This window comes from Hemiscyllium ocellatum, chromosome 4, assembly GCF_020745735.1.
Source record: "Hemiscyllium ocellatum isolate sHemOce1 chromosome 4, sHemOce1.pat.X.cur, whole genome shotgun sequence".
NCBI lineage: Eukaryota > Metazoa > Chordata > Chondrichthyes > Orectolobiformes > Hemiscylliidae > Hemiscyllium > Hemiscyllium ocellatum.
The window spans coordinates 46,509,820-46,581,908 of record NC_083404.1 but is presented as its reverse complement, the minus strand read 5'-3'; positions in this window follow the sequence as shown (position 1 = coordinate 46,581,908).

The following is a 72,089-nucleotide window of genomic DNA, read 5'->3' as shown; positions in this document are numbered from 1 at the left end:
AGTTCTGTTCTAATGAATTTTCTATGTTTATTTGCCTTTCTCTCTGCAAGGACAAAGTGAGGTCTGCAGATGCTGGAGATCAGAGCTGAAAATGTGTTGCTGGAAAAGCGCAGCAGGTCAGGCAGCATCCAAGGAACAGGAAATTCGACGTTTCGGGCATAAGCCCTTCATCCTCTTTCTCTCTGCAACCCTTGTTATGCTTGGATTAGAATGGAGCCATTGTTCTCTACATTCTTTCTTGCACCCAGGTGTAACCCTCCATGTAGCTGAAATGAAGTGGTCTGTTACAGAGCAAAGAATGTGGATTCCAGGTTCAAATCTCCCTCAAGTTTTATGCATGTGCTTAGTGTATTGAAGTGCATGATTCCTAGATTGAGACAGTCAACACACATCAAAGTTGGCTGTAAACCACCTCAGAACATCAGGAGGTCCTGAAAGGCGCCATGGAAATGCAAGTCTTTCTTTTTGCATGAGTCACAATCAGGTGACATGGGAGCTGTACTCAGTGAATCAATTGGATATGAATAAGGCAATCTTACCACGGTCATCCTCTTTGTTATTTTAGTCACCATTGAAACAATATTCAACTGTCTTAGCATTATATTTAATTCCAAAAAATGAACATAAGCACTTATACTTTGCTTTTACTTCAGGATACGGAGAAGAATGAGAATGTTATAAATATTGAAGCAACAGTTTTGTTAGTTTTAATGGCTCTCATTGTACATGTTGTCTTTCCCTTTTTGTGTTGCAAGTGCCCCGATCAGCGAGCTGCCAGTGACGGAATGCTCGGCTGGCACACTTGCAGAGTGCAGTCAGAGCTGGTATAATCCACTAATGGCTTCTTTTCATTACAGCCCCTCAGTGAGAGACTCAGTGGCAGATTGTGGACTCAATTATTCTCATGTCAGGTGATTATCCTGGGTTTTAATGTAATCTTCCATTCACACATACCATATTTCAATTACGGCTGCTATGAAACATGCTGTGTATTCAAATCACCAATCACCTTATCAGTACTGAACAATGTCAACTGTAAAAAACGCCAGCTGAAGGCAATTACACATGCGTTGAGAACCGATTATGATCACTCTCTGCGGTATTTTGTGATGAGCTAGGGAACGTTCTGAAAATTTAATTTAATGACAATATGCTTGCTGTATAATCCATAACACCTCCCGAATTCAGCGTGGGGCTATTAATACTGATAGGAGCATATTATCACTGAACTGAAAAGCTGGGTTTAGATGGTAGCTGGATTTCTCTGCAGGGAGTGATATTTCTAATGGCAGAGGCAGGCTGTTCCAGTTCCTGCTACACTCTGAAGGTGGTCTTCCTCTGTCTTGTCTGCCTTTTGCTCTCACCTCTCTCATTCTCTTTCCTGCCATGTCTCTCTTTATCATGTGAAAACGCCTGTAGCCAGCTGTGCGTCAGACAAATTAAAAGGAAAAATGGAGTACAGGTTTGAGGGAGAGGGAGAAAGTAATGATGGCTATTTAAGAACAAAAATCAATAGTAGCATAAAATTGATTTAGTGCTTGTCATAAAATATATGTAAGTGCCAGAAAATGGAGAAAATTGAGTCTTGTTTTAATCTGCACAAAAGCCACACTGTACTGATGAAGTAATCTCAGAAGGAACCAATACATAATCTAAAGACAGACACTTAATTGTCACATTAAAGACTCTTTTTATGGCCTACTGCGCTATAGGGGTAGCATTCATTAATCATCCGGATAAGAGGAATTGAAATCAAATCACAATTAAAATCTGTTCAATATTGTCTGTTATATGTTTTGCAAGCATTAATTTTTTTCTATTGATTTCCTTTTGCTCACATGAACACAACAATGTATGGAGACATTGGGAATTTTTATGAAGTTAATGTTGTGGAACCATTTTACTTCAATCGACTAAACTTTTATGCGGTAGCATAATTTTTCCATCGGTTTTTATGGATTGAGATGTACTTTAAGTTCTCGCGAAGCAAAACTGAACTCAGAGTTCTCAGCTTGTTTTCAATGTGAGGGCAGAAATGTGTAAAGCACTTGTTAGTATCCCATCTATTCAAAGCTGACTATATCACAATCTCTGTTTCAGTAGAAGTTTGTCCATGTTACAGACATTATATAAATTCAAGTGTGTGTTAATTTCTAGCTCATATCTGTGTTGACATGATGTGTGCAAAGATAGCCCACCTATTGTATTTCATTAGCATATAGAAGATAGAAGATCATCTAATCAAGGTGTTGAAGAGGATTGAAATATTCAGTCAGATAGTGCAGTAAGAAAATATCTCCTGGTGGGGGATTCTAGCGTAAGGGCACAACTTTAAAATTAACATAGGCAGTTCAAAGACATCAACAAACACTTCTTCATGCAAAGCATAGTGAAAATCTGGAATCCTTTCACCCAAAAACTGTTGAGGCTGGGATCCAGCTGAAAATTTCAAAACTGAGATTCCTTTTTTTTTCGTTCGGCAAGGGTTACAGAGAAAAGAGTTAAGATACAGTTCTTAGAATTGGGAACAGGGTACTGCATTGGATGATCAGTCATGATCATATTGAGTGAAGGAGCAGGCTCAAAGGGCTGAATAGCCTTCTCCTGTTGCTATTTCTGTGTTTCTCATGTGTGTTGATGGAATCAGCAAGAATGGAAATGACTGGTGGAACAGTTAGAAAGGCTGAATACTCTATTCCTGTCCTTACATTTCACAGTAGGATGGAATGGGATGCAAAGGGAGAGAGGTGATACAACAGTTGCTCTTTTGCTTGAGATTTTAAAGTTATAATTCTTGCTTTTAAGTTTCTCCTTAGCCTTGACTCTCTCTGTTTCTGTAATCTCCCCCAGCTCAAAAAAAACCCTCTGAAATCTCTGTGCTTGTCTAATTCTAGTCTCTTTCTGTGTTCTCGATTTTAGTGACTTCATCATTGGAACCTGCCTGGACACTAAGTTCTGGGATTCTTTCCCTAAATCTTTCCACAATTCTACCTCTCCCTCCTCTTTTAGATCTACACATGACTAAGTTTTTAGGTAAAAACAATGACTGCAGATGCTGGAAACCAGATTCTGGATCAGTGGTGCTGGAAGAGCACAGCAGTTCAGGCAGCATCCAATGAGCAGCGAAATCGACGTTTTGGGCAAAAGCCCTTCATCCATGACTAAGTTTTTGCTAATCAATCTTAGGATTTCCCTACATGTGACTGAGCACCAAATTTTGCTTGACATCATTCTTGTGCAGCATTTTTTGAATTTGTCTTTTATTGTACGTTTATAAAAATATCAATCCTTGATTTTATTGGTCAAGCTACTGAGATAGAATGATGTCAAGGGCAGTCAAAATGGTTACTATTTAATAGTGATAGAGTGGGAATATTGCCCACTCTGGCTTATTAATAGAACTAATCTGGTTCTTGTACCTACTTGGGTCAGTGTATATTAGACATGTAACATGCCTAAAACCTATTACATAGAACATAGAACATAGAAAAGTACAGCGCAGTACAGGCCCTTCGGCCCTCAATGTTGCGCCGACCGAATCCTACCTAACCTACACTAGCCCAATAACTTCCAAATGCCTATCCAATGCCCGCTTAAATGACCATAAAGAGGGAGAGTTCACCACTGCTACTGGCAGGGCATTCCATGAACTCACAACCCGCTGTGTAAAGAATCTACCCCTAACATCTGTCCTATACCTTCCACCCCTTAATTTAAAGCTGTGTCCCCTTGTAACAGCTGACTCCATTAGCGGTAAAAGGTTCTCAGTGTCTACCCTACCTAAACCCCTAATCATCTTGTAAAACTAATTGTCTGCTTTTACTAATTAAAGAAACAAGGTCAAGTCAGAGTTACAAACTAAGCCATTGCAAAGAATTATGATATCCACTTTTTTCATTTATTTACATTTTCAATATTGCTAATTACATGCTGAGTTGTTTAAAAAACTCACTGAACCATCAAGGATGAGAAGGTGGGAAGGAAATGTGCTGGGTATAGTCACTCAAACCTGATAGTGTGAGAGAACTAAACAGTATCATCAATATACAAATTGTAAAATAATTTAGAGTTTGAGTGAGTGCAAAATTCCAATTTGCCTTTGTTAATTCAACGTTCATGTTATGCCAGTTCAATAACCTACTTAATACTATTTCCTGGATGGTGTTATTTTCTTCTATTCCTCATACATATAATGTATAAAAATAACTAGTAGGTCTGAAAGAAAAAGTCTTGATATAATTGCATTTGATGAGTTCTGGATGCTACATGCTCCCTCTTATATGGAGTTTAAAGTTCAACAACTACTACTAGGCCTCATTATGATTTGATACCAGTCCACTGTGTTTTCCCTCACAGAGGTAAATTGCAATTTAAAATTTTCTTTAACAGAAGCTGAAAAATATGCAGCAGACCAGCTGAGCAATTGTGAGATGACAAATTTGCACATGTCTGAGCCAATAATACAATTAAGAGTTAAAATTATTTTGTGTTTTGGCTTCGGCTTCACAGTTTTAAAAAAGAATCATTCAAGCACATTATTGCCCTGAATAGCATGCAGGCGTGCATCAATCTGCCATTAAATATAGGTCAAGCACTATACATTTCATTTGTTGTGCTGACTTTTTGCTAGTTTATTCGGTAAAGGATGAGGAGGAGGAAAAAGCCTTGGAAATACAGATATTTGTGGGTATTGAGTGGTGAAAGAGTAATGGGAATTATGTGGTAACAATATGTTGGGCTGCATTCTGTGGCCTGTGTCTCTCTTGTCATCACTCATTTTCAGTGGGCAAGGGGGAGCAATTGCTGGGCATCAAATCATCATCAAGTAAACCAGCTCTGACACCAGCTAAAAAGGGAGATGGATGGTCAGCGAGCTCCTTGTGGAAATATTCACCAAAAGCCACCGTCTCCTCGGTATCACAGCATGGTCCCCTGAGAGTGACCTGACGGTCTTTTTTTTATTGGAACTGTGCGGTCACCCATAATTCTTCAGAGGGTCACCATTTGATGGGAAATTTTCATAAGCAGGGTGCTGCGGGTTAGGCTATACTGGCTAAGCTCTTTCTATATTTCTTTTGATTCTTTTTATGTAGGGAGCTGACTAAACTTCCAATATATTATTGTTTCGCTGCAGCGTGATATATTCATCACAGCAGGAGCATAATTCACATTTATGTACCATCTAATACCCTGTAATTTTCTAGGAGAAATCTCTGAGGTGAGAAGGAAGGTCAAGTTGTAGCCAAATGATGATTAAGTGACATCTTTCAGAAACAATTATCAGAAGTGGAAGCTTCTGGGATTACAGCAGCTTTGCATCCTCTTACCTGATTTCAAAGAGTAGAGATTGGTATATGGAATTCTCAAGTTTTTTTTCCACAATCTGGCTTCAGAATAAAAAGAAGCCCTTTCCAATAAGAGTGGTGTTCTTTAAAATTTAAATTGTGTATATTATTGTTTGTGCAGTTGAGGGGCAATATAGTAAATAATTATTTTGCTTGATGTCGCAGTCCTCGTGTTCGACTTGCCATTGATGTCAGAAGATTTTCAATATCTGTCCCATTTTAAGATTACTTTATTTTTTTCAGTGTGTAGCTGTCAAACCTATTTACACAATGCTCTGTACTTGTTTAACTCATTAATAAGCATATCCCAGTATTGAGTCTTTCGGGGGTTGTGTGCTGTTTGAAATATTCTATGCATTGGCTAATTTTAACGTGGCAATGCTCGAATGCATCAACATTTAAAAAATATCCTTTTTCTCACTTTTCTGCCAATGAGGGAATGTAGGTTAAACTGAGAACTAAAAGATGATGAAGGCACCAGAGTGAATCGTGATTACAAATGAGAGTGAAATTTGTAACATTCAGTAATGTAAGCATTATTGTGTTTACTATGTCGACAAAATGACTTCAAAAAGATATATTTTTGCTTTTTTTATGAATAGCCTGAAAATCTTAACAAACCATGGGTGATACTGATTATCACTAATATGAAGAATTTCTTAATCTCCAGATATTCAAGGACACCAGCTAAGTAATAGTGCATTAACTGTGAACCAATACACTTTTAAAAACCTTCATTAAAGCATTAAGTAAGTCAATTTGTACATAATTTATATTATTTGATAAGTCCTTTAGAGTTTTCCAACAATGTGTTATTGGCCTTAACTTTTGCTAAAGGATTTTGAGAACAAACTGAGTTGCTGCAGCTTAATAATTTCACCATTGCCTGTCTCCTAAAAGCTACAATGAAAACTCCACAAGCTTCCATGTTGGGATATGAGCAGCTCAGACAAATTAAGTGCTGTATACTTCTTCATCCAACATGAAATATATTGAGATGTTAGTAAAAATGTTATTGCGTGAATCATTCCAAGAAGTCAAACTGCATGCAACCTAGAGTCAAAGGCTTAGCATAGAAATTGCGAGCTAATGAGTACACTTTAATGTGTTAGTAAGTCTGACTTGATTGTGCACTCAAAAGTATATAAGTGAAAATGAAATGTATTTTGAAATCCTTCTGAGATCAAGCACTGTGGTTTTTGGGTAAAGTACTGAGATGTACCTGCTTCACATTTCCTACACTCTATAAATACAGAGTTCTGATGCAGCCTCCTGCACATGACATCTAGCCAATAAATTCACATGACAGTCATGAAACGCTCCTATAATCAGTGACATGGGATGATTTTCCGCTCCTGACAAGCCCTTGTATTGAGTATGATAACAGTTACTCTGTCTTCATCCACTGCTAGAGTATAATATCAATCCGTTTGATGATCCAGCAAACGAAGCCCAACACTTCTGTATCAATCTTCATAGAGTGCTGCCTTTTGTCTAACAAAGAGCCTGAAATGAGATCATTCAATCACTTTGCTGCCTGCATGCATGTTCAAACCTATTTTTTCTCTCCCCGACCACAACCCCCCAACTCCTCACACCACCATCATTTCTGCCAATCTGTCCTCCTCGAAAACGTGGTGCCGAGGACTAATTGGCATCCCAAATATCTACACCTAATAATAGTTTTAGAGCAGCCCAAATTCTGAGTGGTGCTCTGGGACGTGCTGCTGTTTGCTAATGGGCTGCAAGAGCCAGGAGGGTCAATTTTTTTTTCCTCTCTCACTTTCTCTGTTAATAATAAAAATCTGAAGAATGATTTTTGCACTGTCATCATTTTCTTTTTTTTCTTTTGCACAGCTTCCAAACCGTCTGCAATTAAATTAAGCTCATAAAATGCACAGCCACGGTTCTCCTGGACAAGCTGATCCATTTAAAACTGCATGTGCACTGGCTTCTGCTGTCCTCGTGAAATATTGTTCAATCAACGGCCAAAGTTTTCCTTGTCAGTTTTGATATATCCGATAATAACTGTAGGTTGTTTTGCAATGTCCAATGTTCTGGCTAGATGGGCTTTTCATATTCTTTATTGTTTTTTTTCTGACAAAACATTGCCTGGACTTTCTTTTTGTGAAATGAAACAACAGCAAAACCAAAATATATCTAATCCTTTAAGAGCCAGCTTTTATTGCAAATGAGTGTCTTGTAGGGCTAATGAATGCCTCTTGATGAGGTAAGTATTCTCAATTTGAAGCTGAGGATTATTTATACTTGAATATAAGGATCATAGACAGATTAAAAACTATATATTTTTATCACAAACAAATCCATATTAATAAAATAGACTTGTCCAGAAGTAAATCCTGGACAAACATGGATGGAAGTATACTTATACCAACTCCCTATGTTATTTCTATTGCATGAGCAGCACCAACTGTTACGTATACATCTTGTCTTATGCAACTTTTTTGAAATGAAGAAACCCTCTCCCTCCAATGACATTGAAATGATTTTTCCCTGCAAATGATGCATACAACTGCAGTTCTTCAAATCATCTATCAATTTAGACAGCAAGTTACAAAAAGCAAGAACTTGCATTTATATAGAGCTTTCAGGACCTCAAGATTTCGTGGCGCACTTTACATCTGATTAAGTGTTTTAAAGTTTAGTCACTGTTGTAATATAACAGTTGGTTTGGGCGTATCAAGATTCCGCAATCAATAATGTCTCAGGTAGGTCTTTTTGTTATATTTGTTGAGGGATAACTATCAGCCAGGAAACTAGTGATAAATTTGTTGTGGGCGGCACGGTGGCACAGTGGTTAGCACTGCTGCCTCACAGCGCCTGTAGACCCGGGTTCAATTCCCGACTCAGGCGACTGACTGTGTGGAGTTTGCACGTTCTCCCCGTGTCTGCGTGGGTTTCCTCCGGGTGCTCCGGTTTCCTCCCACAGTCCAAAGATGTGCGGGTCAGGTGAATTGGCCAAGCTAAATTGCCCGTAGTGTTAGGTAAGGGGTGGGTGTGGGGGTGTGGGTGGGTTGCGCTTCGGCGGGTCGGTGTGGACTTGTTGGGCCGAGGGGCCTGTTTCCACACTGTAAGTCTAATCTAATACAATAAAAAATAGAGTCATAGAGATGTACAGCAAGAAAACAGATCCTTTCAGTCCAACTTGTCCATGCGGACCAGATATCCTAACCTAATGTAGTCCGATTTGCCAGCACTTGGCCCATATCCCTCTAAACTCTTCCTATTCATATACCCATCCCAATGCCTTTTAAATGCTGTGATTGTACCAGCCTCCATCACTTTCTCTGGCAACACATTCCATACATGCACCACCCTCAGTGTGAAAAAGTCGCCCCTTAGGTCCCTTTTAAATTTTCCCCTCTCATCCTAAACCAATGCCCTTGAGTTCTGGACACCCCCAATACAGGGAAAAGACCTTGTGTATTTACGCTATCCATGCCCCTCCTGATTTAAGAAATCTCTGCAAGTTCATACCTCAGCGTCTGATTTCCAGGGAAAACAGCCCCAGCCTATTCAGCCTCCCCTTATAACTTAAATTCTTCAACCCTGGCAACATCCTTGTAAATCTTTTCTGAACCCTTCCAAGTTTCACAACATCCTTCCAATACGAAGGAGACGAGAATTTCACACAATATTCCAAAAGTGGCCTAACCAATGTCCTGTACAGCCGAACATGACCTAACAACTGCTATACTCAATGCTCTGACCAATAAAGGAAAGTCTACCAAACACCTTCTTCACTATCCTATCTACCTACGATTCTACTTTCAAGGAACTATGATCCTGCACTCTAAGGTCTCTTTGTTCAGCAACACTCCCCAGGACCTTACTATAAATGTATAAGTCTTGCTCTGATTTGCTTTTCCAAAATGCAACATCTTGCATTTATCTAAATTAAACTCCTCCTGCCACTCCACAGCCCATTGGCTCATCTGATCAAGATCCCATTGTACTTTGAAGTAACCTTCTTCACTGTCGACTACAGCTCCAATTTTGGTGTTATCTGCAAACTTACTAACTATACCTCCGCTTACATAAATGACTAAAAACAGCAAACCCAGCACCGATCCTTGTGGCACAACATTGTTCACAGGCCTCCAGTATGAAAAGCAATCTTCCACCACCACCCTCTGTCATCTACCTTCAAGGGCGGCACGGTGGCACAGTGGTTAGCACTGCTGCCTCACAGCGCCTGTAGACCCGGGTTCAATTCCCGACTCAGGCGACTGACTGTGTGGAGTTTGCACGTTCTCCCCGTGTCTGCGTGGGTTTCCTCCGGGTGCTCCGGTTTCCTCCCACAGTCCAAAGATGTGCGGGTCAGGTGAATTGGCCAAGCTAAATTGCCCGTAGTGTTAGGTAAGGGGTGGGTGTGGGGGTGTGGGTGGGTTGCGCTTCGGCGGGTCGGTGTGGACTTGTTGGGCCGAAGGGCCTGTTTCCACACTGTAAGTCTAATCTAATCTAATCTAATCCAATTCTATATCCAAATGGCTAGTTCTACCTGTATACAATGAGATCTAATCTTGCTAACCAGTCTCCCATAAGGAACCTTGTCAAAGGCCTTATTGAAGTCCATATAGATCACACCTACCATGCTGCCCTCATAAATCCTCTTTGTTACTTCTTCAAAAAACTCCATTAGTTTGTGAGATATGATTTCCCATGCACAGAGGCATACTCACTATCCCTAATCAGTTCTTGCCTTTCCAAATACATGTTAATCCTATCCCTCAGGATTCCCTCCAACAACTTGCCTACCACTGATGTCAGGCTCACCGGTCTATAGTTCCCTGGCTTTTCTTTACTGCCTTTTTAAAATATATTAAACTTCATTTGCCATTTCTTGTCCCACTTCCCCAGCTGATCATGGTACTGCTGCAATTTCTGATAACCTTCCTCACTGTCCCTGATGCCACCTATTTTAGTGTCATCAGCAAACTTACTAATTATGCAGCAGGTCAGGCAGCATCCAAGGAACAGGTAATTCGACGTTTCAGGCAAAAACCCTTCATCAGGAATGAGGAAAGTGTGTCCAGCAGGCTAAGACACACTTTCCTCATTCCTGATGAAGGGCTTTTGCCCGAAACGTCGAATTTCCTGTTCCTTGGATGCTGCCTGACCTGCTGCACTTTAACCAGCAACACATTTTCAGCTCTGATCTCCAGCATCTGCAGACCTCACTTTTTACTCTAACCTACTAATTATGCCTTGTACATTCTCATCCAAATCATTGTTATACATAACAAACAGTAATGGGCCCAGCACCAACCACTGAAGCACTCCATTCATCACAGGCCTCCAGTCTGACAAGCATCCTTCCACTATTACCCTCCGTTCCCAACCATCATTCCTTCAATTTTTAAGAAGTCTCCTCTAATATTAACCTGCCGCGGACTCCCAATCATGATTGGCAGCCATACCTTCATTTGCTTTTACTTGCCTTCCTTAATGGCACTTCATAAGATTTACATCTGACCTAATAGCTCTTTTTATGTCTTAGTGCTGTACTTTGTTTAAGATATTCCTGTGAAGAGTCTTGGGAGATTTCATTTGAATAAATGTACCAGGCACAATATGAATATGAATACATATTGATGCTGTTGCTGTTGTCATGATGCTGGTGCTGTAATTTTTCCAAGATCCACCAAATATAAATTTGAGGGGTAGCAAAACACCAGCTGGCCCAGCCAACCTGGGCCACACATCATGTCAGGCACAGCATCAGAGTTAGGCGCTCTTTTGCCCACAGATCTGTCAGCATAAAACCATAGAACAGTACAGCACAGATAGAGGCCTCTCCGCCAACAAATATGCACTGGTGCCTTCAAGGAGCAAATCAGTTTGTCCCATTTTCTACTGGACCCCAGTCATTTTTCTCTTTCAAGTGGTTTCTAATTACCTTTTGAAGACTGCAATACAATTTTTGGTCAGCATACTATTTCGCGCCAGGGACCTGGGTTCAAATCCAGTCTTGGGTCACTGACTGTGTGGAGTTTGCATGCTCTACCTGTGTTTGCGTGGGTCTCCATCGGATGCTCCGGTTTCCTCCCACAGTTCAAAGACGCACAGATTAAGTGGATTGGCCATGGTAAATGCTCCATAGTGCCCAGGGATGTGCAGGTTAGGTGGATGAGCATGTCAGGTGGATGAGCCATGGTAAATGTGGGGTAACAGGCATAGAATGGGTCTGGGTGGAATGCTCTTCCAGGGATTGATGAAGACTCGATGGGCTGAATGTCCTCTATCTGCCGCTACTACCCTGGAATCCAAATCTGAATGACATTTTGGATAAATTTAGATTATATTACTAACAGTGTGGAAACAGGCCCTTCGGCCCAACAAGTCCACACCGACCCGCCAAAGTGCAACACACCCATACCCCTACATTTACCCCATTACCTAACACTACGGGCAATTTAGCATGGCCAATTCGCCTAACCTGCACATCTTTGGACTATGGGAGGAAACTGGAGCAAACCCACGCAGACACGGGGAGAATGTGCAAATGTGGGAATTGAACCCGGGTCTCTGGTGCTGAGAGGCAGCAGTGCTAACCACTGTGCTACCATGCCACCCACAAATGTTTGCCATCGTGCTGTCTCTGGTTCTTTTGCCAACTTAAAGATTCGCCTCTGTTTATCCTTGAGCTATACAAAACAGATTCTCTAAATACTTCAGGAATTTGAAGACCTCTATCAAATCTCCTGTTAGTTTTCTGTGCTCTGAGAAGAACTACCTAAGTTTCACTGGTCCATTCATGTAATTGTAATTTCGCAATCCTGAAACCATTTGAGTCAAATTTTCTCCATACTTTCTCCAAAGTCTGCAGTCCTTCTTAAAGTCTGGTGCCCTGCTCCAGCTGGAGCCAAACTTGTGTTGAAAAAAACTTACCAAACTTTTTAGTTTTATTATGTGTCTTTATAAAGTGTAAAGCCCCATTTGTTTTATTAGCTCCATCATTAACCTCTTTTGTGCATTCAAGACCAAATATTCCCAGGTCTCTCTTTTCTCACATCCTCTTTTACATTGTACCATTGAGAAAGTAGTATCTCTCATCATTCTTTCTATGAAAGTGTATGATGTTGTCTATTGAACTGCTATCTGTCAACTCATTCCACCAGGTCCTGTTGCATTTCTCTATCTTCCTCAGTGTTTACCAGAGTGAGGTTACAGAGTTTGTATCATCTGAAAATTTCAAAACTATTCCCACATTCTAAGTCCAAGACATTAATGTATATCTAAACATAAGTGATATTTACAGAGTCTTGGGAATACCCGTGTATCTCCATCCAGTTCAAAACAAAGCCATTCATTATCTTTGCTTTTTCATCTCAAATCTGTATCCATGCTGCTCCTGCCTTTTAATTCCATGGATTTCAATTTTGCTAACAATAGGTACCTTATGAGACACCTGTTGAAAGTCTGTATACTCAATCTGGGAGAAACTATTTAAAAAGAAAGGAAAAACCTGTGGATAATAAAAGGAACAAATGCTGCTGTAAAGTGAAAGATGAGCAAAGGTATCCCAACTAACTTTGACCAGTTTGCAGTAACCCTTTTAAACTCAGACATATTAAATGGTGAGATAGACAAAGGGGACAAGAGTCAGGGGAAGGAGCAACACAACTTTTTTAAACACTTTATCAAAGAAAAGCAATATTTATCAGATCTTACTATTGTAGTTTAATTAAAGTAAATCAAATTCTAACAATCTCTTCACAAAACTATTGAGTAAACATTACAATTCTACACTTGCTAGCTGCTTCTGCCACATGCTTCTGAGGACTTAATATGCCCTATTTGCAAATCCCTCCCACTATATTTGAACTGTTTGTCTGAAAGGACAGATAATATCCACTCCGTAAGTCCGGGACAGGCTGTTCCTCGATCTTTGAGAGTTAGCAGATGTTCAAATCTGCAGTCATTGATTTGGATTTTCCCCCTCATAAAGTCTGGTTCTGATCTTTGGATTGTCTTCCCAAGGTGGTCTCCTCGAGACACCATTGAAGCAGATGCAACAAAGCACTGAGCTGCAGCTCCATGGTGCCACTTCTACCCCCTCATCACGTCCTTCTTGAAAATTATTTGGTCTGTGTACAAAACTAGCATTGAATGGGGGCAGGAAGATCCATATTTGCCATATTTATAGATTGCAGAACATGGTTCTGAATCTTCAACTATCAACTGCTGTCCTTGTCATGCTATGTCTCTGGCGTCCTACTGAACCAGGTGTCAACAAGTCTGGTTAGCATTCTTCTAACAAAGCAGCCTCGCTGGAAGTGCAAACAATGGTTCATTCTGAAAAATGTTAGCATTGAGCCAGGCAGTTCCAGGCTTGTCTGGTTTCAAAAGAAATTTTGAAGGCCTGGTTGCATTAATATTGTCTGCTCTGGCTCTGCAGTTTGCGAATTGCAGAGTCCTGTCAAATTTAAACTTGACTACCACATTTCAAGTTTTTATCTATGCTCATGAAACATGTCAATATATCTGTAAGAATCCTGGAGGTCATGGGTCCCTTGACCACAGTACTTCAGAAAATTCCTCTCTGATCCCCTCAGGCAATCAAAACTAGTCCGGGAGATCACATAGAGCAATTGTTATCTATAAAGCCCCCTCAGCCTTCTACATGACATAATCCCTGGCACTTGTAAGAAATCCATCCAGCTCCCTCTGGTATGCATGGCCAACACCCACTGACAAGACAGCAGATTGTGCTTGTACTTATTGTAGTTCAGAAGAATTCTAAGCAATCTAATTGAAATATATAGGATTCTGAGTGGATTTGACAGGGTAGATACTGAGAGGATGTTCCCCATGTGGAACAATCTAGAACTGGGAGGAGGGGGCACAGTTTCAAAATGAACAGTCTCTAAAATAAAATGAAAATGTAAAGCATTTCTCCTCTTGGAGGGCCATTAGCTTTTGGAATTTTCTGTCACGGAGAGTGGTGGAGGGTGGGTCATGGAAATATTCAAGGCCTAGTTAAACATATTTTTGATTGACAAGGGAACTTAAGCATTATATAGCTCAGGTGGAAAGTAGAGTTAAGGCCACAACCAGGACAGGCAAGATCTTATCATGATTTGGAAGTGCCAGTGTTGGACTGGGGTGGACAAATTTAAAAATCACACAACACCAGGTTATAGTCCAACAGGTTTATTTGGAAGCATTAGCTTTCGGAGCATTGCTCCTTCATCAAGTTGTTATGGAACAGGGGTCGTACCACCTGATGAAGAGGCAGTGCCTCGAAAGCTCGTGCTTCCAAATAAAGCCGTTGGACTATAACCTGGTGTTGCAAGATCTTATCAAACAGTGAAGAAGATTTGTCAGTAGGAATGGCTTACTCCTGCATCTTTCTTATGATCAATATATTCCAGAGGCTAACTGTTCTCTGAGAGAGGAAACAACTTATTTGATCTAGTCTATACCTACCTCTACACACATTAAATTGGTGTCCCCGGTAGTACCCAATCTGTTTATCAAAACATCTTATTATTTTATTGGGTGGCACGGTGGCACAGTGGTTAGCACTGTTGCCTCACAGCGCCAGAGACCTGGGTTCAATTCCCGCCTCAGGCGACTCTCTGTGTAGAGTTTGCACATTCCCCCCGTGTCTGCATGGGTTTCTTCCGGGTGCTCCGGTTTCCTCCCACAGTCCAAAAATGTGCAGGTTAGGTGAATTGGCCTGGCTAAATTGTCCATAGTGTTAGGTGAAGGGGGGAATGTATCTGGGTGGGTTGCGCTTCGGGGGTTGGTGTGGACTTGTTGGGCCGAAGGGCCTGTTTCCACACTGTAAGTAATCTAATCTATCACATTTCCACAAGTCTATTTAGGACAAATAGATCAAGCTCCTTCAATCTATCCATGTTCTTCAAATTAGGACAAGAGCATGTAAATCCAGGGGAACATTTTAAAATAATTCTAAAAGGAACATTTTGCCCAATTTCTCTCTCTCTGCTCCAGAAAGTGTTGATTCTGACAGGGCTATAGTTTCTCATGTTCCAACTGCTCTCTGCTAGTCATTCAAGTACTGATTCATTTTTTTATATATGTGAATGCATGCAGTATAAGTAATTAAACAGATGCAATAGAAGAATAAATTCTGCTTAAACGTATGACATAGTAGCCATTAGAAAGACCAAGCTACAAACTGGGCTGGTTTGCAGAGTTATCAGATATCACAGGAAAATTCAAAACAGAGTACTGGTATTTATGAAACACACACTAAATAGCAATATACAGGAATGATTTCATATCTAGCAAGTAGACAGTATAAATACAATGGATAGATGAAGGAGTGAATAAGGATGCAAGAGTCTTGTGGGAGTTATCTACAGATATTTTGATAGTAGTAATAGCATGGGTGATGTATCAGTGTAGAGATTATGAAGACCTGTAACATAAGTATATAAGATTAGGAGCAGAAATAGTTCATTCAGCCCCTAGCGTCTGCTCTGCCATTCAACAAGAACATTGCTGCTCGGATTGCCTGATTTCACTTTTCTGTCTTTTCCCTTTGCCTCTTTCGATGATTAAAAAGCGATATAACTCATCCTCAAATCTAGTCAATAACATCCATTCCTTTCTGGGGTAGAAAATTCCACTGATTAACAACCCTCTGAGAGAAAAATATTCTTCTCATGTTAGTTTTAAAAGGGAAGCCATTAATTTTTAAACATTGCCCCTTAATTCTGCCCCTCCCGCAAAGGGAAGCATCATCTCAGCATTTAACCCTGTCATGTTTTCTCATGACCTTATCTACTTCAATAAGATCACTTCTTATTCTTCCAAATTGCAATGGATATAGGTCCACTCTCTCTCTATAAGATAACCCGTTCAATTCAGGAATCAGTTGAGTGAACACTTTTTGAACTAATTCGATTGCAATTCTATCCTTTTTTTAATTAAGAGATCCTGATCTGTACATAATACTCCAGATAGTGATTCACAAGGGTCCAGACAACTGCAGCAAAATTTTTAGCATTTAAAGTAGGCAGGTGTTAAACAAAGTGGTTATATTGGAAGATTATAATTTTCATATAGTCTGGGAGCAGTAGATAAGGCAATAGGTTTTGTCATTGTACTAGTGGTAAGGTTCAGAAGTAGAATTCAGAACTGATAATTTGGAATAGGCAACACTACAGAAGGAATGTCTTATGGATAGTGATCATGACATGACTGTATTTGCTATTAGTTTTGGGGGGGTGGGTGGGTCATAATAATCAAAGTTTTAACTTTCAATAAAACAAACTTTTCAGCAATGATGCTGTAAACTAGGCTAAACTGTTAAATATACACAGAAAGTACTAAAAATACTCAACAGATCAGTCAGCGTCTGTAAAGAGAAAAGTAAAGTTAATGTTTCAGGTCAATGATCTTCTGTCAGAATGAGTATATGCTATCGATGTGACAAGTCTGAAGCAAGTACAAATGTAGGGATAGTGGGAGGGGAAAGAACAAAGGTAAAACCTGTGGTAAGATGGAAGACTGAAGATTAAATGACAAAAGCGATTATGGTATAAAAGCAAAATGAGTTGGAAATGGGAGTACTAAAGAAACAAAAGATGGTTTTGAGGAACTGTAAGTGGAAAAAGCAGAATTTTTAGCAACAGCTGATGTCCAAAATAATGAGAAAAAAAACTGAATATGCTGGAATGCTGAATTTACTCTGAAAACATGACAGAGTAAATGCTGAGATGATGCTTCCCTTTGCGGGAGGGGCAGAATTAAGGGGCAATGTTTAAAAATTAATGGCTTCCCTTTTAAAACTAACATGAGAAGAATATTTTTCTCTCAGAGGGTTGTTAATCAGTGGAATTTTCTACCCCAGAAAGGAGTGGATGTCATTGACTAGATTTGAGGATGAGTTATATCAGTTTTTAATCATTGAAAGAGGCAAAGGGAAAAGACAGAAAAGTGAGATCAGGAACTGAATATGCTGAAAAAAACTGAATATGCTGGAATATCACTGGAATTCAGACCAGAGAATATGTTGGACTGAAAAAGGGTAACACCCAAAACATTGACTTCTCCACCTCCTGATGCTCCCAACTTGATGTGTTTCTCCAGCCTCCTGCTTGTCCAAAATGAGAAGGCAGACATTGTGAATTAATGTTGTGGAACTGAGTCTTGGAAGTCAGCAAACAGACTAATCAGGTGATGATGTGCTGCTCCTCCAGCTCATTTTGAGTTCCATTTAAGCAGGATAAGAGGACTGAGGACAGATAGGTCAGTTTGGGAATGAGGCATCTATCCAACCAAGCCTTGAACATTTTCAATGATCCCACCACACTGTGCTCAAGGGACGAGAATTCCACAAACTAACGACTGTTTGAGAGAGAGAAAAATCTCCCCAACTCTGTCTCAAATACGAAGCCACTTATTTTTAAATTGTCCTATATTACTTGATTCCCCCATGAGGAAAAACATCGTCTTGTCATCTATCCTGTTCAGGCCGTTCAGGATCTCATATGTTTCAATAACAATCCCATTTCATTCTTGAAAATTCCATGAGTATAATTGAGCATTTCCAGCATCTTCTGTTTTTACCAAGGATCAGTTTATTTGTCATTGATTCAATGTTTGCTGAACTTAAATTTGAATGTGAGAATAAAAGGCAAAGTATTAATATTTGGTATAATACCAGAATAGCGTATATCCCTCAAAATAAATGTTCCCATTGTGCAGTTAAACAACTACAGTCTACAGAGGACCTAAGAGATGGTTCTAAGCTAAAAGAAAGCATTTACATGAATGCAAGGAAAGGTGAAAATTCCATATTCTGGATGGAACATGAACAGAAAAGAAGGATATCACTACTGTGTTAAGAGGAGCATATAGAGAAAATTAAAGGTAAAAAGTACACATTTTGTGAAATTTGAGACAGCTAAGTGAGACTGCAATAAAAAATAAAGGGATTGCAGGATTGTTAAATTATGATTTAGTTTTCATACTGCAGGCAGGAAACTAAAATATAACTTAGATCAGTTTAGAAACTTGGTAACAGAATCTCTGATTCTGAAGTAGTCCTGCACCTGCATCGAATCATTATTCACTAAAGCAAACAGATCACACTGAAATGGTCACTAGTGACTTTGTTATCTTTGTAATATGTATTGTATTACATTTTCTACAATAAGTCACAACTAACAACTTATCCACAACTCTAAATGACATTTATCATCCATTATACATCATGCTGGAAGCACTGCTGCATTTTCATACAAACCAAATGAGTAGGGCTTCTGGAGAAGATACAGTTGTAAAAGACTTTGTTTAGGCCACATTTGGAATACTGCGTACAGTTCTGGTTGTCCCATTGCCAAAAGGATGTGGATGCTTTGGAAAGGGTGCATAGGAGGTTCACCAGGATGTTGTCTGGTATAGAGGGCACTAGCTGTGAAGAAATGTTGAGTAGATTAAGATTATTTTCATTAGAAAGGCGGAGGTTGAGGGGGGACCTGATTGAGGTATACAAAATCATGAGAGGTATAGACAACGTGGATAGCAAGAAGCTTTTTCCCTGAGTGGGGGACTCAATTACTAGGGGTAATGAGTTCAAAGTGAGAGGGGAAAAGTTTAGGGGAGATATGCGTGGAAAGTCCTTTAGGCAGAGGGTGGTGGGTGCCTGGAACATATTGCCAGCAGAGGTAGTAGAGGCGGGCACATTAGCATCATTTAAGATGTATCCAGATAGATACATGAATGGGCAGGGAGCAGAGGGATACAGACCCTTAGAAAATAAGTTACAGGTTTTGATAAAGGTTCTGGATTGGCACAGGTTTGGAGGGCCGAAGGGCCTGTTCCTGAGCTGTAATGTTCTTTGTTGTTTTTTTCTTTGTTCCTTTATTCCTTTGTTCCTTCTTTGAACTCCCAACACAATTTATGCTCAGAAAGCAAGTGTGAATGACTTCAAACAGCAACCAGTCACTGAAACATTCCAAGACAGAGGACATTTTCCTATAAAGATGAAAGGGAATGAAAAAGATACTTGATGAGTAACTGGGGAGGATACAGGACTAACAAAATTAGAAGTACAAACACGCATATATTTGGGCATTTGCAACCAGTCTGTGAAAGACAGAAAAATGGATGACACACCAATCATGTGTGAAGAGTGAGAGGAAGAATACTTTGATGATGATGATTGTCCAGTGATGGTAATTCATAGTAATCAGGTTTTTAAGCAAGTATTAAACATTACATACATTTTTAGACAGATACATGGACACCAGATTAAGGTGATTGTCAAACTCCATATGTTGAATTTTGGAATGCTAGTCTTGTAAATTCTATTTTACCCATTTTTTAAATTATCAAATTTATATCACATTCTTATGTACAACAATATTTGACATAAGTTTTATCTTTGGAATTAGGGGATTGTTGTGTATGCCAGTATACCTTTAACAGATATGCTCATGATTAGATTATTATATGCTAACATGTGGATATTGTTATGGACCAGAACAAACCATCTCAAAATATATTAAGAAGAGCCAAGACCCCAAATTATTCTTATCTTTAAAAGGCAAATGTGAGGCATTGTGTTCCAGATGCAATCCGATTGAGCAAGCTACTAGACTTGAAGCAAACCACACTTTATTCTTACACTTTAGCTAAAATACAAACAAAAGAAATAAAAATTGGAATAACTTAACTGCATTTGAAAACTTAACAGAATAATAGATTATTTAACTACTAGGAGAAAGTGAGGACTGCAGATGCTGGAGATCAGAGCTGAAAATGTGTTGCTGGAAAAGCGCAGCAGGTCAGGCAGCATTCAAGGAGCAGGAGAATCAACGTTTCAGGCATGAGCCCTTCTTCAGGAATCAAAACCACACTTTATTCTTACACTTATTCTTATTCTTATTTATAGATTCCTGAAGAAGGGCTCATGCCCAAAATATCAATTCTCCTACTCTTTGGATGCTGCCTGACCTGCTGCTCTTTTCCAGCAACACATTTTCAGTATTTAATTACTAGGCAGCAATTGGCCCAATATGGGAACGTCCCATAAACAATTCCTTGGCAAAGGCAAATGCAGTAAAATAGATTGTCTCACATACAACTCTCTAATCCAGGAGGAAAGACAGTGAGTGAGAGAGAGATAGAGAGAGAGAGAGAGAGAGAGAGAGAGAGAGAGAGAGACAGAGCAAAATCAAGCATTCTGCTCTCTTGGGGAGGGATGTATAGCAGCTTCCAAACCACAATAGCTATGGAAGGTTACACTAAAATCCTTGTTCTGTGGGAGCTTGACCCTATCCATTCATGCTGCTTCTATTGTTAAATCTAAAAAACAGGCCTCCTAAGCTATTTATTGAACTTGGAACAGACTGCTTGGCACCTTTGTCTCAACCTCTCTTCATAAAAAAGGACAAAATACACCTCTTGAAGTCATAGTATCATCAGAGTATAAGAGGTATAAATGTATAAAGATCACACACTTCACTTATCTTGGATACTTGGACACTTATGTGCCTGTGAATTTGTTATTCTGCATATTAGTTAGTTGTAATGAATATCTGTTGGGTTCTTCAGTACAACACGTCATGATGTTGCAAGAGATAACCTAAGTATTAATGCAACAGGTAAAGTATCCTGTTGAGACAAACTCACACGAAGAGTAATGCTACTTTCTCAGCACTTCCCCAAGAAGGGACAGATCTTGTGTTTCAACAGAGTATCATGTCCTCAAAAGTCCTTTCTCCAAATCACTGCTTTGATCCCAATTTATATAGACTCTGTAATTTTCTGACGTTTTATCCAATTTATAATGGCATTTTATATCCTAATTGTATCCTGTTCACAAATACGCAAGACTGAGTATGCTTCAAAATTGGGCAGGAATAAAATAGAAAATGAAGGAAATTTGAGAGATTGAGGTCTATAGTCTCATGTCCACCATGTATAACAGTAGCCTGGATTTCCATTCCTCTCTCTCTCTGCTGGAAGAAAGGCCACCTGAGCCCAGACCATTATGCATAGAAATGAACTGGCAGGGTTTCCATTTATATCACCCTCTTTATCATGACTGACCCTTTTCTTGTCTCCCCGACCCCCCATTGCATCTCATTAAGACCTGGAACAATCAGGAGTGGAGGCAGCCCTTGTTGTGGAAAGTAATGGTTCTGAAGGAGTTAATGTTCATGTTACATTTGCTGCACTGATCTTACACATGCAGTCTGTGGGTGGAAACAATGAGTTTCCATTATAGCTTTCTAGGGATCAGATGTATCTATACTGGCTCCCTAGGGTCCTAGTAATTATATTTGCCTAAGCGCAGTTGTACTTATTGCTATCATGAAAAACATGTCCTGTTGTCTAAGAACATCTTGATGCCAAGAGCATCTCACTGCATCCTTGCCCTTTTTGCTGAGCACCAAGGTGAGTCTTTCACTAGACAGCAGTGAGTTGCCAACTAAGAGAGATTTCAGTTTGTTAAATGCCTTATTAATGTTCCATCTTGCTTCATCAATATTCAGCTACCTGCCTTACCAATCATGCCAAACAAGCTAGACGTCAAGATTTCTTGACTTGAATGTCAGAGCGGGTATCTGACTTGACTTGCTCCGCGATCGAAATGGTCTCCATGTTGGACACTGAGCACCTACATCTCAGGACATGTTCCATTGGCACTGGCCAGACCTCATGTCCATGGACATTTGCATTTGATGTATTGAAGTCTGTAAGAAGCCTCACAACACATCTCCGATCCTTACAGAACATTGCTGCATCTTGGGCAGTACCGGAAATTAACATTGCAATGCTGCAGTAAGGGCACTACACACTCAGGGCCATGCACTCAGCTCATAGACTGCGTCAGGCTGAGTCTCCAGGTTCTTAGTGCACTGTCACAGTTCTCACTCACTCTGAGCCTACCTGAATATTCGCAGCAACCCTGTCTTGTATTGTCTTTCTTGGCTTTTTGCATTTTGCCTGCTCAGCCAGAGATATCAGGCTCATTGTACTGCTGTGTTTGTTTTAATTCATCCATACTTGGCGGCTTCGCTGCTCATCCCAGAGGGCAGTTAAGAGTTGAAACTGTGTTGCTGGTTAAAGCACAGCAGGTTAGGCAGCATCCAAGGAACAGGAAATTCGACGTTTTGGGCCAGAGCCCTTCATCAGGAATGAGGAGAGGGTGCCAGGCAGGCTAAGATAAAAGGTAGGGAGGAGGGACTTGGGGGAGGGGTGATGGAGATGTGATAGGTGGAAGGAGGTCAAGGTGAGGGTGATAGGCCGGAGTGGGGTGGGGGCGGAGAGGTCAGGAAGAGGATTGCAGGTTAGGAGGGCGGTGCTGAGTTCAAGGGAATCGACTGAGACAAGGTGGGGGGAGGGGAAATGAGGAAACTGGAGAAATCCGAGTTCATCCCTTGTGGCTGGAGGGTTCTCAGGCGGAAGATGAGGCGCTCTTCCTCCAACCGTCGTGTTGTTATGTTCTGGCGATGGAGGAGTCCAAGGACCTGCATGTCTTCGGTGGAGTGGGAGGGAGAGTTAAAGTGTTGAGCCACGGGGTAGTTGGGTTGGTTGGTTCGGGCGTCCCAGAGGTGTTCCCTGAAGCGTTCTGCAAGTAGGCGGCCTGTCTCCCCAATATAGAGGAGGCCACGCTGAACCCAAGAGGACTGTCCACCGGCCGACTGGCGCCCATGCCTCCCCTCCCCCGGAGGTCAACCTGGCGCCTGGCGCAGTTAAGAGTCAACCACATTATTTTGGGTCTGGAGTCACATGTACGCCAGACCAAGTAAGAATGGCAATATCCTTCTGTAAAGGGCATTAGTCAACTAGATTTTTTTTCCCCAACAATTGGCAATGTGTTCAAAGTCATTATTAGACTCTTTATTTTGAACATTTACTGAATTCAAATTGCACCATCTGCTGTGGCTGAATTTTAATCTGGAACATTTGACCCAGAATGGGTCTCTCGATTAATAGTCCAGCGATAATGCCACTAGACCAAAGCCTTCCAGTTACTCGGCCATTAAGTGCAGACACAAAAGCTTGTCACAGTCATCAACAGTCCTCAGTGAAGTCAAGAGAGATAAGCTTTCAGTCAGTGGGTCCCCATGCATTTAGTCAAGGGCTCCCTCCAATATCAGTCCAGGGCTTGGACATGGTCACTCAGCCATTTAGAGTTGTCAGAGTCAGAATTGTGCTCTCATAAGGGGAGAGGAACTAACTGTTGGACTGGCCATCACTTGCCTTAATTATTTCTGACCTATTGGGAGACAGGTAATAAGGAAGATACAAGTGGGTAGTGGAGGGGGAAGGGGCATGTCCAGACCAATAAGTAGGCAGCACAGAAGAAATGTAGAGTCAGTGATGTCAAGGCTTGCAGTGGGTGAGAGCTTCCTAATGTACTGTGTAATTCTCCAGGCGGCTCAGCCTACTGGGTAGCAATCTCAGAACAGGCGAGCATAGTGAGGTATTGCGGACTCCTGAGCTGGTCCTGAAGAAGTGGGCACCAATTTCCTCCATCTACCACATCTGAGGCAAATGTCAGCATATGTAGGGCCATTTCTGACCACCAGCACTTATTTGGATGCACAATAGGCTTTTAAACTGGCACTTGCATCAGGAATGCCAACCAGTTAGCAGATACCTTGTGAATATAGTTGTTACAGAAATGACACGTGATAAGATTGGGCAAGGCATAATGGTTACTGAGGTGTGTTTGGTAAGATATAGTGAGACATCTTGCTGGGCCTTCCTATGAGAATCCCTCCAAAAAAAACCTAATGCAATTCATACTTTTATAGAAAGACATAAGATTCAGCCACAAGTAATTTATAGCACGCATTCCATTTTGAGATGTGGTGACACATAAATTCAGTTATGTTTACAATAGCAATGGGCAGGGATAGGTATATACTGCAGTGAAAGAGGTATAACTGGGGGAAGGGCAATTATGATATGATTAGGCAAGATTTAGGATGCATAGGATGGGGAAGGAAACTTCAGGGATGAACACACCTAAAATGTGAAGCTTCTTTAAGGAACACCTACTGCGGGTCCTTGATAAGTATACACCTATCAGGCATGGAGGTCGCTGTCGAGAGAGGGCGCCATGGTTTACTAAAGAGGTTGAAGCTCTTGTCACGAAGAAGAAGAAGACTTATGTGAGGATGAGGAGTGAAGGCTCAGTTAGCGAGCTTGAGAGTTATAAGTTAGCCAGAAAAGATCTAAACAGAGGGCTAAGAGGAGGCAGGAGGGGACATGAGAAGTTGTTGGCAGTTAGGATCAAGGAAAACCCTAAGAACTTCTATAGGTATATCAGGAATAAAAAACAAGTCGAGTAATATTAGGGCCAATCAAAGATTGTAGTAGAAAGTTGTGTGTGGAATCTGAGGACATAGGGGAAGAATTTAATAAATACTTTTAGTCAGTATTCACAAGGGAAAAGGGCAATGTTAGTGAGAATACGGAGATACAGGCTACTAGATTAGATTAGATTACTTTTTTTAGATTAGATTACTTACAGTGTGGAAACAGGCTCTTCGGCCCAACAAGTCCACACCGACACACTGAAGCGCAACCCACCCATACCCCTACATTTACCCCTTACCTAACACTACGGGCAATTTAGCGTGGCCAATTTACCTGACCCGCACATCTTTGGACTGTGGGAGGAAACTGGAGCACCCGGAGGAAACCCACACAGACACGGAGAGAACGTGCAAACTCCACATAGTCAGTCGCCTGAGTCGGGAATTGAACCCGGGTCTCAGGCGCTGTGAGGCAGCAGTGCTAACCACCGTGCTGCCCATGGATGGGATTGAGGTTGACAAAGAGGAGGTTTTTGCAATTTTGGAAAATCTGAAAATAGATAAGACCCCTGGGCCAGATGGGATTTATCCTCGGAAAGCCGGGGAATAGATTGCAGAGCCTTTGGTTTTGAGTGGGCGGCACGGTGGCACAGTGGTTAGCACTGCTGCCTCACAGCGCCTGAGACCCGGGTTCAATTCCCGACTCAGGCGACTGACTGTGTGGAGTTTGCACGTTCTCCCCGTGTCTGCGTGGGTTTCCTCCGGGTGCTCCGGTTTCCTCCCACAGTCCAAAGATGTGCAGGTCAGGTGAATTGGCCATGCTAAATTGCCCGTAGTGTTAGGTAAGGGGTAAATGTAGGGGGTATGGGTGGGTTGCGCTTTGGCGGGTCGGTGTGGACTTGTTGGGCCGAAGGGCCTGTTTCCACACTGTAAGTAATCTAATCTAATCTTTATGTCATCATTGTTGATAGGAGTAGTGCCAGAAGACTGGAGGATAGAAAATGCTGATCCCTTGTTTAAGAAGGGCAGTCGAGACAACCCTGGTAATTATAGGCCAGTGAACCTTACTTTGGTTGTGGATATGGTATTGGAAAAGGTTACAAGAGATAGGATTTATAATCATCTGGAAAGGAATAATTTGATTAGAGATAGTCAACACGGTTTTGTGAAAGGTAGGTCGTGCCTATCTAATCCTATTGAGCTCTTCGAGAAGGTGACAAAACAGGTAGATGAAGGTAAAGGGGGTGATGTGGAGTACATGGACTTCAGTAAGGCATTTGATGAGGTTCTGCTTATGCTCGAAACGTCGAATTCCCTATTCCTGAGATGCTGCCTAACCTGCTGGGCTTTAACCAGCAACACATTTTCTACTGCACAATTTACAGAGTTTCGGGATTGAAGGTGATTTAGCGAACTGAATCAGAAATTGGCTATCTGAAAGAACACAAAGGGTGGTGATTGATGGGAAATGCTCCTTCTGGAGCTCAGTTAACAATGGTGTGCCACAAGGATCTGTTTTGGGGCCACTGTCTATTTGTCATTTTTATAAATGATCTGGATGTGGGTATAGAAGGATGGGTTAGTAAATTTGCAGATGACACTGAAGTTGTGGATAGTGCCGAAGGATGTTGTGGGTTACAGAGGGACATAGATAAGATGCAGAGCTGGGTGGAGAAGTTGCAAATGGAGGTTAATGCGGAAAAGTGTGAAGTAGTTCACTTCAGAAGAAATAGCATGAATGCAGATACTGAGCTAATGATAAAAATCTTGGCAGTGTAGATGAACAGAGAGATCTTGGTTTCAAGAAGTATAAATCCCTGAAAGTTGCCATCCAGGTTGATAGGGTTGTTAAGATGGCATACGGTATGTTGGTGTTTATTGGTAGAGGGATTGAGTTTTGGAGACACAAGTCATGCTTCAGCTGTACAAGACACTGGTAAGGCCGCACCTGGAGTGTTGCATACAATTCTGATCATAATTTTATAGCAAGGATGTGGAAGCTTTGGAAAGAGTTCAGAGGAGATTTACTAGGATGTTGACTGGTATGGAAGAAAGGTCTTACAAGGAAAGGCTGAAGGACTTGAGGCTGTTTTCGCTAGAGAGAAGGTTGAGAGGTGACTTAATTGAGATATATAAGATAATCATAGGGTTAGATAGGGTGAACAGTGAAAGCCTTTTTCCTTGGATGGTGAAGGCTAGCATGAGGGGACATAGCTTTAAATTGAGGGCTGATAGATTTAGGACTGACATTGGGGTAGTTTCTTAACTCAGAGAGTAATAGAAGCATGGAACAGCCTGCCTGCAACAGTAGTGGACATGCCGACATTAAGGACATTAAAATGAGCATTGGACATATATATGAATAATAATGGAACAATGTAGGTTAGATGGGCATGAGATTAATTTCGCAGGTCGGCACAACATCGAGGGCCGAACGGCCTGTACTGCGCTGTAAGTTTCTATGTTCTATAAATGCAAGTTTTTATAAATTAAACCTATTCTATCTTATTATAAAATTGATACAGTATTCATTACAATCACAGCCATTACGTATTCCCCCATACAATGGTTCCTGAGCTTCTACAACTTTCATGTGGAGATTACTTTTCATGAAATTCATTACCAGTTCCTATTTAGATGAGTATTCCTTTGTTAAAAGATGAAAACTCTTTTCTTCACATTGAAGCCTGTGCCTCTCTTTTCCTTGACAGATCCTCTCCAAACTTTGCAAACCTTTGGTCCTCTTTGCACCTCCTCAGTCTTTGCATTCACACTGCCCCCTCTGAATCCCCTCTTGCTCTTTTCTGCCCTCTCCCCCCTTTGCAGCCATCCTCCCAACTTTCCAGCCCTTCCCTCTCCCTTTGCCATTCCTCGCTGCTCTTCCATTTTGCAGGCTTTCTCTCCCACTTGAAGTCCCTCATCTTTAGTTCCAGCCCCTCTCCCATCTTTGCAACCATTTACTTCTCCTTTACAGCTCCTGTCCCCTCTCCCTCCTTTGCAGACCTCTCCAGATCCACAATTCCTACCTTCTCGCTTTGCAGTCTCACTTACCCCTCCCCTCCCCAGGCTTTCAACTTTGACCCACAGCTACACTCACTGCTCCTGGCCATACCGCCCAACACTGGACCCCAGCCCCAGTCCTCTGGATCTTTCTCCCCTGCCTCACTGACCTTGCTCTCACCTTGCACCCTCCTTCCCCTGCCCAGTGACCTTGTTTACCATACCTGGCCCAACCTCTTCTGGTTTTGCTGACTGCTGCCATTCTCTTTCCTTCTCCATTCCCAGCTGATTCTCTCTCATGTTTGCTGCTGATGTACTCTGTATGAATCCATGAATAGTGCCTGATAGAGACATTAAGCAATAATCATTAAATGCTGGCCAAGACAGCAACATCCATAACCCATGAATAATTTTAATAAAAAATATAGCATTGTGAAAAAAAGGGTTGTGATTACTCAATGCAGCTCCTCATCTTTTCCTTCTATTCACGAGGGAATGTTTTCCTGATTTGGTGTCTCCCGGAAGTGCATTTTCCAAAGAATCAATCCACTCATTGCTCCCTTGTAATAGACTGCTATATTCAGTGCGTCTGATGGCGGACAAAGTTATTAGCAAAGTATCAAAGAGAGCACAAGCACTTTTGATGATGTCCTAAAAGCTTTTGATGAGTACTTGAATTTCGGGAACAAAAATGATTTCACAAGCAGGATCTAACAGAAACGTTCATCTTCCAATAAACCTGTAGAGAATTTCAAAAGGGACCTCTACATATGAGAGGAAAGCTGTGGATACAGAGCATTGAGATCAGAATTAAGCCAATAGAATAGAAGAGAATCCCTTCAGTGTGGAAACAGGCCCTTCGGCCCACACCAACCCTCGGAAGGGTAACCCACCCAGATCCATTCCCCTATCCTATTATTGTACATTTACTCCTGACTAATGCACCTAATCTACACACCTCTGAACACTGGGCAATTTAGCATGGCCAATTTACCAGACGGACTTAGAGTCAGAGTCATAGGGTCATACAGTATGGTGTACAAACAGTCCAAACAGTCTAAGCTGACCATAATCACATACTAAACTAGCCGTACCTGCCTGCGCTTGGCCCATATCCCTCCAAACATTTCTGATTCGTGCTCTTATCTAAATGTCTTTTAAACATGTAACTGCATTGGCATTCGCCACCTCTCTAGAAGTTCATTCCACACATGAACTACATACTGTGTAAAAAAATTGCCCTTCATGTCTTTTAAATTTTTTTTAATATCTTTCTCCTCTCAGGGTGTACGTTTGCTCACTGAGCTGGAAGTTTCATTTTCAGACATTTCATCACCATACTGGGTAGCATCTTCAGTGAGCCTCCTTCATCCAGAGGGTCACTGAAGATGTTACCTAGTATGGTGATAAAACCTCTGAAAATGAACCTTCCAGCTCTGTGAGCAAATCTACATCCAGAGCCTCAACCAGTGCTACAAATTTTCTCAAAACTTGCTTTCTCCTCTCACCTTAAAATATACCCCCTAGTCTTGAAATCCTCTACCCTAGGGGAAAGACACAGACCATTCCCTTATCTATACCCCTCATGAGTAGATAAACCTCTATAAGGTCACCTCTCAACCTCCTACGCTCCAATGAAAAAAGTCCCAGCGTATCCAGCCTTTCCTCATAAAGGCTGGTGGGCAGCATGGTGGCACAGTGGTTAGCACTGCTGCCTCACAGTGCCAGAGACCCGGGCTTAATTCCCGACTCAGGCGACTGACTGTGTGGAGTTTGCACATTCTCCCCGTGTCTGTGAGGGTTTCCTCCTGGTGCTCCAGTTTCCTCCCACAGTCCAAAGATGTGCAGGTTAGGTGAATTGGCCATGCTAAATTGCCCGTAGTGTTAGGTAAAGGGGTAAATGTAGGGGTATGAATGGGTGGCGGGTCGGTGTGGACTTGTTGGGGCGAAGGGCCTGTTTCCACACTGTAAGTAATCTAATCTAATAACTAAAACTTTTGATTCTCAGCAATATCCTGGTAATCCTCTCCATCTCAATAATATCCTTCCTATAACAGGGAAACCAGAACTGGACACAATGCTCCAGAAGTGGCCTCACCAACATCCAGTATAGCGTCAACATAAGGTTCCAACTCCTATACTCAAAGGTCAGAGATGGCAAGCGTAGTAAACATCTTCTTAACCACCCTATTTACATGTGATGCAAACTTCAAAGAATTCAGAAAATCTAGTGGCTTTTTAAAAAATTGCTGGATGTGGGCTTTTTTGATGAGGACAGTATTTATTGCCCATTCTCGAATGTTCTGGAGAAGATGATAATGAGCTGCCTCCCTGAATCACTGCAACCTACAGTGTTGTTAGAAAGAAAACAGTAGAGTTTTGCCCCAGCGATTGCAAAGGAACAGCAATCATGCTTCCAAATTTGGATGCTGTGTCGCTTAAATGAAAACTTTCAGATGAGGGTGTTCAAATGTGCCCGTTGCTTTACTCTTTCTTGATGGTAGGGGGCACAGGTTTGGAAGGTATTGTCTAAGGAACCTTTTTGAGCTGTTGCACTGCAGCGTTTACATGTTATTCTCTGCTCCCAACATGTATTATTAGTGGAGAAGGCGATTTATTTTAGGTGGCGGATGAGTGCCAAATAAATGAGTTACTCTATCCTAGATGGCATCAGGTTTCTTGAATGTTGCTGGAGCTGCACTCATCCAGGTAAGTAGAAAAAACTCTTGTCACACTCCTGATTTGTACCTTGTTGATGGTGAACAGGTTTTAGGGAGTCAGGAGGTGAGTCACTTGCCACAGAGTTCCAACTTCTGACATGCTCTTGTGGCCATAGAATTAAAGTTGTCAGTCCAAGTTCAGTTTCTGCTCAATGGTAACACCCAGTATGTTGATTAAATTCTCTTTTGTTGGTGATAGTCATTGCCTGACACTTGTGTGACGTGTTACTTGTCACTTATCAATGTTTTCCCGGTTTCCCTGCATTTGGACATGGACTGTTTCAGAACCTGAGATTTTGTAAATGTTGCTGAACAGTGTGCAATCAGCAGTGAATATCACCAATTCTGGCCGTATGATAGTTTGTCCCTGACTATATCAAGTGGAGCAGCTCTCTCAGTTTTGGCACAAGCTTCAAGATGTTAGTGAGTAGGGACTTGGTAGGGTTGCTGAGACTGTGTGTTTGTCATTGCCATTTCTAGTGCCCAGTTTAATACTATTGAGTATCATTCATTTCGTCAGGATCAGGTAGCAGATAGATATGATCGAATGGCTTGCTAGGTCATTTAGAGTCTTGACGTATTGAGTTGGACAGCATGGAAATAGACCCATTGTCCAACTCATCATAGCCGACCAGATATCTTAAATTAATCTAATCACTTTTGCCAGCATTTGGCCCATATCTCTCTAAACCCTTCCTATTTATGTGCCCAACCAGATGCCTTTAAATGGTGTAATCGTACCAGCCTCCATCACTTCCTCTGTTAGGTCATTCCATACATGCACTACCCTTTGCATGAAAAAGTTTCCCTTATGTTCCTTTTAAATCTTCCCGCCGCTTCTTAAACTTATGCCCCCAGTTTTGAACTCCCACTCCCCTACCCTGGGAAAACAACCTTGGCTATTCATGCCCCTCATGATTTTGTAAACCTCGATAAAGTAACCCCTCAGTCTCTGATACCAGGGAAAACAGAGCTGAAAATGTGTTACTGGAAAAGCGCAGCAGGTCAGGCAGCAAGCAAGGAACAGGAAATTCTGCTGGAGATCAGAGCTGAAAATGTGTTGCTGGAAAAGCGCAGCAGGTCAGGCAGCATCCAAGGAACAGGAAATTCTGCTGGAGATCAGAGCTGAAAATGTGTTACTGGAAAAGCACAGCAGGTCAGGCAGCATCCAAGGAACAGGAAATTCTGCTGGAGATCAGAGCTGAAAATGTGTTGCTGGAAAAGCGCAGCAGGCCAGGCAGCAAGCAAGGAACAGGAAATTCTGCTGGAGATCAGAGCTGAAAATGTGTTGCTGGAAAAGCGCAGCAGGTCAGGCAGCATCCAAGGAACAGGAAATTCTGCTGGAGATCAGAGCTGAAAATGTGTTACTGGAAAAGCGCAGCAGGTCAGGCAGCATCCAAGGAACAGGAAATTCTGCTGGAGATCAGAGCTGAAAATGTGTTGCTGGAAAAGCGCAGCAGGTCAGGCAGCATCCAAGGAACAGGAAATTCTGCTGGAGGTCAGAGCTGAAAATGTGTTGCTGGAAAAGCGCAGCAGGTCAGGCAGCATCCAAGGAACAGGAAATTCTGCTGGAGGTCAGAGCTGAAAATGTGTTGCTGGAAAAGCGCAGCAGGTCAGGCAGCATCCAAGGAACAGGAAATTCTGCTGGAGGTCAGAGCTGAAAATGTGTTGCTGGAAAAGCGCAGCAGGTCAGGCAGTATCCAAGGAGCAGGAAATTCCTGCTGCCTGACCTGCTGCGCTTTTCCAGCAACACATTTTCAGCTCTGATCTCCAGCATCAGACCTCACTTTCTCCACCAGGGAAGACAGTCCCAGCCTATTCAGCCTGTCCCTATAGCTCAAACTCTCCCACCCTGGCAACATCCTTGTAAATCTTTTTTGAATCCTTTCAAGTTTAACAACATCCATCCTATAGTAAGGACACCAGAATTGCATGCAGTATTCCAAATGTGGCTGAACCAATGTCCTGTACAGCCACACATGACATCCCACCTCCTATACTCTTGAGAGGGCACTTAAGAGTTAATTGCCCACACGCATCAGTTGTAGGTCAGACCAGATGAGACTGACAAATTTTCTTTTCCTGAAGGACATTAGTGAACCCAATGGGTTTCATGCCAATTGACAATGTTTACATGGTCACCATTGGATTAGCTCCTAATTCCAGCTTTATTATTGAATTAAAACTTCATCACATCTGCTGTGTTGAGATTTGAATGCATTTAGCCAAAGCCTTAATCTGATTCTCTGAGTGTCCAGTCAGTGAGAAAACCACTATGCCACCAGCTCCCTTACTGACTCATCAATTCTTGATGTACCTTTGTCAGATTTCTTACAGTCCAAGGAAGATTTGGCTTTGGATAAAGCTATTCAACATGTGGTGGAAGCAGAACAAAAAGATGTGTAGATGCTGAGAGAACATTCTTACTATAGGAAGGCAACAGAGTGCATTAACTTTGTCAGACATGAATTTGCTAGAGAAGTATGGGACACAACTACACAGTAGATAGGATCCTTGAAAAGAAAGCACTTTGAGGGGAATGAGCTAATTGAGACAGAAAGGATAGCACTGGTCTACATAAGTGGACATTCTATTAATTTTGAGCTTGATAAAGGAGCAAGAGTTACTGTCCTATCAGATCAGTTACCATGGCTGGTGAAACAGGAAAGAGAGCCTCCAGGCAGAACATGACATGGTTCAGGTAAAACAACTTTCAGAAGCAAAAGTTACATTACATTGCAATGGACATAAGAGAGTTGAAAAGATGTAGCCTGCAATATTATATTTTGGAGCCTGTATGCATTTCTTGACCTTCATTTCACCAGAAGAGTTGGATGAAACTAACAACTTCCCAAAAAACAAAAACAGAAATTGCTGCAAAAGTTCAATAGGTCTGGCAGCATCTGTGTAGAGAAATCAGAGTTAACGTTTTGGGCTCAGTGATCTTTCCACAGATCTTTCCTCAGTTCTCCCAGAGAACTACTTATCCAGAGGGAAATTGGCAAACCAGTCCAAACACTGGTCCATGAGCAAACTATTATTAACCACATCGGCAACCAGTGGAAGACATCATTTTAAGTCACATCTCAGCACTCAAAGAAAAAAAGAGATTCAAGTGAGATCACTTAACACGTTTAACATATTAACATAGAGAAAGTCACAGACTTCATCTGGACTGGTGGAAATGATCAATGCTCTGTCTTTCAAAATAGAATAATCAACGCCAGTTCTGAGTGAGCAACATGCTTCAATGACAGGTTTGAGGGCCTGTAAAAGTTTACTTCATCAGTCAAATACCCATAATGGCTACCTGAAGGCATCCAAACTGATCAACCACTCAAGGGAGATAGACTGCACATGACTCCATGGGAGCCAGATAGGGGACATGGTAAAGAAGAAGAAAATACTTGGTCTAAGAATTCAGCACACTGCTAAAAGAGATACTGAATTTTCAAATCAGAAAGTGAATGCCTCTTTCAGAAATTCAGGATACTACTAGAATGAACGTCAGGGCTGAATCTTACATTTTTTTAACCAAGTGAAAGGTGTGTTAGTTTTCCTTGGAGGGATTCCTGTCACAGAACCTAGCGAGATTTCTCAGCATACATCACCAAACTCACCTCATTAACTACCTACCCTGCACTAATGGAATCACTCTTGTTTGAGTCCATCCCATCTTTGTTCCTCAAAAACTCACCACGAAGTAGGTGTCTGCCACCTGAGTCAGTGCTGTCACAACAGTGTGGAGGAGTGCAGCAGTGCCTGAAGATCAGTGACCTTCTGCAATCTGCCAGGATAAGTGCCACACTCTTCTCTTTATTACCTCGCACTCTATCTTTGCCACTGCACCCACCTCCCTCCAAGGCTCATGCTCTACAACTCTCACTTTTGTTGGCAAAATCTTCCCTCACTTGCTCCTACCCTCCTACACATGTAACCCTGCATACCCTCTGTGCTGCCTACACACTCCCTTTGAACATCTTACCATTTTACCCCAACTTCACCAGCACTAACAGTCAGGTCACTCAATTCCTTGCGTTCATTTTTTCCAGAAGACAGCCCACAATGGGGCAGAAGGGGCTAGAAGGGTGAAGGGATGCCTCACATTAGACTCTTCTATTTTTGCAAGAAGAGAATCCTGGAATTTGCAGGAGAAGGCAAGGACCATTCCGATGTGGGCGGGGTCAGGGGGCGGGGTATGCAAGATAGCCACATCCCACTAATCGAATAAGTGTCTCTCTTCATTCCACTGCAACTCTCACAGTATTCCCACTGGCAGTGTCATTCATTATGCACCATTCTCATGATACCTTCCTTCACTTTTAATTTGCAAGTGCTGCTGGGAGGTCCAACACCAGAGGCCAATTCCTTGATCTATGAGGCAAAGATTACTGAAGTCCCAGAGGAAGCCTTGGCATGACTGCACACTCCCCCCATCCCCACGCCTCCAATCTACCCCAGGCAGCTCAGACACTGACACCTCAGTGGAGTTTGTTTTTCTAGATTAGAGCCAGGAGATTCCGCTGGAGAGTATTTCATTGTCACACCTGTGCAGCTGGTTGAGGAAGGAATGCCCTCAGCTCCGTGGCACCAGAGATCAGACACCTGCTCAGCCCCAGGCAGGAGAGGACCCTCATGGTTTCACCAGTTGATGATTTCATCCAAAATTCTGGGCAAACTGACTCGAAGGTTACAGCACGCTACCAATACTGTTTGTACCATACTGTCTTCAGAGAGACAAGTGTCTAGCTTCTTCTCTGGATTGGTTGGCACACTCAAGGTGGGCTGAATGTACACACGAGCCTATACCCCATTGTTCTACTCTTGGTGCTCAGACCCTTCACTCACTCCAGGCGTCCTTTCCACTCAAGGAGACAGGGTGCTGCTAGGAGTGGGGAGTGGGTGGAGGAACCTCACACAGCCCCTTCCAGAAGTCTCCTCTCATGACACTCCTAGGTAGCCTGGCCTTTCATTAATTTAATAGGTTACAACAAACTTGCACACTTTCAATAGCATGTCCTACTTCGAGTGACCTGACTTAAGATGGAGTGCGAGACCTTGTAACCTCAAATCACATGCAAAAATACAACGGTGTTATCATGAGCATGTCTCTTAAAAGTATACTGACTGAGACAGAACAGAAAATGTTCCTTGTCCAGAAACTAGGGTGATTGTCAGTTAGATCCAATACAATTCATAACAAGCCACGATTGTCTGGGTAAATAGAGGGGTGATGTGATCCCAGAGAGAGGGATCATCCAATGGTGGGGGTCAGCTCTGCAGGGCAAGAGACAGGTGACAGTGGTGGGGTATCAGTCCCAGAGTTTTGGATACAGGTTGTGTTGGGGTTTTGGAGGCTTGTTAGGGGCCAGACCTCCAGCAGGTTTCAATCTCAAGGTCTAGGATTGTTGCTGCGACAATGCTGTTTCAGAGACTTGATTGGGAAATGTAGCAGGGGGCTCAGTTACATTGGGATCATATGAGGTTGTGAATTTAGGCTTGTTGGACTCAACATGTAGGTGGAAAAGCATTTAACTACTAGATGCGACCAGTAAGAAAACCTGGCCATCTATGGTTAAATTCAAAACATTGAATAATAATAAAACTCACAATCTCTTGATAATAATTAAAATGCCAAACTGCCTTCTTGGAGAGGACTAGTTACCCATCACCCACCTGTGTCTGTCAAAAACTAAAAATGTTGAAGAAGGTGTGTTTTGTGGGATTTATGTTTTAAACATTTAAACCACACACTCTCTTTATAGTGAATAAAATTTTCCTTCATCTTCACTTTACATATGCAACTATATTGATTAAATAATTTGCACCATTAATGAAAGCAACATCATATTTATTAAATTCATGGATTATTTTAAGTATTTTTAATTGGAGTATTTTACCTTCCTGAATGTCATTAATTAGGCAATAATAAACCACAGATTCAAATGGTAAAAGATCATCAACCTTAATAACCTGGTTTGTTAATAAATTATATTTTACTCACCTTTTGAAATACTAACTATATTAAACTCTGATGAATGATATAGGGACACAGTTTAATAAAAAGTAGGCAGTTCAGTAGGATATGTCTAGCAGTCTAAATGTGCAATGTATTTAACAAGAAAATAATGATAGCTGAATAAGCAGGCTGTCATTACACTCCTCACTACAGCATTGTTACATGTTACTTGCTAATAGATTATGAGTCTTGATATTGTATAATGTCTTGCACAGGTTGTCCGTTTTTGCTGCCTGCTCTGCATAATTAAATAATGAAGTTTGCGTGTTCATTTTGCAAAGATATTTAACCAGATGCCTAAGGCATGGTGAAAAGATTTGTGTTGGAGATTCTAATTTCCTCACAATTGCAGCTGTCCATGTTTGCCGTGGCAACATATCGGTGGTAATGGAACAGTAGATTATGGTCTCAACCTGGAGGTTCAACAAAGACTCTTGAAGCTTGGCAGTATTTGCACTGAGATGAATTTGCAATGACACAATAGTTGGGAAGTAAGCTTTACTGAATTGTACAGCAGTGACAGTAAATTGATGTCTGTTGGTTCCATTAATGCACAAAAACATCTTTATTTTCCATTCATTAACAGTGAAAATCTTTATCATAGTAAATACTGATGTACTGATACTTCAATTCTCAATTGGACAATTGACTGACAAACAGCCATTAAAACATTTGGTCTTTCAGTAAATTTGACAAGATTTGACTGAGTTGGCATCAGAGATTCTTTACAAAACTAGGATGTGGAGGTGCCAGTGTTGGACTGGGGTGTGCGAAGTTAAAAGTCACACAATACCAGATTATAGTCCAACAGGTTTATTTGGAGGTACTAGTTTTCAGAGCACTACTCCTTCATCAGGTAACTCATGGGACAGAATCATAAGACACAGAATTTATAGAAAAGATCCAATGTCATGCAATTAAAGCGCTATATTGAACAAATCTAGATTGCTGTTAAGTCTTTCATCTTTTAGAATGGGTTGCAGATTTACAAAACTAAAGTCTTTGGGAATCAGGAGAAAACTCTATTAGTTGGAGTCATACCTGGTGCAAAGATAGTGTTGAAAGTCAGTCATCTCAGTTCCAGGACATCTGTGCAAGTGTTCCTCAGGTTAGTGTCATAGCTTAACTCTCCTCATCAGGTCAGACGAGAGGATGTTTGCTGATGATTGTATAATGTTCGGCATCATTCATGATACCTCAGATACTAAATCAGTTCATATTCAAATACAGCAAAACCTGGCCAACATCCAGGCTTGGGCTGACGAGGGGCAAGTGACATTCATGCCATACAAATGGCCATCTCCAACAGAGAGAAGCTAATTATCATCTCTTAATAGTCAGTGGCATTACCACTATTAGCAACTGGGGGTTATCATTGACCAGAAATATTAACCATCTACTTGAACACTGTGGCAGGTCAGAAACTAGAAATCTTGCAGCAATTAACTTACTGCTTGACTCCTCAAAGTTTATTCACCATCTACAAGGCAAATGTCAGGAGTGTGATGGAATACTCCCCACTTACCTGCAGGAGTGTAGCTTGCTTGAATGATACCACATCACAAACACTCACGCCCTCCACCACTGATGCACAGTAACAGCAGCGTGTGCTATCTACAATTTGCATTGCAGAAACTTACTAAGGTTCTGAGGACAACTCCTTTCAAACCCATAACCACTGCTATTTAGAAGGACAAGGGCAGCAGGTACATGGCAGCACCAGTACCTACACAAAAAAACTAAAAGAACTGCACAAGCTGGAAATCAGAAACAAAAACAGAAATTACTGGAACATCTCAGCAGGTCTGGCAGCATCTGAGGAGAAAAATCAGAGTTAACATTTTGGGTCAAATGACCCTTCCTCAGAACACCAGCACCTACATGTTTCCTTCCAAGGCACTCACATCCTAAGTTGGAAATATATTGATATTTCTTCAGTGACACTGGTTCAAAAACCTCAAACTCACTCCCTCATGGGAGTATATCTTCTGGAAATGAACTGCAGTGGTTCAAGAAGGCAGTTCAACACCACATTTTCAATGTCAATTACGGATGGACAATAAATTCTGGCACAGCACATCCCCACAATGAATGATACAACAACTCAGGCAATATATTTTTTTTCTTGTGGAGAAATGCTCATAGCATAATTTAATCAACAAGGAAAACCTAAACCCTATCTCCTCAAGGAGAAATTAGGACTGTAGTTGCTGGAGATCAGAATCAAAACGTGCAGTGCTGGAAAAGCACAGCTGGTCAGGCAGCATTTGAGGAGCAGGAAATGCTTGAAACGTCGACTCTCCTGCTCCTCAGATGCTGCCTGACCAGCTGTGCTTTTCCAGCACCACACTTTTTGATTCCTACCTCAAGCCTTACCAACTGCTTTTAGAGTGAGAAATGTACTGTACTTTTAAAATTGTTCCTTGGATACTTCATAAATTTTGAAAGAAGAATCTATAATTTTCTTTACACACAGTTGGAAATACACCATGGTTCCAAATATGCAACATCAGAGTAATTTTAACTTTTCGCAAACATATAAAACACTATGTATGTGTAGTACTTTTAGTACTGTTATATGGCTCAAGGAGCAAGTATCAAATAATATTTGACACTAAGCTGCATAAGTAATTATTAAAACAGAAATGATGTAGATTTAATTAGCGTTGTTAAGGAGGAAAGAGTGATAGCAAGGTGGAGAAGTTTTGGAAGGGAATTCCAGAGCTGCGGGCCAAGCTGTTGAATGCACAAGCATCAATGATAGGGTGATTAAAATTGAGGATGTGCAATTGGATCAATTGCCCTTTATACATCATCAGTAGTCGATCCAATATTGCCTATAAATCCGATGCATCATGCACAAAAAGAGTGTAAAATCAGAACCATGATCTTTATGGGCACTCCATTAAGACTAACCTTTTGCAACTTTTTTTAATCTAAAATGGCTATGTGCACCTACACACGGTTATGTGCCTATATGCCTGTAAGGCAACAAGGCATTGGCTAGCAGAAGAAATGTGAGAGTTACATTGTTATTCATCCAGCTTTCCATCAAATTCAGGCCATTTCAGGATTTTGAAGTGAACTATCCACTGATCTTTGCATGCTGAAGCTGAACTGAAAGTGGTATTTTATCTTCAATCAGAATACAGGAATGTCTAGACATGATAAAGATGAAATATTCGTCATCCTGATGGAGGCAATCAGCTCAATTGTGGAAAGAAACTTCCTCAATTGAAGCAGGCCTGCTCAGGACTAAGGCAAAATGTACTTGAACATTTTGGTAGATTGGAATTAAAATGCACACTGTTAGTAGATTTTTTTAAGGTCAAAATAGAAAGTGAACTTTAGTCATCTTTATACTGTACATTTTAAGTGAAGAACTTTATTTCTAACTTGGATTTGTCTCCAATTTGTTTAACCTTATCTTCTCTTAGCTCACCTGGTTGACATTTCTGTCCAAACTTTTGAGAAGACAATCAAAGTGAATTGCTTTTTGTTTTGTGATTGATTACAAGGAGAAATTTTAAAGGGTCCAATGAATCAATTTATTAAAGAACTTTATGTCTGTTTGATTGAATATTATAGAATTTTCTTTTCATTTAAGTACTCTAGATTTTTATGATGAATATACATGATCTGTGCAATTTAAAATATAGATGGGCTTTACGATTTAATAGGATCTACTCTAATGTCTCCCCATTGTGCTTTATTATCCGCTGGCAACGAATTTGTCAAATATATCATCATGTACTGTTTTTATCAAATAAAGAAAATGACTGGGAATAAAAATTCCATGTGAAATCACTTAGCATGAAGAGGACTATTCTGAAATGTTCTGCTGGTTACATTCCTGGCGTCTATGTTATTGTTTCTCATCTGTGAAATAAAGTAACAGGTACTTAACGTACCAAAAACAATTTGTACAGACATTATTTCACCAATTCAAACTGTGCATGCCTCACTGAGGACTCCTTTATCTAACTGTGGCTAATACATTCTCATGCTGTGCTCTGATGACTTCATTTTACAGTTGAAAAGATCACCTGCAGCACGCAGAGCTGGGAAATAGGACTCTGGTAATTTTGGATCATGGAATGTACTTAGGTGTAATGCAGAAAGAATAATCACGAGGCAATGAGAATTAAATAGCAGTGGTGGTTTAACTTTGTGTGTACACTCTAATAAATATCCGTAATTATGAATTCAGTTTTAAAGCCATTTAGTCTTTTCAGCTGTGGAAGTCTTTTGTTATTATAATCTTAGGTAAATGATTGCAGACAATTTAGAGTTAGATTGTGCCACAGATAAATTGAATTGATGTGTCTTCTAAGTTTAAGGCACAAATGTTCTGCAAATTGAGCTTTCAGTTAATGATGTATTGCCTATCCAAACCAACCCCTAATTCTACTGCTCTGAAATTGGTATTTCATTCTCTCGAATGTTCACCTTTAACTGTAAATGTATTATCATAAACTTTTGAACTTCCATCTCCCTGGTTGTGTTTATAAGTAAAGTTCTGATATTTTCTTGTAGTTCATTGTTTATGAATTGAATTATTGTCATTCCCAACCAAAGTTAAGCATTTGGAAGACCCTTTATGGTCTGTATTGGAACTAAAGCTTGTGTGAAATGAATAATGCAATGCAATAAAATTAGTTTAGCATTTAGTCCAAAGTAGGGGGATTGGAGGTTAGGCCTGTTCAACAAACTGGTGTCAAGATCAAAATAAAATCTCTCTTGACAATGGACATCCAAAAGTGCTTAACAGCTAATGAAACACTTCTGAAGTGTAATCACTGCTCTCATGCAGGATACCGCAGTCAGTTCAGACACAAGAACATTCTTAAACTGTTGTGGATTTGGAGTCAAATATTAGCCAAGGAATAACTCCCTCCGCTCTTTTTATGCCAAATAATACCTGGTTACTCCAAACAGGTACATGGGACTTCAGCTTGAGATCTCATGCAAGAACCAGCTTCTCCAACAAAAGTGCAGTACAGCAGTACAGCACTCCCTCAGTTCACATTAGAGCAGCAGGCTTGATTTCCTGCAACCAAGGATAGGAGCAAGTAGAATTGTGTGAGCAGGAGGCAAGAGAGCTACCAATTAAGCCATAGGTGACACTGCTGATTTCACATATTGACAGGACAACATATAAAGGTGCACAGAAAATGAAAACAAAAAAGTAGGTTTTTAAATTTAAAAATCATACAACACCAGGTTATAGTCCAACAGGTTTATTTGGAAGCACTAGCTTTCAGAGCGCTGCTCCTTCATCAGGTGGTTGTAAACCCCACAACCACCTGATGAAGGAGCAGTGCTCCAAAAGCTAGTGCTTCCAAATAAACCTGTTGGACTATAACCTGGTGTTGTGATTTTTAACTTTGTACACCCTAGTCCAAAATCGGCACCTTCACATCATGGTTTTTAAATTGGCTCAGTAGCTATAGAAGTGTAATTGGCATTAGTCTACCTGTTACATATCCAACCTGTAAAACTGACAGCATCTACAAAATGTCTGCAATACCAGTTCAATACTCTGGTGTGGCAAGTCAAAATTTTGCCATATGCTCTTCTGAGTTGAAGACTGAGTTACTTCACCCAAGAACTCCAGCTATTTATGAACTAAGCCATATAGCTTGCTTGATATTGTTTCACAATCCAATGTGAGAAGTGCAGTCTGGGGTGGAGATCAGGGTTGCTCTGAAACATTACTATATGAGCGCATTTTATGGGCCGTGTTATAAATATTTTTCTGAACATCATGAGGAATATTTGTTTATTTGATAAAAGCCAGCTTCCTTGTTAGACAAATCTTAAATTTACACTGGCTTTGAGGAAATGTATTTGTCAAATTATTTGCATTTGTGAGCAATCACACAACATAGATCATAACCATAGAGTACAGAAGAGGTCATTCAGCCCACTTAAGGCTGTCCGGTCTTCTTTTAAAGAATTAATGATGATGTAAATTTCTTTGGAATGCACAAAAGTTATCATGGAGCAGAAACTCTGTAATAATGTGATCCTAAAAGAATGTGTTCACCAGGATCCTCACTTGCTGACTATACTATCAGAGAATTCAAGGTTAGTCAGAAATTTCCTTATTTCTAAATAGATGGCAGGATGCCAGGCCTATTAGGGATGCATCTGGAGAGTACCAGGCAGAGCAGAGGAAGGGGTATAGTTGGTGACAATAGGACAAACCATTATATGCTCATCCCCTTCTTAGTGGTGATATTGCCTCAGCATGTTAACAGAACACAATCATTTGTTTTTATAAGCCTCTTCCCTATGCCTCTCAGCTACTCTGTATGGGCCACTGAACTAAGCCTTTAGGAATGTCTGTGTACATTTCCATTGGGTGCTCCAGTTTCCTTTGCATAGTCCCGAGATGTGCAGATTAGGTGGATTGGGATTCCAGGATTGGGTCGGACTGGATGCTCTTCACAGGTTTGTTGCAGACTTGATGGGCCCAACAGCCTATTTCCACATTGGAGGGGATTCAATGATCCTATAAGCTCATTTGGTGCTGGTGGGAGCATTAACACATTAACTCCTAGCTGAAACGTTTGGCTTCTGGCGTGCTTTTCTGCTTTTTGTTTTATCACAGTTTGGCAGATTTTCCAAGTGTTGTCAGGCCACTTGACTGGGTCATAAGAACCGATCTCAGAAATCTGCGACACAGTCTAACATGGATACTTCAGCCTACTGTTCGACAAGGAGCAGGAGAATCGACATTTCAGGCATATGCCCTTCACCAGGAATTGAACCTGCGTCCCTGGTGCTGTGAGGGATTCCTGATGAAGGGCTTATGCCTGAAATGTTGATTCTCCTGCTCCTTGGATGCTGCCTAACCTGCTGTGTTTTTCCAGCACCACACTCTCCACTCTGATCTCCAGCATCTGCATTACTCACTTTATCCTGCTCTACAAACCACTCTTCGATTAGTTTCTGATTGGCACTTGGTGTCAATTAACTAATTCAAATAGAATAAACACAGCGCACCTATTGGCTGAGTCCATGTTGACAAACAGCAGAAGACCTAGTTCTTTATCTGAGTGACGGGGTATTGTTTGACTGACCACATGAACTGCTGAGATGCCTTCTTGAAAGGGATAAAGAAGGCTTCCACCTCTTACTCTCAAACTTAGGCATTTAATAAGAAACCAAGTGACCTCTGCCAGGGTCAGTGGTGTCTTCACAGGACACAATAGGATTCCTAACCCTCTGTTTGAGCTGTCTTAGTTGAAGCTCTTTTCCTGCAGTTTTTCCTGAAACTTCTCTCCTTGTCTTTTCCTTTTTTTCCCATCCCTTCTTCCCTTTTTCATCTCTCATTCTCTCTCTTTCCTGTTCATTCTCTTTTCCTTGAATTCTAACTTCTGCTGCCTCAGTTTTGATCTCTCTGGTGGTATGGTGGCTCAGTGGTTAGCACTGCTACCTCACAGCATCAGGGACCCAGGTTCAATTCCAGACTTGGGTGAATGATTGTATGGAGCTTGCTCATTCTCCGTGTGTCTGTGTGCGTTTCCTCTGAGTGCTCTGGGTTCCTCCCACAGTCCAAGGATGGGCAGATTAGGTGGATTACTCATGGGAAATGCAAAGGTGAAGGGGTTGGGTCTGAGTGGTATGCTGTTTGGAGGGTCGGTACACACTCAATGGGTTGAACAACCTCTGTAGGGATTCTATGATTGGGTTCTCTGCTTCATTGTCCTCAGTTTCCACCGATAAAACTGTTGGCTACTCTTTCCCAAATTTCTGGCTTTCCAGCAAAATTTTAATCCCACATGGCTCACTCCAGTTTTTAACTGTTTGAAGGGCAAATGTTTAAATCCTCAAAACTTGCATTTAATTCTGCGAGGAACACTGTGGCATTAAATGCAAATGTTACCATACTGTAGCGATGAGAACTCAAGAGAGCTTCTGGCAGTTTTTACTTTCAAAATTTGTTTCAGAGTGACAACATAACTACACTTCTTCGTTTTGCCTATGTGTTCATATCTCAGATGAGCCCCAAATTTGTGATGATCAGAGACACAGCAAGGTTCTCCAGTTTGTTCCGGTTCCAGACAGGATGCCTTGAACTGTCATCCTCACGGTCAAGGAGTGATGAACTGGCTCCTTTCTTTATCGATGTACCCCCTCAGGTATGTCACAACAAGGTTAATGTGGATCCATTCTCCCCAGTCTACATGAAGTCATAAAAACTGAAAGAACCGCGGATGCTTTAAATCCAGAAACAAAAACAGAAATTGGCGGAAAAGCTCAACAGGTCTGGCAATATCTGTGAAGGGAAATCAGAATTAATGTTTTGGGTCTGGTGACCCTTTTCTAGATGAAGTTGTGTTTTTAAAGATTCAATTTAGCCAAGCTTTTCTGAGCTATAGATTTAGAATCAAAGAGATGTACAGCATAAAAACAGAACCTTCGGTCCAACTTGTCCATGCCGACCAGATATCCTATATAAATCTAATCCTTTTTTTTAGATTAGATTCCCTACAGTGTGGAAACAGGCTCTTCAGCCCAACAAATCCACACCAACCCTCTGAAGAGCAACCCACCCATTCACCATGACTAATCCACCGAATACTATGGGCAATAGCACGGCCAATTCACCTGACCCGGACATCTTTGAACTGTGAGAGGAAACCGGAGCACCCAGAGAAAACCCACGCAGACACGGGGCGAACGTGCAAACTCCACACAGACAGTTGCCTGAGGCGAGAATCGAACCAAGGTCCCTGGTGCTGTGAGGCAGCAGTGCTAGCCACAGAGCCACTGTGCTGCCCCATTGCTAGTATTGGCCCATATCCCTCTCAACCTTTCCTATTCATATACCCATCCAGATGTCTTTTAAATGTTGTCAGCATACCACCCTCCACCATTTCATCTGAAAGTTCATTCCATGCATACACCACCCTCTGTATGAAACATTTGCCCCTTACATCCTCTTTACATCTTTCCCTTCTCATCTTAAACTAATGCCTTTTAGTTTTGGACTCCCTCATTCCAGGAAAAAGACCTTGGCTATTTACCCTATCCACACCCCTCATGATTTTCAAACAGTGAGCTTAATTATTATTAACCATGAGAAAAATCAACACAACACATACATGCACTGATTTGAAAAAGAGTGAGTCCAAAATGATATACAGACCAGATTTTGAATTGTTTGCGAAGACTCGAATGTTGATTAATGGTACCATTTCAGTGGAGGTTACCAGTGGCAATGAGATTAGTCACAATGACAATGACATTGAATGGTCAGTTTACAATGCTCAGTTTTGAAGATTGATTGAGATTCTTTAGTTCTAATTCCGTTCGACCATGATTGAATTCCAGCATTCAAGGTAAGAGAAAGTCATTTTGTTGTCCTGTTTTCCTTTTGTCTAGCTTGTCGTCTAGCTGACCTCTCGCACTCGGAGTGAGAGGTTCCTTTTACCTGCAACCCGTGGATGACCAGGGGATATGTTTTCAATTGTGATCATCACAGCATGCTAATGCTTGAACCCAACTTGGTATATATGAGAAGACTCTGTCCCATTATTACGCTCCAGTGGAGTTGAAACTGTTTTTATTTCTAACCTCTGTTCTAGAGTTCTTCAAAGGCAAAAAGCAAAAAAAAACTATCTCCAGTTTGGGACATGATCTGCAGGGATGGGGGGGGGGGAGGTTAGATAGCTTGCTGTTGAGCAGGAGGTCATCAATCCCTCAGTACCTTTGCAGTCCCAGTTCAATCTGTTTTGACTTGCTTCTCTCCCCCACCAATGCCTTTGAAGGGCAGTTTTTAAAGTTCTCTTTGCATCCATTGTTTTGAGATTCTGTGGCTGTCTCTCTCTCTCTCTCTAGGCAGCCATTTAATTTATATCCGTGGCCATTTTTGTCTGTATTAGCCCCCTTTTAAGAAATACATTTTAGAATTACGTCAGTCGATAGCACCAATGAAACATATTGGCAGTGGTATTCCCTGTTATAGTGTAGGAAATATTACACCCAATCATTGCAAGCAAGCAAGCACAAACTGCAAACGTGATGACAGCCAGATAATGATTCTTTGTGATGTTGATTGAGGGATGAGTAGTGGCTGGGGCACAAAGAAGAATGCTCTCTGCCCTTCTTCCAAATCCTGACATGCGATGTTTTGCAACCACCTAAGAAGATCAGGATTTAAGGGCTCATCTGAAATTTGGAAAATGAAAAACCCAGCTGTACTCTGACCATAATTGTCCCATGAAAGAGTTTTCAGTGCAAAACTTCATAACAAAATAAAGGGCTAAAACACTAATTCAGATACAACATAATACCTTCCACGTTTAATAAGTGATGGAAAATATTAACTAGGCGCATTTTAGGCTCTCGTCCCCAGTAATTATACATTTTATTGCTCCTTAATTATTTTGGCGGTAACCGTTACTGGCTGCAATTAAAGTGCAGTGAGACATGCAGAACGGTAGTAAATCCACCCAAATTTGGATTAACTCTTGAAATCCTATTTGAAATCAGGTTTAAATTCAGACAGGCAGAGTGTGTGCGTGTCTGTGTGTGTGTGTGTGTGTGTGTGTGTGTGCGCGCGCTACATATACCCTTGTTGTATCTTTATGCATTTATCATTATTGGATATTGTCAGAAAATTGAAACATATGTTATTACTTTATCCATCTTGGTGATGTTTCACAATTTTGGAATGAACGTTCATTTAGTGCTGGGGACTGTCTACTTGCTGCGCTACAGTATGATTTGAGAAGACAATTTAGGTTAATGATCTAATAAGGGATTGAGGGAACTACATTGTGAGAGACGGTGTCCTCTGGGTGAAGAGTTACCCAGGCTATTAGATATGAAAATTGAAGTTAAGGATTCCTTTGACACTATTTAAAGACCTTTCTTCTGGTGTCTTGTGCCAATATTTCTGCCTCAATTAATTATGACCTTTCCTACAATTGTATAATGTAAGAATTTTTCTATCCCTGTTGCCTCCATAACATTTATCACAGAACTCAATGAGAAACTAGCATACACAATATGGTTTCAGATATTTTTGGAGGTATATGATCATTGCAGGTCTTTTCAGAAAATGATTGAATGATTTTATGTTTAGTTATTCCACTCCATATTCGAACATAAGTGGCTTCATTCAGCTCATGATGTCGGAAGAAGGCATTGAGCTGGTTTGAGGTCATTCCCTACAGCATGGAGAAGCTCCGGAACCAGTGTTTTAGGGCTACAATTCTGTGATTCAAGATATTTATAAATGAGGAAGCTCCATGCCCTTGCAGCTAGTGTGTACAGGTGAAACTCGTGGAGATATTTTACATTGGACCTGTTAACAATTGCTGCAGCATGAGGCAAAATGAATATTTTAATCTTTTGTTGATTTTGGACATAGCTGAAAACCTTACCACAGTCAGCCGAGGGTTAAACTTGGTTAATGGCAAAACACAGTAAAGCAAAATGGGTAATTCCCCAGTATCTCTCTCATACATCACTGATTTTAACCAGTTTACCACAAGCATGTCTCACAAAAAAGCACGTTGGCATGAGAAAAACTCAATTATTTTAATCAGAATACTTGACAGCATGTATTTTTTAGTGTATGTTATAAAAATTAATAAGTTAACTGTAACGCTCCTATGAACTCCTAGTGGGCAGCACGGTGGCACAGCAGTTAGCACTGCTGCCTCACAGCGCCAGGGACCAGGGTTCAATTCCCGCCTCAGGCGACTGACTGTGTGGAGTTTGCACATTCTCCCCGTGTCTGCGTGGGTTTCCTCCGGGTGCTCCGGTTTCCTCCCACAGTCCAAAGATGTGCGGGTCAGGTGAATTGGCCATGCTAAATTGTCCATAGTGTTAGGTAAGGGGTATATGTAGGGGTATGGGTGGGTTGCGCTTCGGCGGGTCGGTGTGGACTTGTTGGGCCGAAGGGCCTGTTTCCACACTGTAAGTCTAATCTAAGTCTAATCTAATCTAAACTTGGGGTACGTTCACTCTTAAAGATTGATTAGGTTCGAGAAATGATTAGTTATTTGCTGTCTAGAGCAGCATGCTGAGTTTCGGCTTCCTAATGTATGGTGTTTTCTTTTGACTGAAGTACCTGCTGTTGCTGTGTTTTGTACCTGCAGCCTGGGTATAAATGACAGGGCTCCCCGAAGAGCATCTCTCAAAGGCTATCACTGGCAGCAATGTTGAGGCCCTGTCTCCTTTCTCAGGTGGGCTTAAGAAGTCATTTGTTATTATCGTGAAGACAAGTAGAGAATTTTTCACGAGTACCCTGATCAATATTTTCCCCTTAACTTCACTCAAAAATCAGATTGTCTGCATGCATAAAGTGATCATTTGAGATTTGGCATTCTTGCGTTTGTCCTGAGAAGTGCAAAATGAAGAACTTCAGCAATAGGTCTTACCTTTTTAGCAATAGTCAAATTCTTCACCATTAGGCAATACTTTACTCCCCGACTCCCTTGTTAGGTCCACGGTCTCCATTCCCGGCACCTTCACTTGCCGCCACATGAGGTGTAAAACCTGTGCCCACATCTCCCCTTGTCAACTCCGTTCAAGGCCCAAAAGGATCCTCCCACATCTGGCAGAGATTTTCCTGCACATCCAAACACCTCATTTACTGTGTCTGTTGCTCTTAATGTGTTGTCCTCTATATTGGGGAGACAGGATGCCAACTCGCGGAACGTTTCAGGGAACATCTTTGGGACACACGCACCAAACAACTCTACCGCCCTGTGGTTGAACACTTCAACTCCCCCTCCCACTCTGCCAATGATATGCAAGTCCTTGGCCTCTTCCATCTCCAAATCCAAGCCACCCGACACCTGAAAGAAGAATGCCTCATCTTCTGCCTTGGGACCCTCCAACCACAGGGCACCAATGTCGATTTCACCAGTTTCATCATCTTCTCTTCCCCCACCTTATCCTCATTCCAAGTCCAATCCCCCAACTCGGCACCACCCTCTTGAACTGAGCCACCTGGTCCATCTTCCTTCCAAACCATCCGCCCCAGCCTCCCCTCTGACCTATCACCAACATCTGAAAATGTGTTGCTGGAAAAGCGCAGCAGGTCAGGCAGCATCCAAGGATCAGGAGAATCGACGTTTCGGGCATGAGCCCTTGCCCGAAGGGCTCATGCCCGAAACGTCGATTCTCCTGCTCCTTGGATGCTGCCTGACCTGCTGCGCTTTTCCAGCAACACATTTTCAGCTCTGATCTCCAGCATCTGCAGTCCTCACTTTCTCCTATCACCAACATCACCTACCTGCATCTACTTATTGCCTTCCCAGCTACCTTCCCCCCCAGCCCCACCCCACCCTCCTATTTATCTCTCAGCCCCCTTCCTCCCCCACACATTCCTGACGAAGGGTTTATGCTCCTTGGATGCTGCCTGACCTGCTGTGCTTTTCTAGTGACACACTTTTTGATCTGATCTCCATAATCTGCAGTTCTCACTTTCTCCCAATACTTTACTATGTCCAACTTGCTACATAAATGTAAATTGTTGTTAATCTATTTATGTTTCTGGGAAACAATAGTCATGTTAGTGGAACAATAGATGGACAGAGAATGGGCAGCAGGGTATTAGCATCAATGTTTAATTAATTCAGCAAACACATTTGTCATTACATTAATAGAGCTGGGCTACAAAATAGGGACAATGTTAATTTCCGAACAAGGAAAATCAGCTATTGTCTAGAATGATTGGATAATTCAATATCGCCTATTATGAATTAGCATCTGAAGTTAAATTTATTCCTTTGCATCCCGTCCACTTGTGTCATATGTTTAGCTGTTGAATTATGTGCAAATGAAGCTGTTTAGAATCAATGTTCTATCTTAATTTCAAACTCATATAATCTAAAACCTAAATTAGAGCCAGGAGACATGTATCTATATTTCATAGCTATGAAATCCTTCCTTACCTCTGAACCTACAGCAGGACAATAAGAAACACAATTACCCAAGATGTATCCAGACCATAACTTGCAAATAGAGCCTGTCCTTTCAGGCCCTCACTTTCTCAGTCTCTCACAATCCCTCTCTCAGCCCTGAAGCATTAAAGCTGGATGACACATTTGTTATTGTCTGAAAAATGATCGCTGCTGGAATTGCAGCAATAATTGGTGTGAAATTATGTTATAGACAGCTGAAAGGTAAGGACATAAATGGGATCAGTGACACAGCCTCTTGTTTTCCACTCTGTCAGTTTTTTCCCTCAGCTATGGATTTGTTGTCATCGACTCCTGATGAACCTGCTGACACCTCTGTCACAAAATGAATTTTTCACTCCTCACTTGATTGACTCCATTTGTTGGATGTAACTCACAAAGTCAGGAAAACAGAATTCCCCCCCACCCCCTATCCCCGACACACTGATGTGCTAGGGCTTTGTAGCATTGACTTTGTTGAATAAAAAAAAGAGAGAACTGCATTTATCTAGTGACTTTTACAACCGCAGGGTGCCCCAGCACACATTTCAGTAAAGTAGCTTTGCAAATGTAGTCACTCTTGAGATATAAGAAATATGACAGTCAATTTGGCAAACAGTAAGTTTCCACAAAGTACTATGAGATAAATGATCAGGAAATGCGTTTCCTTTTGGCACTGGTCAAGGGATAATTTTGACCAGGACCCGAGGGGCATTGACCGTGTTCTTCCTCAGAACACCATCATGAGAGCTTTTACATCCACCAGAAAGGACAGATGGATTTAACATCCCATCTTAAAAATGATGCATCCAAACTCGAGCGGTACTACCTCTGTGGAGTATCAACGTAGATTATGTACATCGTTCTTTGCTAAAGGCACGATAAAAGCAAGTTATGGCTTCGGGCCTCAAAATGAAACAGCAAAGTAACAATGGGGATTGAGCATATAGATTAGGTAAAAGATGAAAGAACTGTGAGTGTTGGAAAACAGAAACAAAAACAGAAATTGCTGTAAAAACTCAGCAGGTCTGGCAGCATTTGTGGAGAGAAATCAGAGTTAACGTTTCGGATCCAATGTCCCTCCTGTTCTGATTTCTCTCCACAGATGCTGCCAGATCTGCTGAGCTTTTACAGCAATTTCTGTTTCTGTTTCATATAGATTAGGTATTTTAAGGAGCTTACAAACAGCTTGACTGCATTGCCTAGGCTAAAAAAGACATAGTGAGTGAATATGTAACTTTATATTTAGCCACTGAAGTACCTTTATGAGGCCAAAGACTTATGGAAGCAGACTGTGGGATTGTTTTACAGTGTATTAGGAACTCATTTAATTATTATAGTGTTGAACTTCATTTTACTGGGGCCATGCAGAAATCCATATTGAAGAATGCAGCAAGTTCGCTGCCAGGTTGGATAAATAAAGCAAATGTGGGCCAACTTTCCAGAAGCTGTGTGATAAGCAATATACAAGGAGATGAATTCAAAGCAAGTGTCCTGTCAAATGGCTTTGCATACCATGCACACACTAACCACTTAAAGGCACATGACTTCATAAAATTGCTTTGAGCTCTTGAATTTGGCGTTCTGCCTGGTGACCTCACCTTGGGTCAATCTGAACCACATAGGCAAACTGAACACCAGCCAGTAACCACCTACAATCACCACATAATTGACTACATTGTGCCAAAAGTGATAAATCACAGGATGAAGTGCCGATTAATTGTGGCACCTGATTTAGAAAACATGCCCTGAGCTCCACCACATAACTGGAGGAAGGTGAGCAGTTTCTTCATGATGAATAACCACAATTGCTATCACTCTTCTTTCATCGATTATGAAGGGGTTGGCTGACCTGGTTGAAGGCTTGGCTGCAAACCTCTTATTTACAGTTGCTAATATTACCCTGAATATATTCAATATAACATATACTCTTACCAGTGGATAGAACTGGTTCTGCCAGAATTTTCTTTGGCTTCCTTCCTTAACTGACATTGAACCTTCCACTGCAGTAGAGACTTCCATCTAGTGACCCAGCTAAGAGCTAATGAAACTGAAGCTCAGTGTTGGATTTAACTCTTGAGTTGACAAAATGCTATTGTCTGGATTAAATGTCATTGAATGTACTAAAGGTTTTCCACATTACATCTGGCATAGCAATGATTGGTACTGGTCCAATTGTGAAAAGTCCAATTTTAGCTGCAGCTGGCAGTGTTGTGGACATGGGACTGTGGTGAGCAGCAAACTATCTGTAACAGCAGGCTTGTTTAGGCCTCAACTATTTCCTACTCCAAATCTAGCAAGAGGTGCCAGATGGCCATTGGGATTTTAGATAACAGACATCAATCCCTGAGGGTGTGAATGAATGATTCCAGGCAAGTAGTTGTGGAAGAGGCAGAGGTGGGAAAGGTTAGGTAGCCACCACTGTTTGTGGAGGCAGATAGAGTCCAGGGGACTGGAAACTCAAGGCTCCTTTGTAGGTCAGGACAACAGCTGGGAATGAAACTTTAATTATGAGACAACATTTGGATCTATTAGAATGAAGCTGAAGGAAATTTAACACGAGAGTTTTAAAATGATGATGTGTTTCGAAAAGATGGATAAGGAAGGAATATTTCTTCCAGGTGAGAAGTCAGAGAAATCATCAATTTAAAGCTACAAACATGTAGCTGCTGAGGAGGAAGAGGGTTGTAGTCTGCAGATACATTTCAATACATCAAACAAGTGGATGGAAAGATGGAAAATGTAATTTGGAGATTTGTGAAGTGATGCATTGGGGTAAGGAATCAAGGCAACACGATGTACAATAAATAGCAAGTTAAAAAATCTTTGAGTTGCATATCTACAGATGTGTCAGGACAGGTAGACAGGCTAATGTGGTACTTTCCTGGATTAGCCAAAGATAATCTATCAGTGGAGGCTGTCCTAAATTGCATAAACACCAGCCAAGCCACAGTTAAAGTATTATATTACACAATAGTCCTTACTTTACACAATAGTCCTCGGAACAATCACCTGCAGCTGCTTGTTCCAAGACCATCATCACAGAATAAGGTCAGAGGTGGGCTTGTTTGCTAATGATTGCACAATGTTTAGAACCATTCACAACCCCTCAGATAAAAAGTTTATGCCTATAAGCAACAAAACCTGAGCAACATTTAAGCTTGGGCTGATAAGTAGCAAGTTATATTCACACCATGTAAGTGACTGGAAATAAGCATTGCCAACAAAATGGAATCTAACCAGCTCCCTTGACATTCACTGACTACTATCACTGACACCAACACTATTAACATTCAGAGGTTACCACTGAACAAATAAATGGACTGCACCAGCCATATAAATGCTGGGCTACAATGGTAGGTTAGATACTGGGAATTGTGTGGAAAGCTTCTCACCTCCTGGCTTTTCAAAGCTTCTCTTCGATCCACAAGACACAAACCAGGATTGCAAAAGAATTCTCTCCAGTTGTCTGGATGAGTGCATCTCTGACAAAACTCCAAGACCACTAAAGAAGCTTGAGAAAAATTAGGACAGACCAGCCCATTTGATTGGTATGGATCTACCACCTTCAATGTTTAGTCTCTCCAACACCAGTCTGACAAGAGTGCCATGCGTGCCTTCTGTGTGCGGTACAACTCATTAAGGCTTGTTCAAATCTGCAAACTCTGCCACCTGGAAAAACAAGGTGTCAGATCCATGGAAACACCGCCACTCATATATTCTCTACTTGTGTCAAGCTAAACACAATCCTGACTTGGAACTATATTGTTGTTCCTTCAGTGCTGCTGGGACGAGATCCAGATACTCTCTCCCTAGCAAAATTTTAGTTCCTACACCAGAAGACTTGCAGCAGTTCATGAAGGTGGCATACCAACGTGTTCTCAAAGGACATGAGGGATCTGCAGTAAATGTTGGCTGGAGCCTATGTTCCCTCTAAGTTTTCCTGCTGCTGCATGGATGTCTGAGGTCTTTGGTAACCGGAAGTCAATATGTCCACAAATCCATCATTATGTGTGAACCCGCTGTGTGGCCGCTTAAAGAGTACCTCATCCACAACACCAACATCTCATCAACTAATTAAATAAGAAAAGGATGCGATTACATTAGGGAGGATACAAAGATGGTTTTTGAGAATTCTGCGAGGACGGAGAATTTTAGGCATGAAGATAATTTGGATTAGCTGGGTGTATTCTTTGGAATAAAGGGAGCTGAGGGAAGACTTAATTGAGGTGTAGCAAATGAAGTATATCTTGGAAGGCAGCCTGGAGAATGACTTAATTCAGAAAAGTCAATAAGCAGCTGGTTTAAGTATAAAATAATCAGTTGAAGAATTTGAGGAATAGTGAAAGACCTGAGTAGGGGCAAAAACACGTTTTGCATTTAAAACATTGCAATATCCAAGACGATGGTTCCAGGGTTAAAAAAATGGAATGAAGCTAAATCTCTCCTCTTTACACAATAGGCTGGATGATCTTTGTGCTGTAAATGCATACGGTCCGACCAGAAATACTTGAAGAGTGTATGGAACATTTTGTCACAGAATGTAGTTGAAGCAAAGATCCTTATGTATTTTAAAGGGATATGCAATTGAAACAGCAGAAGATGTGAGTTCTGGGATGAGATCACAACCATGCATAAGATGACCAAAACTGTCAATGAGCCCAAATTGACTCCTGTATTTTATGGAGGCATTCCATTTCTCTTGAAGAAAAGAGATTAGTTCTGAGGCCCATTCAGTTAGACTACGGATTGGATATATATTTACATTCCTTCAGTGCCTCTCTGCAGTAGAAATTGTTCTAAAAAGAACCTATAGAGTTTGTATATACACAAATTTCAAGAAGATAACAAAACCACTGATTTAATTAATCTAGGAATGCAACAAAGCCATTATCACAGAGAGCAGATTATTTCAGGAAAAGTGAAATTGGTTTCTGTCCACAAAGAAAGAAGGTGTTTTAAGGAAACAATGCCCTAAAGTTCATTTTGAAATCACATTGACCTATATATCCGAAGCCAAACACCAACAAAACATGAATCTTGCTATTTTCAACATGATGAATTTCTATACAGTGCAATAAGTACTGCATCAATTTATTTCCATTTTTAATCCATTCTAAACTTGCAAATATTGTAGGCAAGGGAATTTAACTCAACTCTGGATTCAGGAAACAGGGGTGAGATTGCAAGATCTTGACACAGCAATAGTGTAAGAGCACCAATATAGGGTTGAATCTGACTGTTTTCTGGCTGTGTGCAAGTTGCATTTGGTTTGGTGGAGTAATTCTCGCTATGAAGGCTGAATGAGGTTTCTCGCTGTATCTTACCAAGTGTGCTGCATTAAGTGCCATTGCTATCCCAATGGCATGTATCACTCTGATTTCAGCCCGACCTTGTCACGTATCATTCTCAAAACAACGTGCCACTCACTGGCTATTTGCCCCAATACGTACATTCCTTGTGTCTGTACCATCTTAGAAAAACCGCTGCGTACCTGGGGGAGCACTAGCATTTGGTAGCTGCGGTGCTTGGTATTGGGGACTGAGGAGAAATGGTTGAGAATGGGAAGCTGGCATTGCAGTCCTCTGACAGGGACCTGGTGGCCCTGGCTGAGGTGGGCGATGCACAGGAGGCCCATCCTTTTGCCAGCAGCTGTGGCACCACACTGTGCCAGCCTGGTTGCACACGCCAAGTGCCCAGCCGTTGGCCCTCAGATGAATTGCCACACGGGTCAGTGTACTCTCAAGATTGTAGAAGTCTGGGCTGCTGTACAAAAAGAAGGTCAATAACCAAAAGAATGCGCCATACTCTGCTCTCTGCTACCTCACACATGTTGCCTTTATAATTGCACCCACCTAACACCAAGGCTCATATTCTGACATTGCTTCTACTATACACACCACCTCACTCTCTTGGAACACCTCAACATCTTCCCCCCCATATGCAGCTGCACTAACATGCCATCCACATGCATTTTACTGTCATTTTATTACAGGAGCTTACAGTCCAGAACAGAGAGGAACAACTCAAGCGGGTGTGTAGGGTAGTTCTCACTATCAGTACTCTTACCCTTTATGGGGAGAGAATCTGTACCCTTGTAGAGGACTGGGAGTGCTTGTGTGGGGATGCAGTGGCATTCATGCCCAGGGAACTGAGCAACCACCACTTGTCATTCCTCTGAAAAGCAGACAGTAACTCAGCAGCCATCGTTGTGCATCACTTATGACCAGAGGCCAATTACTCTCCATCTCATGTCTTCCAGATGCAGCCTGTCTCCTGAGGACATCAGCAGAGAGCCGCCCATCCTCCAACAGCCTCCACTTCCCCCTCCACCCCGATGACACATCCTTTTGTGGACAACCAAAGAAGTATTGCCGCCTGAACTCCCCACCAGTTCTGATACTGAAATGTCAGTAGATTAGATTACTTACAGTGTGGAAACAAGCCCTTCAGCCCAACAAGTCCACGCCGATCCGCCAAAGCGCAACCCACCCAGACCCATTCCCCTATATTTACCCCTGCCCTGAACACTACAGGCAATTTAGCATGGCCAATTCATCTGACCTGCACGTTTTTGGACTGTGGAAGGAAACCAGAGCACCCGGAGGAAACCCACGCAGACACGGGGAGAATGTCCAAACTCCACACAGTCAGTCGCCTGCGGCAGGAATTGAACCCGAGTCTCTGGCGCTGTGAGGCAGCAGTGCTAACCACTGTGCCACTGTGCCGCCCAATAGGTTTGATAGGTCACATAAGTCAGGGATCAGAGACTGCTGAGCACCTTACCCTGACTGCTACACTGATGGGTGAGGCAGAAGTGCCCAGCCGTTGGCCCTCAGATGAATGCCAGAGACCTGGCCCCTGGCAGGAAAGGACTCATGCTTTTAGCAATGAGGGGCCTAACACAAATACAAGGGGGAGGAGCAACAATGATACACGGGTAGACAGGATGCACTGGCTTTCATAGCCAAAGAGCTGGAGGCGTGCAGCCAATCCTGAGACACAATACAACCAAAAGTCTTGTGACCATGAGTCTGACTCCATGGACAAGTTGGCAGCTGCCATGGAGAGCCAGATTCAGCACCCTTGGGGGATACTGGGGAGTTGCAGATACCTGCATTCAATTGCTCCAGGCACTCATCCTCAGGACCGAAACCAGGGCAAGAGTAGGGCAGGAAGTTTCGACAGCAGTCCAGGTGCCACATCCCTCCAAGGAGGCAGGGATCCTTGAGAATGTGAAAGACACTGTATAAAAGCAAAGTCTTCTGCTAAGTTCGCCATCGAGTTGACGTATGTCCTTACGTCTGCAGAAATTTATTTTATATCCCATTCTGAGTCTAGTTTCTCTTTCACCAATTAGAGTTAATACGATGGGGAGAATAGACCGACTGATGACAAGACGAGAGTTCAACAGCCTGAAACTGGCTCCCTGTAGCACAGTCATGCTGACTCATAGATCCATGTCCTTGTGGGTCCACCAGCAATTAGCTATGAGCACAGAAACCCATTATCACTGAGTGGTGCATTCTGTGAGGAGGGAAAACCACATTGTTCCATCCCACCTTATCCCCACTCCAAATGTGACAGTGCTTCTTCAGAGAGCGGCGGAAAGAAGGTGAACAGATCAGGCACTTCTCGACCCCAGCCTACCCTGAGAGATTTCACAATTAGCTTCTTCCAAGGTTTTTGGGAGATCGGTGATAAATGACGCTGGTTTCCAAAGTCACCTTAGACTGTAAGAGTGCACTGAAAAAGTTGGAAAGAAAAGAGATTTAGATAAGGACAGTCCTTTACAGACACCTTAAAGATAATGCTTAAGTAAGTAGGACCATGTGTTAAGGGACACACTGAAGCTTGGGGCAATTGCTGCCAAGGTGCAGTGGGGAAAGGCCACTGCCTGAGATCTTTCTATCGAAGTTAAATAGGAGTCTGTTCAGTTATGGACCATTCTGCAATCTAAAATAAATGTAAATATAGTCTAATACAAGTCAGAGATGCCTTTGCTTTATTTGTTGGAGAGTCAAATTCCAATGTTTGTTTGTTTATTTGATATGCTACTGTACAGAATAGAACTGCATTTGTGACAATGCATATGTATACAGATTTTTTATGAAAAGTATATTTGTGAAATAAGAAAAAAGTTGGAGATACGTGACAGTATGCTTCTGTTAGGCAGCATGTGCGAAATCATGTGGAAAGGGAAATGGAAGGGACAGAGGGTGGAAATTAGAAATTGGTGACCAATCTCACTGCTGAATGCAGTCTACAAAATCCTGTCGAAGGTTATCGCCAACTGAGTCTGTCTGTTCTGGGATTGGTGATTCACCCCGACCAAACCTATGCTGTACTGGGCAGGACGATCTCTGAGAGCCTTGTGCTCCTCAGGGCTATGGTTGAATACATGCAGGACAGGGAGGTGGATACCTGCCTCATCAGCCTGCACCAGAAGAAAGTCTTTGATGGATATCACACACCTACATGTGGGATATGCTCTCCAAAATGAGTTTTGAGGAGGGAATCAGCAATTGTGTCTGACTGCTCTACACCAACATTGTTAGTGTAGTCTCAATCAATGGATAGGAATCAGAAAGCTTCCCAATCAGATCTGGAATCAGGCCAGGCTGTCCTCTCTCTCCTGCCTTATTTTTGTGCTGTACAGAGACGTTTGCTGTGTCCATCAGGAAATATACGAGCCTGAGAGGGGTGACTTTTCCAGGCAGCAGGGGCTTGCAGGCCAAAGCCTCCTTGTACATGGACGATGACACCATTTTCTGCTCAGATCCATTGCCAGTGCACAGACTCATGAGCATCTGTGACCAGTTCATATCGGCCTCAGGAACCAAGGTAAACCGAGACAAGAGCGAGGCCAAGTTCTTTGGGATGAACGATTCTCTACCACTTCACTATCAGGGCAGATGACCTGAAGGTGGTGGGAATATGGTTCAGAGGGGCTGGGACATGCGCAAAATCTTGGGAGCAGCTTGGGAGTATTGTCAAGGTGATGCAGAAATCTGGACTTTTGGGAGCACTGCTCCTTCTCCACTGCAGGTAAAAGCCTGGTCATCAGGTGTGAGGGCTCTCTCTTTCCTGTTGTGCATTCTAAGGACCTGCACTGTTGCAGTCATCTTCTGGAGGTTTAAGATGGTGTGTCCCTCCAAAGGGACACCATATATAAACCATGCTCAAACTCTCAGTACACAAACACCAAGTGTCACCACGTACTGAGATTCTACCTGATCTGGGTGTTGCAAAGGATAGGACTGGCCTTGTTGCTGCGGAACACTCCAGGTAGTTGGACTGTTCCTTTTTGCCTCTCCTTCCTGGAGAAATTTGCAGTCCATCAAGAAGTGGTCAGATCATAGCGTCCTTGAGACCCTGCAGGAAAACAAGAATTTGGATCCTGTTGAGTTGTTCCCTGAGTAGACTGTCAAAGACATTTGACAGAGTGCTTCATCACCAGGACTTTCTAACAAGCACCAAAACATTGCTTGTCTGATGGTAAGAAGAGCACTACCTGTGAGATCCTTCATGTATCCCCAGACTCTCGAATCACACCACGCTGCCCTCAAAACAGCTGCGGGACTGGGAAGGGGGAGGGATTGGGAGCTGAGAGTGTTACACATATTCTTTCTGGACTGTGCCTTTGCAAAGGAAGTCTAGAGAGAAATGCAGTGGTTTTTGTCTCATATCATCACGAGCAGCTCCGTGATTTGGGACACTGGGCTCTACGGTCTATTCCCCAGGATGCACACTGAGGCAAACATCAACTGCACCTGGAGGACCATCAACTCAGTGAATGACACTCTTTGATCTGCCTGAAACTTGTTCGTCTTCCAGAACACAGAATTCACCCTGACCGAATATTGCAGACTGGCATATTCCAAGGTCCAGGATTACATGCTGAGGGATGTACTAAAGCTTGGGCAAGCTGCAGTGGGGGAAGGCCACTATCTGAGGTCTTTCTGCCAGAGTTAAATGGGAGTCTTTTCAGTTAGCATACCCTCTTGGTGCTGCAAATACATATAAATATATTCTTGTACAAGTAACAAATGCCTTTGCTGATAGAGTCAAACTCCAAAGTGTATTTTTTCCTTCATATGCTTCTGAGCAGAACTTATCTTCTTTAGTGAGGAACATGTATATATAAAGATATTTTAATGAATTAAGTATATTCCTGAATTTAAAAAGATAAGTTAAGGACAGTCTCTGATATCAATCCAGGGGTAAGGTGCAGTTAGGCAGACAGTCAGGGTGGATAGAGTCAGGGGTCTGTAGCTCTGGAATCCAGGGATTGGGTCATGCTCAGCCCTGTGGGTCCAGTATAACTAGTCCAGGGAGTCACAGAAAGGCAGCGGGGGAGGTATGCAGGTGTCAGTCAGGCGTTTGGGCTTTCATTGCTTGGGTTTGTCTGGTTAAGTACCTCAATTTGTTGGGCCACAGTCGGTACTACTGACTAAACATCAGAGGACAAGTTGTAGTGGTTCTGTTCGCCGAGCTGGAAGTTTTTGTTGCAAACGTTTCGTCCCCTGGCTAGGAGACATCATCAGTGCTGTGGAGCCTCCTGCGAAGCGCTTCTTTGATGTTTCTTCCGGCATTTATAGTGGTCTGTCCTTGCCGCTTCCGGGTGTCAGTTTCAGCTGTCCGCTGTAGTGATTGGTATATTGGGTCCAGGTCGATGTGTCTGTTGATGGAATTTGTGGATGAATGCCATGCCTCTAGGAATTCTCTGGCTGTTCTCTGTCTGGCTTGCCACGAAACAACACGACCAGCTATCCCTAGTAGCCACACACTCAGACAACAAGCAACATGAATTCGACTGGGAAAACATTACTATCATAGGGCAATAGCCACGAAACGACACGACCAGCTATCCCTAGTAGCCACACACTCAGACAAGCAACATGAATTCGACTGGGAAAACACTACTATCATAGGGCAAGCCAGACAGAGAACAGCCAGGGAATTCCTAGAGGCATGGCATTCATCCACAAATTCCATCAACAGACACATCGACCTGGACCCAATATACCAATCACTACAGCGGACAGCTGAAACTGACACCCGGAAGCGGCAAGGACATACCACTATAAATGCCGGAAGAAACATCAAAGAAGCGCTTCGCAGGAGGCTCTAGAGCACTGATGATGTCTCCTAGCCAGGGGACGAAACGTTTGCAACAAAAACTTCCAGCTCGGTGAACAGAACCACTACAACAAGCACCCGAGCTACAAATCTTCGCACAAACTTTGATCAGAGGACAAGGGTTTTATCAGGAGCCACCATTGTGGTAGGGAGGCTGGGCAACTCAAACATGGGGATTGGAATCAGAATATTGAAATGCAGAGGGGATTACAAATTAGTAGTGATGGGCCAGAGAAAGTGGACCATGGTAGGGAAATATTGATGCAGGAGGTGAGAAAGGTTGGTCATTGACTGTAAACAGCACCCTGGCTTCAGTGGAGGACAATGGACTACTACATGTGGCTGGTTTATTTGATATACCTGGGGTTGTGTTTGGGGGGAGGTTAATGTTGCCAGATGAAGATTTATTCAGATGGAATATGTGGAAACATAGGGAAGTGTGAACCCTTTGGGATTGACAAGGAGGACAATCAGGAAGGGGATGTTTATGCTTGGAGGTTCATTAAAAGAGAGAGATTGAGCCTGTTCCAGGAGTGACCATTGTTTCCTTCCATGGTGGTGCCAATTAAAAGTCTGCAATGGAGTTGAAAATGGTCAATGACCACATCCAGAATGGATGGGGTAAATGTTTCATTCAATGAGGTAAGGGACTTAAATCTGGAGAGATGTGAGGCCCTTCAAGTGACAACAACATAATACAGATACCTATACATTAAACTGAAACACACCAGTGAGCATTACATTCCATGTGAATCTTATGCACTGGCCTAATGTGTATAGTTCAAATTCCTGCCCAAAGCACTCCTGGCTGTATTATACAAGATAGCAAATGTATCCCACTAATGCCTAATGTTTGTTTACCTGGAAAGATGGAGCATAGTTGTAAAAGCAAGTTGTCACCTGCCACTTACCCTTAGCCTGCATATGGTTCTCTTCACACCGTAGACCATCGGACATTGTGCAGTGCTAAGGAGGCTGAGCTCTGTGTCTTCAGTGTTGCAACTGCAGCTAGACAGAGACTCACACACACACACAACTGATTTGGATAGAAAATATGTATTTACAAATGGGCCAATTTACGTTGATTGTCACTTGTGCCTTCTGAGGTATCCTTCCTTCCCCTCCCATTACATCTCAGTGTAGTCTTCATTTCTGCAATTGGGTGGAGGGAGCCTCCACTATCCTGGAGCCTGCTGGACTTGGAGATTTGTTAGGTTGATCTGAGGGCATTTTTGTTCAGAGTCATAGAGTCCATAAGAACATAAGACCATAAGACATAGGAATGGAAGTAAGCCATTCGGCCCATTGAGACCACTCTGCCGTTTAATCACGGCTGATGGGCATTTCAACTCGACTTACCCTTTCTCTCCCTATAGCCCTTAATTCCTTACGAGATCAAGAATTTATCAATTTCTGCCTTGAAGACGCCTAACATCCCGGCCTCCACTGCACTACATGGCAATGAATTCCACAGCTGAAAATGTGTTGCTGGAAAAGCGCAGCAGGCCAGGCAGCACCCAAGGAGCAGGAGAGTCAACGTTTTGGCCTGCTGTGCTTTTCCAGCAACACATTTTCAGCTCTATCTCCAGCATCTGCAGTCCTCATTTTCTCCTAATGAATTCCACAGGTCCACCATTCTGTGGCTGAAGAAATATCTCCTCATTTCCATTCTATTGACCCTCTCTAATTCTAAGGCTGTGCCCACGGGCCCTAGTCTCCCCGCCTAATGGAAACAACTTCCCAGTGTCCACCCTTTTTAAGCATGCATTATCTCCCATGACTTAGAGTCATAGAATCATAGAGCTGTACAGCATGGAAACAGACCCTTCCGTCAGACTCATCCATGCTGACCAAGATATCCTAAATTAATCTAGGCCCATTTGCCAGCATTTGGCCCATATCCCTCTAAACCCTTCCCATTCATGTACCCATTTAGACGCCGTTTAAATGTTATAATTGTACCAGCCTTCACCACTTCCTCTAGGTTATTGAGTGTGCCCTCAGAGACACGTGTACCCTCTCAGAGGTGTCAGCATCTGAGTGTGCAGGGTGCAGGACGCAGCATTGTTGGTCCCTCCTCTGAGGTATCTGTACCTCAAAGATGGGGTAGGGCACACTGTCTTTGTAACAGCCACTATAAACATGTGCCTGCAAGATAAAAAAGTGAGAATGGCTAGAAGCTGTGGAATGTTAGCAATAAATGCACACTTACAGTAACTAGAGAATTGCAGAGCACTGAACAATGCTTCCTACTCTGCTGATGAGATGTGAAGATTCTTACATCACCACAGAAGCAGTCTTCACCTGCGAGAGCCGAGATCCTGTCATGGTGCAGGGTGGGGGGAGTATGAAGGGCCAAATGACAGGAACTCCACCGCCCGTCCTAGCCCTGTTGACTCTGGTATAGGCCATTTTCTCCACCAATGAGAGAAAGGAAGGTTTCAGTGAGGAGAGTTGCAGGTGGGAAAGAAGGTGGGTGATTGAGTGACTGAGTGAGTAGGCAGGGCAGAGGGTATGTTATGGGATGGCAGCTGAAGAGGATGAGGCAGCATGAGGAGAGATGTTGCATGCAACAGTGCGAGTGGTAGAACATGGGCTCCGGTGTTAGTTGGATGCAGTAGCAGTGGTAGAGTGATTGTGAGGTGCCAGAAATAAGATGGAGACACTTATCCTGGTGGTGTGGAAAAGATCTTCCATCACTGATGGACATTCCTCTAGACTGTAGTCACTGCACTGTCACAGTCACCAGACTGTCAGGGTCTGGTATTGAGACCTCTGCTGACAGTCCTGTGAGAAGACAAGGGAATGTCCCTTTCCTGTACTGTCCTGTCCACCAGGACCTTTAGGTCCCTATTGCAAAGTGGGGACAAGTTTCCCCTTGTCTATTCGGTCTTGGGTGAATGTCAGCAACTGCATAGAGCAGCTCCAGACTGCCTGTACTTGACCACACACACAACATCCATTTTAATATAATGAGATTGCTGGGATATCCAGGGATACGCCAGCAGTAAATGCTTCCAATTGGGGGAGTGGAAGAATCAAGCTAGCGTCAGATGACAGGGGTGGCATAGTGGGGTGGTAGGTAGTTAATGACCCATGTTTGGAATGATCATGTGAGAAAACTTGCTAGGCCTGGTAGAGAGAATGACTCCATGCAAATCAATGGAAATGACACATAGCCAAAACATATGAACATTCAGCCCAAAATGTTTCAGTCGTGTGGCTTTCAAGGTTTCAGTGTAAACAGTGAGGATGAAGTGAAGTATTTTAATTTGAGGTCCATGATTCGTCAAAAAGGGAGCATTGAGGGTGCAGTGCAAGTTTCTAAGGTGAGTCTTGGCATTAATCTCCATGGCTTTTGGTTGGCACCACCTTCTCAATTTGTGTTCCTGGACGGCATGGTGGACAATTGCATACGTAGAACATCTCTTCTCAAGAGATACAGGCTAGCTTTAAACTAGTGCCAGCAATTAACGATATTGGTCAATCTATCCCGATATATGCAGCCAATGAGCAGTAAGGTTAGTGCTGGCTGCCATATCATTTAACAACCACCATGAACGAGCAACAACAAGATGCAAAATATTGAATGGATGAGGATTCATCAGATATTGCTGTCAATACGTCCATTGTTGATGGTTCTCTACTGAGCTCCCAATCTGTTTAAGCAGAGTCTTTCCAAACTACAGGCATCTGAAGACATGACCACATTTTCAGCAACATCTCCCGATTAAAGCGAGGCAGTATTTCCAGTGAAATTCAGTGAGTGCAGGAGCATGACATAGCTGTGCATGAAACAATTCCCAATCGCTAACAGAACGGTACCCTCCAAATTTTATTGATGAGTGATCCAATCATCTCCAATCTGACTGAGACTAGGTGTAGGCAAATGTATCGCTAAAAGAAATGTTTGTTTTAATTCTACCTCTTGACGGGATGGTGAATACACAGAAATCCTGAGCCCTCTCCCAGTCTTGATCCATCGCACTGCGTGTGGGCTGATATACCAGCAACACAAGTAGCACGTGGACGCAATATATCACTGGCGCGGAACTTATGGAAATAGGCCCCACCCGATATGTCAACAGACCAAATGGTGTAAAATCCACCTCAAATTTACACAGCAGTTTGATTGAACACAGCCAGCACAACACTCATGGATTAAAAATGCCATCATAAAGCAGCGATCAGCTGTTTTTTGATTGAAGACAGATGTCCTGAAAGTAGCAGCTTTTTAAAGTATTTACTTGTAGTGCTTTCAGATGGCATTAACATGCAGGCTGAGACAGAGAAGCTTATCTTTTGTGTAGTAATCTATCTGTAATGAAGCTGAAAAAGCTTCTTGTTATTTACAAGTGACAGAAATAGTTCTGTTTTTGCGAATTCAAACCAAAAGACAGATGCCTGCTGATTAAGGGCATAATGCTCTGTAACTGTAAATTTAATTTCCCCACAAAGAATGCTCACATATGAATAATTTTCCTGCCATCACATTAAAACTGTGGAATCCTTTCTTGCCAGGCTTGCAGTCTGTAGTCAAACTGTCAGAAACCAACTCTGCACATTATCCTCATTAGCATACATTAAGCTGATTAAAACAAGCACAAACCATTTCAAAGAAAAATAGATGCATTGGATAGAACTAATTATTTTTACTGTACGAAAGACAATAAGAGAATGTTGATTCTTACTCTATCGACTTTGAGCTTGTTTGATGGGAAAAGCTTAACTGAGTTTCAGTCATTTTAATTCAAAATGCATTTGACCTTGTTTTCATTTACGATAATTTCAGGAAAATAACATTTAGAGTATATCCAAGATAAGGCTGATCCAGAATATGGGTTATATTAGTGATCAGACAGAGAATTTAATTAATGTCTCAGGACTATATGGAACTAATTATTCACGTTACCAAAGAAAACTTGTTGGACTTGAGAAACAGGAAGATGAATATCAACACACCAAGTTCTGCTGACTTCCAACTGAACTGGAGCTTAGCCACAGGAATCCAACTCAGTCCAAATCAGCAATGTGCTATTTGAATCTGGGACCCAATTAAAGTTTCCAGTGGAATCCAAACTGTCTGGCTAGTTCTGTTTTCTCTTCTCTCGCAAAGTGATGGCTGCAGGGGTAGTCTGATTATGGAAGGATTTGATAACGTTGATGTAGATGTGTTTGCACTTATGAGGGTGGGGGGTGGAGAGATGGAGAATTCCTAAAACTAAGGATCATACATATGAGATGGTCATTAAGATATTCTATGAAGAATTCGCAGAACTGCTTTATCCAGGAACAAAAGACACATCACTCAGGGGGCACTCTGCCCTTAGAGTCTGCTCTCAATAAGATCATGGATGTTGTGCTTGTGGTCTCAATTCCAAGTTCCTGTCTGATCCTACATAATCCTTGACGGTCGATAATGCACTTTGACAGTGATTAGAATGTGGAACTTGCGTCTGAGGTCTACTTCTTGTTGCATTGCTGTACCTTCGTTCACTGTTGTTCCATCAGCTTCTTGAAAATTTGGTATCACGAAGTTGGGTCTAACGTTATAGAAGCATTCAGAAGCTACACAAAGCCTGCCAGGTGTCTGTGAATGTGAATATATTTCATGTGCCTTATCCTCAGTACTTGAGGTAAATAGTAAGGGGGAAGAAAAGAAAAAGTTATACTTATATAGCTTCTCATACATGGGGAGGCTTGAGAAGAATATTAATTGCAGCGTTGGATGAACTAGAATGCTTTTGTTGGTATTTTAACCATCATATTAGGAAAGCTGTAACACACTTCTTGATGAAGGGCTTTTGTCTGAAACATCAGCTCTCCTGCTCCTTGGATGCTGTCTGACCTGCTGTGCTTTTCCAGCCCCACTGCATCACACTTCTAGGTAAGGTGGGACTTGAACCTGGAGTTTTTCCTTTTCCTCCTTGGGTGTATAGGTAGGGATAGTATCATTGCACCATGAGGCCACCTGGAATGTTGCTATACAATCACTCAATGAGACTCTGACTAGCTCATCAATCTAATAATCACCTAAATAAACAGATTGTTTGAATTATAAGAGAGAAAGCCTGTGATTGTCAATAGGTGTATGTGTAGGACATTAGCTTGGATTCACCAGGATAGGAGTCAAAGGGATGAACAATTCAGAAGAGAAAAGTATATTTGATTGAGGGGTGTAGGTAGCTGTAATAATAAAACACTATGTTTGCAGATGACTTTCCTTGAATCAAGGTAAACTACAGCGTCGCTTATGCCCGAAACGTCGATTCTCCTGCTCCTTGGATGCTGCCTGACCTGCTGCGCTTTTCCAGCAACACATTTTCAGCACTAAACTACAGCGTCAGCCTGGATTTAGACACATGTTGCAGTTTATAATTGAACTTGCTTAAAACCCATCATAACATAATGACCAATTAAAGGGGTGTCTGTGGTTTGTTTTCTGGAGCAGCTGAAATCCTGAGAACAGCCAAAAACAACTGATGCTAATAACCTGCCATATTGCTTCAGTAAGAATAATATAGCTGACTCAGTGAACTCCACTCTATACTAATGGCTTGTTGTAAAGCAATAGGAAATAATAAAGTCTATGCCTGATAAGAAGCTGTTTTCAATTCATACTGCATTGATTCATAAATATTGATGATTTAATTTTCATATGCTTTGCAGAGTCCAGGTGGCATCGCAGGTAGATAAGATAGTGAAGAAGGTGTTTGGTATGCTTTCCTTTATTGGCCAGAGTATTGAGTACAGGAGTTGGGAGGTCATGTTGCAGCTGTACAAGACATTGGCTAGGCCACTGTTGGAATATTGCGTGCAATTCTGGTCCCTTCCCATTGGAAAGATGTTGTGAAACTTGAAAGGGTTCAGAAAAGATTTACAAGGATGATGCCAGGGTTGAAGGATTTGAGCTATAGCAAGAGGCTGAACAGGCTGGGGCTGTTTTCCCTGGAGCATTGGAGGCTGAGGGGTGACCTTATAGAATTTTATAAAATCATGAGGGGCATGGATAGAATAAATAGACAAAGTTTTTTCCCTGGGGTCAGGGAGTCCAGAACTAGAGGGCATAGGTTTAAGCTGAGAGGGGAAAGATATAAAAGAGACCTCAGGGGCAACTTTTACATGCAGAGGGTGGTATGTGTGTGGAATAAGCTGCCAGAGGAAGTGGTGGAGGCTAGTACAATTGCAACATTTAAAAGTTAAAAATCACACAACACCAGGTTATAGTCCAACAGATTTAATTGGAAGCACTAGCTATTGGAGTGCTGCTCCTTCATCAGCTGGTTGTCAACCACTTGATGAAGAGATAGCACTCTGAATGCTAGTGTTTCCAATTAAACCTGTTGACTATAAACTGGTGTTGTGCGATTTTTAACTGTGTACTCCCCAGTACAACATCGGCATCTCCAAATCATAACATTTAAAAGGCATCTGGGTGGTTATTTGAATAGGAAGGGTGTAGAGGGATATGGGCCGGGTGCTGGCAGTTGGGAATAGATTAGGTTGGGGTATCTGGTCGGCATGGATGAGTTGGACTGAAGGGTCTATTTCCGTGCTGTACATATCTATGACACTCAGATGTCAACAGTGGAGTGATTAAAATCAGAAATTAAAAGAGATTATTGCTGGGTTGAGTGCAAAATGAAGAACTAAGAGGCTCAATATGGACTTTGTACTCATGTATATGAAATACCAGAACAATGTCAATTTAAAATGCAACACAAAATTGCTGCAAGATGTTGGAGATGACTTTCTACTACAGGCTTGTCTTCTTCAAGACCAGATGTTTCCATTCTAAAGCCTCTTATCTGGTAACATTTTTGTTAAGAAAACTTCATGGAATGAAGAAAATCACCACTCATTTTTCAAGAATTCCCTACTGCATGCCCATTGCACAGTTGATTGAAAGAAAAACGTCAATGTGCCATTCACTCTCATTACATGAATTAGTCATGTATGTAACAAAAGGAATTGAATGAAAAATTATTGAACAGAAGTATGGATTTTTTTTATAATCAAATCTTCATGACAGGCAGAGCACTTTGGTGGCTTTTATCATTTGATTCAATGGAGTGGGAAGATGAATATGCCAATAACTACTTCATGAGGCCAATTTTCCTATTTTGAGACATTTTTTGGACGACAGAAAATATATAACAATCATAGATAAAGAGTGCAATTTGTTGGTGCTCCTTGCTCATTGCTACTGCTAACAGTCACAGAAAATTCAGGCATGCAGTAATTTAGTGAAGTAGTTAAACTGTTTATTTTAACCTTAACAAAATAGCACAAAGAAGAATCAGAAGGAAACATGTTAGCAGTTGTCTTAAAATTAAGTGAGGAGAGGAACCTTTCTCTCAGAGCTATTTGTCAGCAGATAGCTTTCCAATATTCAGTTTTTCATAAAATTGGTTTTCTGTCAAAGTTCTGTGAAATGGATTCATGAATATCGAACAGTTAAAACCACAAGAATCTTTGGTAATTGCTGTGAATTCTTTACAGTTACTAAAAACTGCAAATAAATGGCAAATCACATCCACATTGCAACAAGCATTATGCTTCGGGGCTCTCTCAAGCTTTGTATTTATGAAAAGGAAGAATGAAATTATTGGTTCAAAAATTTGTTTACCTGCACAATGCGGATGTAACAATTTCAGGGTTTAACTTAACCAGATATAACTTCAAAAAAACAAGGTTGAATTGGACCTCCAGAATGAGGCATCATAAATTGGCTGTCCGTGAGAATTTCTGTAATTATCAACCTGGTAAAGAAGGTCAGTGTTAGAGCTGCAACTCCCTTAAATTACTGCTGCCACTGCAACAATAACAACTTGCAGTTATGTAATGTCTTTGACATGGTAACATTTCCTGGCACACTTCAGAAGTGTATTATTACACAAAATGCATTTTGCCATAAGACAATATTTAGACAGATGAATAAGATCGCTTAGATCAAAGAGGTGGGTTTTTGAGGGGCATGTTAATGAAGCAGAGACAGGGAAACAGGCACAGGGGTTTAAGGAATGAATATCAGACCTGACAGCCGAGATAGTGGAAGGCAAAGCCGTTAGGTGCTCTCGCATTATAGAAGTCAAGAAACCAACTAGCAGCTGTGTTACCTCACTCCAGTCGGGGCTGTAGTGGCCTGAAAATCTCGTTGGCTCATCTAACATCCAATTTCAACTAGCAAAGCAAGCTTCCTTCTTCCACAGAGAATATGGCTTTGTTATAGATTCTAGTCCTTTTCAATTCTGAAAATATTTTATTTTTCATCGGTAACTATGCAAAGTTCCAAAAATATCCATCTACTCACTGCAATCTCCAAAATTCGGCATTTGCCAGATCACTGCCAGAACAAAAGCCTTCACAGTGGATGAAACCCCTGTGATCACATATTCTTCAATTTCTTTCTGAGTTACTCTGGTCAATATGTTACACATTTTTAAAATCTTTCTAAATAGGGCTTTGAAGGTTATTAAAATCATTACTTAGTTAAGCTATTTAAAAAGATGACTGGAATGACATTTCTAATTATGGATTTTATTGTCCAATCCTTTGAAATAAAAATTAAAAACTTAGAAATAACAGTTACTTACAGTCCATTATATACAGACAAATGTTTAACATCTTCACATTATTCCTCTTACTAAAACACATTAGTATCAATTTTAAAATATTTCTGTTAATGTGTCAGAAATTAATTGTTAGAGCTGTAAGTAGCCAGCGAAACAATCATTTCAGCACTATTCATGAACTCGTAAGAATGTCATTCATTCACTATTCTAATTCAGGTGTTGCCCTGTTTGTTATAAACCATTTAGTGTCTCTGCTAACTGTGGCCAAAGTAATTTCACACAAATATATGAAGTGATGTTGCATTAATATCACACAGCATTTTCTCAAGGGTGATGAATCCTAATGATACTGTTACATATTTAGAATCAATGACAATATAAAAATTGAGTTTTGAAGACTAAACAGAGCAACATTGCCCTATTTCCCCCCAATAATCTCTCCATAAATAAATATTTTATATCACTGAGCAATAGATGATTAGAAATAAACATCACCATCTGTTGTTTTAAAAGTCAGGTTAACAACAAAGCATGAGTCACTCTCTGATCCTATTTTTGTGTCTCTCTGCTGTGTCTGGGTGCTGGGTTCTGAGTGTCTGGGGGAAGAATAGGATAATTATTCTTATTATAATACTTCTATTTAAATAGTGGTTACTGATGACACTACTGGAAAGCTGTTATTTTTTTTAACAGGGTGTTTCCGTGAATGTACAATTTCAACCATGTAGATACTATTTTAGTTTTTATGCGCTTGAATTCCCTTCTGAACCCTACTTACCTCTAGGGTGCTGTTTTACACATAGCTCTTTGATGCTTTTGGACACTGATCCTAATACCTTCTTGTTGTGATTCAATTTAGAATGTTGCTTGATAATGCTTCTGTAAAGTGGCTTCTAATGATTTATTATGATCAATGTAAAAATGCAAATTTCTATTTTAGCCCCGTCAGAATTCATAGACTTGTTTTTAATTCTGCTCAAGTGAATGGATTTTAGGTGAGCTAAAATTTCACACAGTAAATCTCAAAGTCTTCCTGTCTTGAGAATTTCACTGGTAAGTTTGGAAGATATTAAT